This window comes from Telmatherina bonti (assembly GCF_933228915.1).
Source record: "Telmatherina bonti genome assembly, chromosome: 12".
In the NCBI taxonomy this organism is placed as follows: Eukaryota; Metazoa; Chordata; class Actinopteri; order Atheriniformes; family Telmatherinidae; genus Telmatherina; species Telmatherina bonti.
Genome location: NC_136610.1, coordinates 27,363,207 through 27,435,295, shown reverse-complemented (window position 1 = coordinate 27,435,295; position 72,089 = coordinate 27,363,207). Strand labels below are relative to the sequence as shown.

At 38.9% G+C, this 72,089-nt stretch overlaps 3 protein-coding genes across 3 annotated transcripts; 1 reads left to right on the top strand and 2 right to left on the bottom strand.

The window, feature by feature from the left end:
* Window positions 1-20,917: 20,917 nt before the first annotated feature.
* On the bottom strand, window positions 20,918-32,648 carry slc34a1b (solute carrier family 34 member 1b; the record flags this gene model as incomplete). The annotated part of the gene is made up of 11 exons (XM_079250155.1): window positions 20,918-21,511; window positions 21,587-21,711; window positions 25,884-26,000; window positions 26,953-27,120; window positions 27,196-27,265; window positions 27,367-27,462; window positions 29,000-29,195; window positions 29,674-29,785; window positions 31,580-31,723; window positions 32,006-32,152; window positions 32,474-32,648. The coding sequence occupies 11 exons, from the start codon at window positions 32,646-32,648 to the stop codon at window positions 20,918-20,920; spliced, it is 1,944 nt and encodes a 647-aa protein (XP_079106281.1).
* Window positions 32,649-36,498: 3,850 nt separating this feature from the next.
* LOC306763368 (regulator of G-protein signaling 14-like) lies at window positions 36,499-54,863 on the bottom strand (the record flags this gene model as incomplete). Its single annotated transcript, XM_079250154.1, has 19 exons — window positions 54,776-54,863; window positions 53,067-53,088; window positions 52,763-52,914; window positions 52,514-52,606; window positions 51,829-51,972; window positions 51,577-51,750; window positions 51,414-51,492; window positions 51,216-51,316; window positions 50,855-51,067; window positions 50,413-50,489; window positions 49,991-50,117; window positions 48,448-48,529; window positions 47,697-47,740; window positions 46,505-46,601; window positions 44,692-44,858; window positions 43,966-43,977; window positions 36,864-36,941; window positions 36,733-36,786; window positions 36,499-36,552 (listed from the first exon to the last, which is right to left on the bottom strand). The coding sequence occupies exons 1-19, from the start codon at window positions 54,818-54,820 to the stop codon at window positions 36,499-36,501; spliced, it is 1,815 nt and encodes a 604-aa protein (XP_079106280.1). The 5' UTR covers window positions 54,821-54,863.
* Window positions 54,864-64,390: 9,527 nt separating this feature from the next.
* Window positions 64,391-67,823, top strand: arl3l1 (ADP ribosylation factor like GTPase 3, like 1; the record flags this gene model as incomplete). The annotated part of the gene is made up of 6 exons (XM_079250304.1): window positions 64,391-64,408; window positions 65,427-65,570; window positions 66,476-66,592; window positions 66,750-66,800; window positions 67,410-67,595; window positions 67,776-67,823. 6 exons carry the CDS (start codon window positions 64,391-64,393, stop codon window positions 67,821-67,823), a joined length of 564 nt encoding a protein of 187 aa, XP_079106430.1.
* Between the last annotated feature and the right edge of the window lie 4,266 nt (window positions 67,824-72,089).

Sequence of the window (72,089 nt, the reverse complement as noted above, 5' to 3'; positions counted from 1 at the left end):
GTAAATTTGCTCAGCAGAACACAGCGTCCAGATGATCATTCTGCTTGCCTAAATCCAGGACAAGACACACAAAAGAAAAAAGAAAAAAAAGAAGAGCTATCCTTTCACTGCTTTTCCAACAGTGAGCTATGAAAGCTGGAGCTCTTGTTCTATGTCTAAGCAAATTCTAATGAACACAAAATCATTTAAAATGACGCATCAGACGAGTTCTGGTCTCCTGAGCCTCATCTGTTTTTATCATCAATATCTATAATTCTCTTTGGATTGTAGAGATCCCCTTCCTTTGTTCTCTAGGCTACAACACAGTTATGTGTGATGTGATATGAATACCTCTACTTAGCAGAAAACACATTCTTTCTCATAAAGACCAACACATTTCTTCTTATTTTTTTCTCTTCATTCTTTGCTCCTCATTCCTTTTACACCACTTCCCTCATTCACATTAAATCCGAGCGACTTAAATCTGTGATTCATTTGCTGTTTGACATTGGATGAGCGCTCACACAAGCGACTGCACATCTGTCATCTGTGTTTGGTTCTCCACCGATTGAGAGAAGAGTTTGGAAACTGAGCACTTCCAGACACAAAGCAGAAACATCAGCTTCCGTATGTAATATCGTTAATGACTCCTGCCCACTGAAATGCACCATAAAAGCCAGATGAGCCTGTTTATAGACTCCAACATGCAAGCTGTTGAGGGACAATTGGCTTTGCCAGTGCTCATTTGAAGTCTGGTCAAGTGCAAATATGCATGTGCGCGCAAACAGGAATGCACACACACTCAGACTATTAGCGCATGACAGTGTCATTCCTCATGGGAAACCAGACCAGGTGGGTCCTTCATGTATTACCCACGGCACATAGACAGGTCACAGTGCAACAGCAACGTGTCAGTTAAAATGGATTCATTCTGCTCATTGTGCACCGACTTAACCTAGACAGGTGGGGAGGGGTCGGGGGTTAGAGGAGTGCAAGAGGCAAGGCGAAGCTTCTCTTTTATTAGAATGTCATCATGAATATACGTGACAGCAATCACAGTTATGCAGTAAGACACGGAGCCACAGTGCTCGCATGTTCCAGAGAGGCTGCTCTTAGTCAGGGTCTGTTGTGGAGTTTCACACATATTCACAGTGACTGGTCTGAGCACTGTGCTGAGTACGAACTGAAAAAGACTCCCACTGGGATCGCCATGGCAACCTCTGACCCCCACCCCCCCGTTCCAACACTATCTTTATTGTTTTTCTACTGCTGTATCACAAACACTCGAAGGTTGACCCATTAATTCCACTGCCAGTTTTGACATAGGTCATGTAGCGTCTAACATCTACAACACCGCTACCGGTTGTCAATGGGTTAATTCATTTACTACTTGTACCTCCTCTTGAATGATCACTCCCCCTCTGCTGTCGTGAGATCCAGTTGATATTTATTGTCCTTTTGTTGCTGTTCATTTAATGATAAAATGGCTTAACAAAATCAAAACGTGAGTCTGCTGGACGTACCGTAGAAAACTGTTTGCCTCCTCCATTAACAACACCGTGCAACTCCAATCATGACCCTTAAGTAACCCCCGCTACAAGCGTCACGAAACGTGATACCACCCCCTGGTGGATGGGGAACTTATAAAAGAAACATGGCTCCTACAGGTCAATACCTTCTTTGTTGCTGCTGGCCTTCGCTGTTGACATTGTGGCTCGATCTTCTCTTCAGACTTTAAAGATTTTTCTTTTTCAGGCATTTATCAGATTTCTGAAAGCATTTCAGTAAAAGCACAGGTTTAAAGTATATTTTCACATTAAAATCCCTTTTGCTTTTTGATGGCCTCACTCTTTACTCTAATTTTTATATGCATAAGTTTAAGAAAATGTAAATTGGTCGTATGATTGTAGCTACCCACCTTTGATTATGCTTAATCAATGTAAAACTCCATATCTGCTGCAAGTTCTAAGAGTAATGTAATTCAGGCATACATATTAGGTCCACATAGTGGCTCTGATGTAAAATGTCTTCAAACAGGGATGTGTTTCTATATAATAATTTAAAAAGTTAAAAATAAATGTTGACATTTTGGATATACAACCAAAATTTGACAAAAGTTGGGGCAATGTGTAAAAACGTAAAGACAAACAGAATCCAATGATTTGTGAATCTCTTTTTGCTCAGGATAACATAAACAACATTGAATATGGAAATTGAGACATTTTACCATTTCATGGAAAATATTTGCTGTTGGAACGCAGAGATGTTTACGGTTGTGTAGTATAACCTCTTCTTTTTACAACTGTCTATCAAATGTGTGGGAGTTGAGAACAGTAGTTGGAGATGTGTAAGAGGAATGTCGTCCCATTCTCGTCTGATGGAAGATCAATTGCTGTTCAACCGTCCAGGCCTTCGTTGACAGATATTTTGTTTCATGATGCTCCAAATGTGTCCTGTTGGTAAAAGGTCTCAAGTACTGGCAGGCCAGTTCGGCCTGTTCTGGTGGATGGAGTTTGTGGTTTAACATTGACTTGCTGGAATATGCAAGGCCTTTCCTAGAGGAGCCAATGTTCTTCTAAAACCCCTCTATACTTTACAGCAATAGTGGAGTCTTCACAGATGTGTAAGATTCCCACATCATGCTTTCGGCTGATAACAAGTAGGAGGGTTCCTTTTCTCTTTAGTCTAAAGGACACTGTGTCTATTTTAAATGTAGCCCCATCTGTCCAAAGAACAATTTTTCAACTTTGCGTAAGCATTTGTGGATTGCATGGCAAGAAGGAAGAGATGGGAATTATACTACAGAGCATGATGTTTTTCTCGTAGGAAAAAGCTGACTTTGACTTGACAGTAGCCTTCCCCTGATGTCCTTAAATTAGAAACCAGCTTGACTGAGCAGATGCCACAAATGGTGCCAATTTAATGCATAAGGACATCAAGATAGGGAGCCATCTGAGCTTTATCTTGTCCCTACCCTTGAGATCCTACAAAAGTCACACACACACATATACATATAAATATGTATATATGTGTATATATGTTATTGTGTGTTATTGAGTGAACTGAGAATTCACTTGCAGTCACGGGGAGACATAAACGATTTAATTGATTTATTAAATTTAATCAATTAATTAGTCAAACTGTCACGTCAACTAAAAAAAATGTCCTGGAAATTCATGTCAAACAGTCAACTAAGGGGGTATTAAAAGTTTTTTTTTCCATAAACAGAAGATGATTTCAGTTCCGGTTGGAACCCATCCTACTGTGACATCTGGGTTGCTCTTTTTTGGCTAAATGTATTAAATTCCCCGTCAAGGCAGAGCTGCCAAAAGCTGTCAACAACAGGAAGAGAGGGACCCAAAAACAGCATCATGCTTGGACTGAAAAGCTCACATATCTCTCTCCATCTGTCTGCTTGCATATCTGCATGCAAACTGCAGACCTACGCACAGCTGCAACCTGTCTGCAGCCCCCTCAATTTACAAAAAAGCAGAGGCAACTTTACAACCCAAATATGATTGACAAGGATTATCTTGATGATGCTTCAAGGTAAACAACCACACAAACCCAATGCTGCTCCAAAAGCAGAAAAAGCTCTCCTCCTCCAGCAATGGATTTTCGGTTATCTTTCCTTGTTTCGGCTTCTGAAATCATGCCCATGTTTTCTTTGAATCACGATGAAGTGACTGAGATGAGCTGACACATCCACTTGACTTTTAAAGATCAAAAGCAAGTGGTCTAACCCCTGATCCATCCGAATGAAGAGCACTCTCCTCTAACAGTCGTTCACAGACACTGGACGACGTGACACACATTGCTTGAATAGCAAGCAGAATGAAAAAGAGAGTTTAGACAATCTGAACTGTCAATAATAATCCTAATCTCATCACTTGGTCATTTAAATAGAATATTATGATCATCAAGACACACAATCACCATGTAAACAATGCTATGTGTACAGTATTTGTACATAATCACTTTATGAAAAAATGAAACGTTGTTACAGGCAAATCTAAGAAGTTCCAGGAAAACAAACATGAATCTGACCACTTTGTGATCGCTCTCTACAGCAATAACATTAGTTTATTGGAATGATGACAGAATAATTTCACAGAAAACAGAGACTGGAATATTGGGTGATGGATGTTTTGTCAAACCGTTTCTTTTATAGCAAAGAATCATGATGACAAAAACTGGAACAGCTGGGTAGCAATAAAATAAGAAGAAAGCATTTATAAAGCAATCACACTTGAACAAAAAAAGGACTGCAGCAACAGAACACATCATAGATACTGCGGTGATAAAGCAGTAAATACTGTCTGGGGATTAAAGCATTTAGTGGCACAATTCCCAAGCAAGAATATCCTATAGGAAAGATATCAGCTGTCTGCAGATGCAAGGACAAAAGTGTACTGAAAGTTAACCACACGTGAACCAGAACTGTAAAGACCAAGGCTGATGAGAACATCAGGGGAATAACAATGGATTTGTTTGGTCTGGAAGCGAGCCATGTCCAGCTCTAATAAAAGGACATAAAAACAGATTGGAACACAGCCCAGATATAAGCCTCAGTCCAATATTTCTCATAATATCAGACTTAATGAGGCACATTTTTGTGGTGGAGCAATAAGCAGAGCAGAGCACGTGGTTAACAGGTGGAGATGTGTAAACAGGTGGGACAGTCGTTCATAACCGTTTAGCTCTTCTGTCAAATGTGTCGCTCTGAGCTGTTACAGGGACTTTCTGAAGCAGTGGGAAGTCAGAGTGGAAATATCCGCAATATTTGCTTCAGATTTCTTATTTAACCCAGCCAGCAAATACAATCTCTGACATTAGCAGGTGAGAATAGCAACAAATATCCTGGGACATCTGCTGCTACTGAGGGACCTGAGTGAGCGTGCTCACTGATAGTGTTTGATATTCCCTCCTACCCACTCTGCTTGCTGCTCTCCTCTCACTCCTCACCTTTGCATGGATATTCAGAGACATATGATATTGATATCAACACGTCGTCATCAAGGAGACGCAGTCGCTGTTTTCAGCAGGTTCGAGAGAAATCAGAGATTTCCACTGAGCGTATTTTGCATCACGTTTTGCTTCTTGGCACTTGCATGCGGCCTCCCCACGGCATTCCAGCTGTGAGAGCTCTTCATGAGCATAAAATCTACCGCTGTGAAGTACTTGAGTGAATAGCTAATGCAAAAGGAAGACCATACTACATTCTCTGCACATTCTCCTGAACATGTCTGGCATCTGTGTATCAAGATGATTATAGATTTTTTTGTGTTCAGACTTTTTTTTTTCTTACCTGTAGAAGTTTTATTCAACTTTTATAAGTCTGTATTCCTCTACTGTTGCAAAGATATTTTATCAGATGAAATTTTTATGAGGACTATAAGCTAAAAGTTATAAAGACTTTCATGTAAGGAAAGGTTTAATGTAATGTAGGAGCTTTCATTTATCAGGGGCTCTGTTGCAGAACAAAGAAACCACAACTAAATGGTCTGTTTGTTTGGATCTGCTGCACATGGTGTCCGCCTAATCTTCAGAACTATACATCACAACTATGAGTTTTCTTGGTCTTTATTTTTGCCAGGTTTCTGCATTTTTGTGGGTTTTTTTTTTAAACATCTTTTTCTTTAGTTTTGTTTCTATAGGTTATTTATACTCGCCCGTTACATTCCACTTAAGGTTAGATCTGAAACTAAGAATTATGTTTCTCATGTACATTCAGCGTGCTGCACGGTGGTGTAGTGGCTCACAGAAAAATAGGTCACAGGATCGAGCCTTGGCTGGGGGGAGGTCTGACCAGTGGCCTTACTGTGTAGAGTTTGCATGTTCCCCCTGTGTATGGACTCTCTCGGGCTTCCTCCCACCATCCAACGATGTTGGGTTAACTGATCACTCTAAATTGTCCCTAGGAGTGGCTGTGAGTTTGTTGGTCCTGCAATGGACTGGCGACCTGATAGGCTCCAGCTTCCGCATGACCCTAAACTGGACTGAGTGGTTTACAAAATGAATGATTGAATGTACATCCAGCACTCAAAGGACATTATCACAATAATATTAGTGGTGATAAATATATTTAAAACAATAATGATGATAATCAGCAATTAATAAATAAACAATATTTTCAGAACATATTTTCACTTCACATAGATAACAACATATTTACCTCCAGAAGAGTGTTTTTGTTTTTTTTTTGTTTTTTTAAACAGGATTGAATTTTTCAAAGGAAGATTAATGATTGTGAAGATCATCCTTCCCCAGATGTTTTAAACCTGTAAACCTTGGACCAGAAAGCTGTTTTTGTCTTGGGATTTATAAAGTATCTTTCTTTCAATTGTAGGTCTACTTGGATTATCCCTGCTATCCATATAGCCTTTGTATTAGATGATATGTGAGCTACATCATGTGTAATTAGGAAGCAATGTCACAATGACATTTACATCTTGAGTAAATCTTGTAAATTCAGAACAATACTTGCTGGATAAAAATCAGCATGTCCTGACATTTTTTTAAAATAAAAACAATATGAAAAATATATTGTGCTTTGATCAAATTTTTTTTTCAAGTCTAATATCGACCAACTCTTAGTCACCTTTTGCTTGTTATTGTACTTTATGCCATGACAGAGAGCTTTGCTAACTGCAACTTAACACAACAAGAATTAGAAGAAACATTTTCACCTCAGGACAGTGAAATGAAAGTTGCTGCCCCAATGATTTTTCTTTCTCCCTGAAAATTGACCACAGCCATGAGGGAGATTGTCTCATTGTGTTGTTAGGCAAAATGAACGAATGAACGAACAAATGAATGAATGAATGAGCCAAACTGTGAAAAACAGTTTTATGTTAATACTGAAGGTAAACAAATATTCCTGCCTCTCTTTCAGTAATCTGATGTCTCATATAATCTTTGTTGTGTGTGTGCTCTGTGTGTGTGTGTGGGTGTGTGTGTTTCCATCCGTCAGCTTCCTTGATTGTATGCATATGCAAGTGATTACAGGGCTACACAAATATAAATAAGCTCAAGTCATCCGTAACTCCTGGTCACGACAGAGCAAAGGTGTTTCGGGGGGAGTCCATTTCCCTCAACTGAGGACGATATGAGTTAAGAATTTCATCCTGGAATTAAACAGTCTATCTGAGAAGGTTTTCACAGTGGTCCCTTGAAAAAGCTTGTTGACACCTTTATTGTTACATGCTGGCAAGATCTCCGGTGTAAATTAAAGCTTTGCTATGACCTCTGTCCCTGTTACAGACAGTACACGTTATTATATCAGAAACTTTTCTTTTGCTTTACAGAGCTACACATAGTCCCTCTGAAAAAACATGTCAAAGTCTAAGATACATTAAGTTTAGCTGAAAAGGTCACAGCTATTCCATTTGCATGATCTGTCACAGAGCAACACTTTAGCTACATTCAGAGGCCTTTTTTTTATGTTGGTTTGTTACAATATATTATTGCCTTAAACATCAACCAAAAACTAAAAAAAAACATGCATGATTTCTCATTTACATGCAAAAAAAATCTTAAAAACAGAGCTCCAAAAGTATTTATAGCAGAAAGGAGCATAGCATAAGCAAAGCTTTATTCAAAGAAGATAAAACTGTGTTCCAAAAATATGAAATGCTAAACAGCGCTCCAGACAAGCAGTATTCCTAAAGTTTTAAACTGCAGTGTTTCTGTGTGCTCTACCAGAGCATCAACAGCATTGCAGCAGCAATCTAGCAGCAGCAACAGTAGCGTAGCAGCTGCAGCGTAGCAGCAGTTACACTACACATGCAGAAGCACAGTTGCAAATGATTACTGTGATAGAGAAGTGAGGCATTCAGTAAACTTTATAACTTAGACAATCCCTCTTGATACCAGAATATGAGGCTCGACAGGAGCTTATTTAATGCTTAAACAACCACTGACAACAGTTAACTAGCATTTTAGCAATAATCCATCCAGGAACAACAGGAAGATGCCCACAACAAGACTGTTTAGAAATGCATACTTGTGTACATTCAGTGTACAGAGCAGTAACAAGAACTACGATGTGGAGGAGACTCCTACCTGTAAGAGCAACAGTAGAGACAGTTGGATAGTAATTAAAAAGAAATGGGCTATTCTGCTACACTAGATGCTACCACTACATAAGGAAATAGCACTGGGGGTTACCAGTGACTTATGACCATGACCGATATGGGATTTGGTCCTGCTGTGCTGAGTGTGTGAGTTCACGTCCTCATTCACCTGGTCACGGCTGCTTAATTGAGAGGTCGATAAACCATGGGTAAGCCTGGTTGCATCTAGCTTTAATAACTGGACTAATGTGTAATGTCATGTAACAGATTTGCTTTAATTGGGTAATAAAATAGACTACAATAAGGTAGATTGGACCAGTTGTAAATTTTCACTAACTAAATGAAACTCATTTCAATTGAGTTTAATTTAATTAGATTATTGATTTGTTGCTTTAACAACCACTCAGAAAAAAACCTTTACATCAAGACTACAAACACCATTTATGTTTTCTAATAATTTGCCAATATTACTATTTATGATTCTAGATTTTACTTATTGCCGATAGAGTCTCCTTATTAACCTACATATTTTAGCCTATTTGTTGGTGTAGATATAAATTATTTCTAATTGAACTTTAGTTAAATAAACCACATCACACATTTAAATAAGACACACATGTTTTTGAGACACACACAATAATGAAAAGCTCCACTGACAACTGGTCGTGGTTGACTATTTTATTTTTGAGACAAAAAAGACTGTTTTAGTCTTCTTTGGTAGATAAAAAGCTGACTAAAACCAGCAGCAAAGGATGAAAGTCAAGTGAAATTGCAAAGCAAAGACAAATCCCTTCCATCTGTCCACTTGGCATGTGCCTGACCCCATCATCTTAAGTCTCTAAAATGCTGGTTGAGTTGCTGCTGCTGGGTTGGAGACAAAACAACAAAGCAGTTTAGTTTTCTTAGTTGTGCCAGCTTGTGCTTCTTTTGTTGAAATGGTCAAGTTTAGGAACCGAATTCGACCAACCTTGAGCCAACAGCAAAGATTATTTCTTCTACAACTGTAAAAATACTGAACCATCAGGTGGTGGTTGATTTATGTAGCGAGCATGTAGGAGGCAGGGCAAAATGCAAAAAATACAACTTTTTTATTATTTAATTCTAAATGGCAAAATCCCCTGCTATCTTTTTTTTTTAATCTTGTCCTTTCCCAAACAGAAAATTATGAAGCTCACAGTTTTGCTATGTAGTAAGTTTTACCGTGCTGTACTCAAACATTCAATCAGACTTTGCAGGCTTCCCTCCAAGGAGTTGGCAGGGTAAAGGTGGATCAGTATCTCTTGCAGCTGCTTTGGACACTGTTGTCTGTCATGTTTTTGCCATCCTGATCTCCTGGCGTTCATCATTGGTAACTCGATCCACCTGTTGGCTTCCTAATTGCCTCTGCTGTCTCATTCAGTTCACCTGGTTTCCTTTTCTCACTGCCTACTTAAGCTCCCTCCAATCTCTCCTTCTCTGCCAGATAATAATCAGACCTATGTCTAGTTGTGTTCCAGCATTCTACGGATTGTTCCTCAGTTGCCGACCTTCTGCTTCATGCCCCTGGATTACCCTCCTTGCCTTGCCCTTGACGGACACCGCTACTTTTCGGATCTTCTGGTTACCGACCCTGCTTGTCTTTGGATCTCCGAGCCTTGTCTTTGCCTGGACGAGTATTTTGCCATTCCGTTTACCTCCCAGCTGGAGCCTGGTTTCTTCTGCAGACCAGTCACCTGGATTGATCTTCTACTCATACTCCTTTGCCAATAAACTGGTCATTTGTCCATTACTCCTTGTGTGTGGCTGTAATTTCGGATCCTCACGGTAACTCATTACAGTTGTCTACCAGAGAGTTCCTCCTGATGATTTCCAAACATATTCCAGATCTGCAGTGTGTTTAAGAAAAAGGTTAATATTGTATTTTTGCATTACAAGCTTGTCAGAAACTGACCTAATTTTGTGTGACTGATCTTATATGATTTTATGAACAGAGTGCAAATCCCTAAAGTAGACTCCTATCATTATACTTTTTTTTTTTTTGGTAAATGGTTTATTATTCAGTCACTGCAGCTCAGAAATTTAGTTTAGAGTAATTTTTTGTGCGGTTTTATATTAAACTTTAACTTAACAGAGAAGTGTGTTTTGATTAATATGAGAAATACTCTAAATGATTTATATCATCTCAAATCCTTTGGAGGTTTTGTAAAGTTAAATATGACTATCTGAGCTTGGACCAGATGTTTCCAACACTAATTAACTAAAGTTAGAATTAACATAAGTAAATTTTGTTCAGGAAGGTCAGATTTTATATTGCTAGGGAAAAGTCCTCCACTTTTAATATGATTTGCGTTAATAATTTACAGCAAATACATCATGATAACATGATGTATTTGTTTTTAACCATTATTACTCTTTTTATTTCTGCCACTGCCCACTAGACAACAACCCCCTTTTTCTGTCTGTTCACAGGAACAGAAACCGGTGCTCAGAAGGTTTGGCCACCCGCTGTTACTCATAAAGCCTGATTCATCCACAACTCCCCGCTAAATTGTAGACTCTGCAACAAAGTCAGGCTCTTTCCAGCCATAAATGTATGCTACACTCTGACTGACCAGAGTTACTTTAAGATTCTGAATCCTGGAGCCCCCATCCCCATTTAATGCCTCCCTATTTCTAGTCTGGATTCCAAGCCTGATGCCCTCCTCCCAGCCCCCTGTAGACCTCCCACTAGTCAAGGCCTCCCTTGAAATAAAAACCCTTCAATCTGTGTTGTCAGATCACCAGTGACAAAACAGGTTTTTATCAACACAGGTTTTTAACTTCATGAATAAAATGTTAAAATATTCTGCAATGCATCATAGTGTAAAACATATATAGCAATACTCCATCAGATTCAGGTTGATTTTTGTTAAGTCTATAGACCATTTCTATTTGTCACATTGACAAATTCATGAGTGGATTGAAGAAAAGCATCCAGATAAACAGATCCTTTTCAGAATGGACATTATCGGATTTAATTAGTCTTACTTTCTGCCTTTCTGTCTGTTTATTTTCCTCCGTGGTGTTGCACGGAATGCTGCAGCCTGTTGTGTTCTTCTTTACTTCCAGCTGTGTTTACATTCTGCATATCATGACAGACAAGCACATACCTTTAGGCACTTCTCAAAGTAGAAAACAGTTTATCTAGACTTCAGATCCATGTTTTCATTGCATATTTACCTGACTTCCTATTCCTACTCCATTTAGACACTAATAAATTCTGGTTCCTGTGACCCGTGTTATGCCAACAGATGAGCTGGCATTGTAGTTTGAAATGCTTATACAAGTTGCTTTCCATGTTCTGGTGTATTGTATACCATGTTTGCAAAATGTTGCTGATCCTGGGTTACCCTGACCAAATACTGGGATTAATGGAATGAATCAACACATTATGCATGATGTGTTGTGAAACTGGGAAGCTTGAATTATTTCCTGACACAGTGTAATTTAACTATAACCTTGAGGCAGTATAATTCCCACCACACACACACACACACGCACACACATACGTGCACTTCTGTGATTCACCACAATAAAGAAATCTTATCAAAACGACTGAGAAATGGTGGTTATCAAAATGAGACTGCGGAGTTTGAAATAATGGCTACACCTAGCTTTAAATGGGGGTAGTAGTGCTATCTGTTTTTCTGTTTAGATAGAAATTTACATATTTGTGAATCCAATAACTGACGTGAAGTATCTCCGCATTAGCTGGCACTCAGTAAAATTGAGCATGTAGTAAACAACCTTCCATCCAGCCCGCGCACAGTTGCGACACAGAAAGCATCATAGTGCTTGATTCAAATCAACCACCCACCATGCCCTGCAGGAAGAGAGCCAGTTTTACCCCTGAACTCTTTCTGTATCATCGTTTCTCTGTCTCTGCTGAGGGAGGGAAGATGTGAGGGTCTCAGAGGTGTTTTTTTTATTTCAGGTTGCAATGAATACTAAAGCTAAATTGGGAAAATGTAGCATTAACTTCTCTAAAAGGTATCGACTCAGTGGGATTCACTGAGCTCATGAAGGTTGGATTTGGAGACCAATAGATTTAGGAAGTTTTACCACGATTTCTTCTTTGTGACAATAAAAATCTTTGTGCTACAGACCAAACAAGCAGGCGAACATGACCAGACATGAGCAACATCAGGACCAGTTTATATGCAGATAGGCTTTATCCCAACCAACACTAATTCTGACCGTACTGTCATGATGTGATATTTCATGTGTTTACTAAGTTCTGGTTTCCTGTTTTTATTTTGCATTGTTTCCTGTTTAGTTCTCCCTTTGTCTTGTTTCCTGTTTTGCCAGCCGTTGATTAAGTTCACCTGGACTCAATTAGTTTATTCTTTACACCTCTGTCTCGTCCTGTTTCTGTCTGTATTTATAAATCATTGCTTTCAGTTTTAGTTTTCTGGTTCATTGTGTTAGTTTAGGGTTAGTCCACCTCTGTTATCCTGGTCAAAGGTTTTGAGATTAAAACATCTTGGTTCTGCATCCGGCCTCCCGTCCCTGCATTTGGGTCCACACCACCACCAATCCGTGACACATACCTCCAATCTTGATGCTATTCATGCAATGAATTGATTCTGCTGTCCTAAATATGCCCTGAAAACCCTTCAGCTGATCCAGAATTCTGCAGCCAGAGTCCTGACCAGAACCAGCAGGAGAGATCATATTTCTCCAGTTTTAGCCTCTCTTCATTGGCTGCCTGTTGAATCTAGAATAGAATTTAAAATCCTTCTCCTTACATATAAAGCCCTCCACAACCAGGCACCACTATATATCAAAGACCTCATAGTTCTTTATATACCAAGCAGAGTACTTCGTTCGCAGACTGCAGGCTTACTTGTGGTTCCTAGAGTCTCAAAGAGCCGAGCAGGAGGCAGAGCCTTTGGTTATCAGGCCCCGCTCTTATGGAATAAGCTCCCAGTTAGTGTTAGGGAAGCAGACACCCTCCCCACCTTTAAGACTAGGCTGAAGACTTATCTTTTTGATAAGTCCTATAGCTAGGGATGGTTAGCATCCCTTAATAATGCTGCTATAGGTTTAGACTGCTGAGGGACATTTCCTGATACACTGAGCTTCTTTCTTTTTCTCTTTATCTCTCTCTTTTACCCCCCCCCCCCCCCCCCCAATAACAGTGTTGCATCATTAACATGTATGTCTCCTGTCTCAGCAGGTCTCCCTGGCCGGGAGTAGCAGTTCCTGTTGTCTGTTGTCTTTCTGTCCTCTTCCCCCCACACAGCAGAGGCAGATGGCTGCCTGTCCTGAGCCGGGTTCTGCCGGAGGTTTCCTTCCTGTTAAAAGGGAGTTTTTTCCTTCCCACTGTCGCCAGTGTGCTTGCTCAGGATGGGAGATTGAGTTGGACTCAATTCAATCTGTTGGTTTCCTTATATAGGCTATTATGAATTGGCTTTCATTATGTTTTCCCCTCTGTCTGTAAAGCGTCTTGAGATGGCATTGCTGTGATTTGACGCTATATAAATAAAGTTGAATTGAATTTAATTGAATCACACGATACTTCTCGCAGCCCTGCAAGAAAAAAGTTCTGCCAGCCCGGTGTGTCAAGAACTGTCCTCAAACACGTCCGCGAGAACAAAATGACGTCATTTTCTTCTCGGAGCCTCGAGAACAAGAAAAAAGTTCTCACTTCTTGTGGAGTATGTAACAGGCTTTAGTCTTGACAAACGTTTATAGTGATGAAAAGTGAGTCGTGGTCCAGACGATATTGTTTGGATATTTTTTCCCAGTATGACAGAACTTAAAAAGGGGAGATTAGTGCAGCTTGACCTCTGGGCTGAAGTGCACATGGAGCTGGACCTGGTGAAGACAAAGTTGAAGGGAGTTCAACACAGCTTCCTGTTGTTGTTGTTTTTTGTTTTTTTTTTGTTTTTTGTTTTAAGATAAAGGTGTGAGAAAGCTTCATTTATATATTAAAAGTCACTTCTTTTTTCTAAAGGAGAAATTTCACAGTTTGTATGTTGGTATGTTTACATTCTTTATATACTTTGGAGAAGGGCCAGCTGTCGTTCATCTATGGTAGCGTAATCATGGACATGCTACATTTCACTCGTTTATGTTGATTTATCTATTTCAGAGTCATAGAGGTGGTTGCAGCTCAGTTACAAACTCCATCTCCATTCAAGAGTCACATCACAACATCTGAGCTGTGCCCTGAATTCACACTAATGATAATGTCTGATGTCAATTAAAGACTTGAAAAAGAGATATCACATCGTTGTTCATCTTTCTTTATTTCTTTTCATTTCTTGAAGTGAAATTAAGGTGAGGTCCTGTCCTCAAGTGGAGGAGTTTAAATATCTCGGGGTCTTGTTCATGAGTGAGGGAAGGATGGAGCGTGAGATCGACAGACAGATCGGTGCGGTGTCTGCAGTAATGCGGACTCTGCGCCTGTCTGTCGTGGTGAAGAAGGAGCTGAGCCAGAAGGTGAAGCTCTCGATCTACATTCCTACCCTCACCTATGGTCATGAGCTGTGGGTCGTGACCGAAAGAACAAGATCTCGTATACAGGAGGCTGAAATGAGTTTCCTCCGCAGGGTGGCCGGGCTCTCCCTTAGAGATAGGGTGAGGTGCTCGGTCATCCAGGAGGGGCTCAGAGTAGAGCCGCTGCTCCTCCGCATTGAGAGGAGCCAGCTGAGGTGGCTCGGGCATCTGGATGCCTCGGAAAATGGATGGAATAGAATTAAATCTAAAAAAATGTGTTCATGTGTATTATGAAAATGATACTGCGATTATCAGTCATGATTTTAACCATTATTATAGTAAGAACCAGCAATAGCTTCAGTACTGCAGGCCCATTACTTCAATCAGTGGTGAGTTCAAAGACACTGAAGTGAATGACCTGAAAAAAAAGCCAGTTCTGTAGCATGTACACTGGTTTTTACTCCTTAAATGTACACATAAAGATTTTTTTTTCAGGAAATGCAAAATTTGGTCAAAATAAAGTCACTCATGTGATTTTAATACTTTACCAGCATTAAAACTGTTTATCTACAGTTTATTCCAGTGTTGGTGAAGACGGGAGAGCGCATCTCTGGTTCATCAGTTTGCTGAGTTTACGTGTCAAATCTGGTCGGGATTAAGAAGAAGTCCTGTAAATTGAGTTTTGGCCTAAACCTTCTTTGAAGGAGCTGCAATTTTTCCTTTTTGCTGATATAAGTAAATGATAAATTGTCTGCGCTTATGCAGTTCTTTTCTTAGTCCAGTGAAGCTTTCCGCTTCAAAAGGTCTTAATCTACCATCAGGAACAGTTACAGGTTGAGTGTATTTCACCGTCATATAACAAAACTCCAGGATGAGGAAGTTGTGGGAATGTAATGCTTTCTTCAGGCCATCCCTGTGATGTGCTTCTATGGTGTTTTTTTTCAGTTTGAGATAAAAACAGGCTTTCTCCGGTCAACTTGCTATTTCCATGCTGTGGGGAATAAATGATGTGGGATGTGTGAATAACACTGTGTTGTTGGAGTTTTCTGCATTGCGGGAGAAACTACATCATTGTTTCAGTCTGGAAAATAGTTATGCAGATGGTAAAGATGTTTTCTGAGAGTGGTTTTTCAAAATGGTCTTCAGCCTCTCTTCTATCCTTTCAGAAACAGTTTGTTTAAAGTTAAATTTGGTTTAATTTATTTATTTATTTGCCTTTTTGTCTCCCATATTCCAGCTGAGTTCAGTCTGTTTGCACTGCTTTTCATATTATTGAATAAAGGCAACAAAGGGGACAACAGTTTTTTAAGAAAACAGAAAAATGTCTCTCCAGACATATCAAAACACTTTACTGAAATGATTTAACTCATGAGAACTTTGCTGAATTCATTAATAATTCCTGACTGCTTCATGAATCAATACTGTAACCTTATATATATTTTTTGGTGAACCCAGCTGAAGAGAATGACAAGTTCCAGTGATAATGTAGTTATCTAACTATTAAATGCAAGGTGGGTTTCAGTCATAATTATGTCCCTAATGTGAGTTTAATTTAAATTCTGAACATCTTCAAACATTTAATATTCCCGGTTGTGGGAGACATGACAGGTGACCTACCCTGTGCCGCCTGAATCTTCACCTTCCTCTCCTTTCCCACCTTTACCAGTCCTTTAATACATTTTGATTCTTTCTTACATGGTGACAAAGGTTTGATTCTGTTTTTGTATGTGCAGGCATGTAGATCCATTATTATGTCAGGTTATGGTGAAGTTCTCTTTTAAATGCAGCTCCATGATGTAGTAATTTCCATGATATATATATATATATATATATATATATATATATATATATATATATATATATATATATATATATATTATATATATATATATATATATATATATATATATATGTATATTATGGCATTTTCACCATTTATTATCATTTGACAGATCAAAATGACTGTGATGTAGTTGTCTGCTTTTTGGTGTGCAACAGGGTTTGGAGTAAAATTTCCACCATAAAGTGATGCAAAATGTACAGAAACTGTATGTCTCAAATGATACATTCAGCTTCATAGAGTTAGTTCATTTCCTTTACATTGTAAAATGATGCAACTTTTGGAGTTTTTCAACAAATGCTCCAAATCAAAGATTAATATGGGTGATTTCTTCACAACAACAAATAATAAGCACCTTCTCAAACCAGGAGGGAAATGTCACACAAATGGAAGAAGTGTTTCTTTTAAGAAGTTACGCATTATTAAGAAGGATGCAAGAGGAACAGCTGGACAGGATAATAAGTTGCAGTGCTTTCCTGACACGACTTTACAAGCAGCATATAAAACTGGACAATAACACAAGAAGACCTGATCAATACATTGTTTCTTTCTGGTGGGAATTAAACATTTTTTACGGTTAACAAGCTACAAAAAAACTATTTAACTTAAGGTTTTTTTAATCCTCATTGTTGGAGGTAAAACCTCAAACCCTTTTCACAAACAATGGCAGTGTACAGGCCAGAAAATCTGACATCAGGGCATTTTCTTTCTCAGTAACGACATCTTGAGATGATCATTTTGATGAGCACCATAGCGGCCCCTTAGAGAAACATTCAACATCTAATACATCAAGAAAAAGCTGCTGAATCAGTCTCTGGGTAGTGAACCAAAAATTGCTGTCAAAGCTAAATCTCAGAGCTTGAGGGTTGAGTGGGTTCATGGAAATAGTTAGTGAAGGATGTGATATGACTTCAGGCCTACACAGCACAAAATATCTTGCATGGCAGAAGGAAATTACTGTTCCATCATTTTGCAATTGCGCAAGCTGCAGGATTTCCACCGTACTTGTTGTGTATATGTAAATGCACAAACTAGAGAAAAAAGCTGAATAAAAAGTGAGAATTAACAGATTACAGGACCACAAAAATCACAGTGTAAAAATAAGGAATTAGCAATGAAGGTGGCAATGAAGCAGGTGAAGAAAAGAAGGTCTAGATGTGTGAAGAAAACCTGATACTTCTGATGGAGGAATATAAGCTGAAACGTAACGTTGAAAGCAGAGCGCAGGGGCAGCTTGTGGTCCTGGACATGAAAACTGCAACCTTACCCTGCTCTACTCCAGCACAGATTCAGACTGCACCCACACAAGTAGTTATCTCCACTCAGATCAAGTCTCACTCAGTGAATAGGGGAGATTTTTGTGAGCATATGCAAAAAGTATTTTGGCTGATTGCACAGAGCTTCTGCTTTTTTTCCCCATTTCTCCTCTGACTGCTCTCCGAAACCTCCAAACTTAAATGTAAACTCAGCCGGAGCCGTGGTGGAGAAGACGTGGTTGTATTTGTTGAGAGTAGCATTTAAACAGGCAAATAAGTCTCACCAAGAGGAAACATATTCCTGTTAAGAACCCTTTCATGCATGCACATTTGTCAGTTTATCTTTCTGGCAGCTCTGATCAGCCAAGGGATAATCTTACCGTACAGCTATTTATTTTATAAGTACTTTAATCCCACTGGTCTTCAGGGTATCGTTTCTTTGTCTGTCACCTCACAAGTAAAACTGTGTGTGACTTCACTCCCTCACTGCATCAACGGACTTGAGAGAGTCAGCATGATCAATTGTTAAACCTCAGCCAAGAACACAGAGCAGATTCACACATTCAGCAACACCTCCCGAGTGCATACTCGGCCACTTAGTGAGAATGCACTCAAACAATACAAAGCACATAGGCTGTGACACATCCATGCGCGTCTTTGAAGATAACATCAAGAAGATAATGTGAAGATGCTTTGGATTCTGGGTGTGTGTGTTCAGTAGCCCACTAACACTTATGTAACCAGTAAAGATGGGATATTTTGACACAGTGATCAAACAATTATCCTCTTGGGCGATAACATTGTTTTATTAAACTTTGCACTGAAAACTACTGGTTTCCTTTTTCAGCAAAGACTAAAAGGGCAAGATGAACTCCTCCCGAGGGCCAAAGGAAACTGTGAACAAGTAATTAATATTGTTTGCGCTCACTGCACATAAGCTTGACTGGAAATTTGGTTAATGATGGATCACTGCCCTTTACTAATGATTTCTGCACAGGAAAATCATGGTGACTGTTCTGTAAAATTATCTACAGAGAAAGCCATGTGAGAAAAACAGGGTAGACATCGCTGTGGCGTTTATTCCTTCCATTTTTATCTTATTCTGTTTCAGCTTCTTTTTTTTCCCCTTTGATTTATTTGATTTCTTTTCAAAGCTTGTGTTATGTGTATTTTTAATTTTTTTTTTTTTTTTTTTTTTTTTTGCGCCCCGTTGTAATGCTTTTAATGTTTTCAGTAAAATATGTGTGAAACAATTGTACGAATTTGCCATTCCCTCCTCAGAGCTTCACTGAGGTGTGACTTTACTTCCTTCTGCATGGTGGAGCTGCCGTTTTATACTGATGGAGTTCATTTAATTGAAAAGTAAAAGTCTCAGTGATGAATTTCTAAAAATTTGGTCTGAAATTTATCTTGCAGGCAGAAATTATTTTTAATTTGGAAAAAAATGTTTATTAATTTATTCGTTAATTTTTCAATTAAAATCTAAGAAGAAAGAGAACCTGATGAAAACTAGAAACTGATATGGCAGAGTATTCAAAAGTTTCCTTTTCTTTAATATTTTCTGTATTATTAAAGCGTTATCGACATAATTAAACCACAAGTGGCTGAAGCAGCACTCGAGTGCTTGAGGTGTTGATCCGGGGGCTTTTAGAACTTTTTACTCTCAAGCACAAAACTAAAGTGTGTTACAGTCACTACAATCAGACTGGAGATAGAAACTTGCCGTCCAGCTACGATCATCGTTTCATATAAATATCAGTAGCTAAACAAACAACTTCTGCATTACTCCAAAATATTTGTTCTTCATCAGCAATTTTTATCTGAAGCACCACATTGATGTTTATTCTTCTTTTCCTCCTTTTTTTTTTTATCCCCAAATTACTTTTCCTCTTCATGTGTTTATTCTTTAGCCTTCATGCTTTAGATGCATTTGCCTGTAACTGAATTACATATGTAGGCACCTGGGCTGAGCTGCTCTGCCTCTCTGCTGAGCCTGGTCACAGCTGCGGCCAATTGGTGATCAGGACCAGTGACACTATAAAAGACAGTCCTGCGTACCAGGAAGGGCTGACCTGAGAGCAAGCAGGGTGGAAGTGACAAAGAGTGGTAATGTATAAAGTTTTATTTGTCATTGTAATATTGACATTTACTTTGGGTCCTTGATAAGACCATTAAACAAGAGCCACTCACCCTGGCTGCTCTTGGGGAGGTCTGTTTTATTGTACATTTGTTTTTAGTGATTTTTGCATTTTAACTGCTTTTATCTGTCCCCTTTTTGTGTGTGCTACACATACATACAGGTACAGCTCTGTTTGTACAGACTTTTAACAAAACGACATTCACAACAACTTATTTCACTTGCTTTTAATTCTGCTCACTCTAAACCGTACTCCTTTCTGTGTGCCATTTATGGCATCAGGATGGACGTTGTACCATGTAGAAGGCTGTGCATGCAGTGGATCATTCCTGGAGGGTGTTCTGAGCTGATTATGATGATAAAATTAGAAATGACACAAATCATAGTTTTTAATAATCTATTTTTCTTCATAATTCTTTGTTATCGTTACACATTACAGTCTTAAACGGGCTTATGATTCGAGGCTTTAAAATGTTCTCTAGTACCTGCTTTGCTGTTAGGAGCACTTGATCCAGTGTAAACTATGTGCCCCGGTGTTCACCAGCAGATAGTTTTTCAGCTTGTTCCAATTTGACATTAAACAGATGTTCCAAAACATCTGACATTAAAAATGTCAATTTAAATTTCTATATTTCCATGTGACCTTGTCAGTCGGGTGAAAGTAGTCTTCCGTTTAGGTGCTAGATGTCTCTAAACCCTGCTCTCAAATAGAGCCAAAGACCTTCATCATAAACTCATATCACTGACAGATTATATCAAAACCTGCAGAAAGATGATTGACTGCTTCATGTTGCATCTGTAGCATCTCAGCTGAAGTTTTCTGTTGAGCAAAAGCTCAAACCTAATTCTCCTCTTTTCCACACCTCTGTTTTTAGGGGGAAATGTCAGTTGGATGTATTAGTTACTCTTAACAATGCAAGAGGGGCTAGGATGTGAAAGTTTTAACAAGATGGACTACTACTGCTACTACTCTGTTTGAAGGGAAGATAATCACTTCATTTTTATGACAAAACAAGCAGAGAACAAATTGGATTTGGCTTAAATCTTGTACATAGCTCAGTTGTTAGCATGATTGTGGGAAATGGTTCGATTTTTATTTGTGAAAACTGACTAAATTTTACAGACAGAATTGAGACAGTGGAGTATTATTTAGACGTTATCAGTCCCACTACAGAGGGGTGCTGTTGCATCTCTCCAACCCTTTTAATTTCAAAACTGGCACACCTGGTCTGCTCTCATCCAGGCAGTCCAGGACTGGGTTGTTATAAGCCAGCTCTTCTTTCCTCTGAGCAGATTCATCCTGGGTGTCCCCAGAAAGTATCTCTGTCGAGATGGGCTCTTGTTCTTCCTCTTCCTGAACCCCTTCACAGGTAAAACTGCAGCAAGCTGTTGCTTTACTGATCAGGCGGTCAAGCGGTTTGAGAGAGTGCATCCATTTTGGCAGAAAGTCCCAAGTCTGGAGCTTGCTTGGAAGATGACGAGGACTGTGAGCCTGCATCACATTTACCAAGGCAATGAAGATGGTAACACCCAAAAAAGGACCCCCAACCCCGGCCATGACCCGCCAACCAGCCATTGAGAGACCCAGCACTAGTGATGGAAGGAGCAAAAAACAAAGGAGGAGATACAAGACTGCAAACCAGCGGTACTTGGCAGTGCGCTCTCCCAGTACGCGAGCCATCCTTATAGGAAGACGCGTGAATGGAAGGGGATACCACAGCAGAATGCCAAAGACATTAAAGAAGAGGTGACACAGAGCAATCTGTGTAGACAAAAGAAGAGATGCAGCATGTAAGTGCATGATTTACTCTGTGTGTCTAATAAAACATCAGCCTACCTGGATGGCAGCTGCGAGTTTGTTTCCAGGACTGGCCAGAGCTGCTAACAAGGCTGTTGCAGTGGTGCCAATGTTGGAACCGAGGGTGAGCGGATAGACCCGTTCCAGGCTGATGACACCAATCCCTGACAGAGATGTCACACAAATGGTAAAAATGGTGTGTGTGTGTGTCTAAATGCTCACTATTATTCATTTGCTCTGTTTCTTTCATTCCATGATAGTATGATTTGGTAGCGTAGAGATTTGAAGAGGAGGCAGAGCAATAATCCAACATGGAACGCAAACATAAATCTATCTGTGGACTAAGATCCCACTTTTATGCGGTCTCTTGCCTTTTCATTTCAAGCTTGGTTAATTACTCCTTTTTCAAAGAAGAAATTATTCCGATCTCACATTTATCACTGTAGCAGGCCGATGACTCAGTGGTCACTGATATTATATGCTTTCTTTAGCTGGCAGTATCCACTGCCAAATATGTAACTAACATACTACACAAAACTCTTATCATTTTACATACATGGACTAAAGTTCTGTTTTGGTTAGTTTTAGATGGCAAAAGAATCTTTATTTAACATGCATATTTCTAGTGTTTTGTAGTTGAAGTGAGAACACATGAAAACATGTGTACACTGCATTACACATATAATGCGGTGTACAGAATCTGGCCTACTGCTAAAGCATGTAGTACTACTGTAGTAAATGTCTGTGTGGAGGTTTTGCTGTTAGAGTTGATATAACAGTGCAGAAACAAACAGCCTTGGAAACAACAGAGCAGTTTATGAGCTGTTAGATTACTGTGATAATTCTTCTGGGTCTGACTGACAGAACCTCCATCAGCTGTTCTCGCCGCGCCTCACTGAAACAAGAACCGCTGATAAGTAGTTGATAAAGTGTCATTCTCTCGTCATTATGCACCTCAGAATTTTGTTTGCATAAACTGCTCAGGCCTGATGGGAATTAGGCCTTATGATGCTGGTAAATCTCAGAAAATCAAGAAAAGAAGGAGAAACCTCTTTATTTGGAGAACAGTAGCTCTTGGTTCAGAGCACTGGAGGATGTCTGAAGGTCACACAAAACAAAGCAAACAAATACGTTGTAAGAGCTGAAACTGCATCCATTTTCTGCCTTTGATACTCAGACAGGGTGTGAACTTTAAATGATTCATCCGTGTTGTAATATCAGCTTTGATTTCTGAGCTGAAGTTCCAGAAGCAGAGTACAAACTGAGGTAACCTTTGATCAGTATTGATACAGCTAGTTCAGAGGTGTCTAAAGTCGGTCCTTAAGGTTTACAGTGTGTCTCTGCAGAATGAAATGCTTCCAACAGCCTATGAAGTTCTGCACAATGACTCATTAATTTAAGTCAGGGGTGTTGCATCAGGGCTACCTGGAAAGTCTTCAGGATTGTGGCCCTCAAGGATCGGAGCTGGACATCCCTGAGCTAGTTAGCATAATGAGCTAGCAGGTCACTATCTCCGCAGATGATGAAACAATCCATAACACCAAACTGAATTTAAAAAGAAATGGTCTGATGTTCAAAGGGAACACATTTTTAATGGGTTCACGACTGATTTCAGCGTATGACCCCAGTAATTCACTGAATCAGTTTACCGCATAAGAAATGTTGGTGGTGTGGTTGTGTGATGGTGTGAAGCAACTTAAGCTGCAAAGTGCATAAAAACCATCCTCCAAGTAGCTGGTAATGCCTGCACAGTTACCATCACACTGTTCTGTTAGTTAACCCTTTATCATCCACACAATGAAATACATGGAAATTTAAATTTTTAACTATAGAACAAAGAGTTTAATATTACTGGATGATATTACATGACTTGAAACATTTATTCTAAAATAAAAGTAATGCAGTAGTTAAGGGTCTGTAGAGTTTTTGTCCAATTTTATTCTGAACTCTGATCTCAGAAGCTGAGATGTAGCCTGATGACTGATGAGAATTCAGTGTGCTTTTATGGTTTCATGGACTAACATGCAAAGGCCTTTTGTATGTCCAATGAAGAGATTAAATATGCTCATTTGCCCAATGAAGAGTTAAATTGTCTCTCTTTATTTTTAAAGGGCCAGAACTTTACTAAATTAAGGAGTCATACTGAAGCAAAAGATTTATATCAAAAGAAACTGAAAACCTAAGTTGGAGCCCTCCAAGCTGTCAATTTTGCTTCCTGGAACATTTTCAGACACTACAGGTACTTAGACTCCTTTGGAAAGGCCATTTTTAGCCATGTTCAAAAACATCTTATCCACAGCCTCACACAGGCACAGTGTGACACAAGTCAGACGTGAGCTGGGAATAAATACAATGTCGACAGAAGAAGCAGACTGAGCTCTGAGGTAGGATCTCTACACAACAAATAGTCATTTAGATGATGGCAAATTCAGGTTAAACATATTTGAACTTCAGCTCATTTCTTTTCATCTTTCTTCAATTCCCTTTTTTTTGTGAAGCTCAGGAAAAGACAAAAGAAAAGTATCTGCAAAGTTCAACAATGCCACTGTGAATCATTCCAAAAAAGTTAAATGAAAGCTAATTTACCACGACAAAACCTGTCGAATCTACAAGAAGTGAAGAATAAAAACATTGTAGATCTCATGAAAAGAAAGAAGAAGGGATTTAAATTCAGAAGTGTGGACAACCAGATGCATGAATATATACTTTTAACCTAAGTTAGGCCTTCAGCAAGTAAAATGCAGATCTATACAGATGGCTGGCTCAATAAATCAAGGATAGTTCACCGCCTCACTAAGAAATAACCTTGCTGTGAAGCTGTGAAAACCTAGCTAAATTCCACAGTGGGCCATACTGGCAGCCATAACAAACACCATCTTAAACAGATAAAGTCCTATTGATCATGAACTTAAGTTTTCCAAACAAAGTGGAATATTCGTGATGTTTTGCTTCAATAAAACATAAGAAATTTATTTCAGTTCCTTTCCATTTCGCTGTATATAGCCTAAGTGCTTTCCCATGTGCATATTTGAAGTCAATTGAATTTCCATGTTTATATCAAAAACAAAAGTCATGTTTATTGGAAACTGTGTCGTCAGGAGTTTCAGAATACAAGTACTTGGTTTTCAAGAAAGAAAGATTTGTATTAATAATGCAAAATGTTTCACTTTACTGACCTCCAAAGTCTAAATCTGTCATCTTTCTACCACTAGTTAAATGCTGATTTACACAATATGTACTTTATCTTTGACTTACTTATCAATGTAATTTTTTGCAAACTAGTGACAAACTATTTCTGGTCTTAGTTTATTCATTTTTAATGTATTTTATTTGCTTTTATTCAACAGTATACTTGTATTTATTTTATAATATTAATCTATTATTTATCTTCATTTTTGAATTGTTGTCTTTCCTGTTCTCTACTCCCCAACCAGTCCAGACAGATGGCTGCCCTCTGAGATGGGTTCTGCTGGAGGTTTTTCTTCCTGTTAAAAGGGAGTTTTCCTGCACTGTTGCCTCATGCATGCTAAGGATGGGGGATTGGATCAAAATCAAGATTTTATGCAATCAGTTGGTCAGTTGGTGTCTATAAAGTGCCCTGAGACAACATTGTTGTGAAGTGGAGCTATGCAAACAAAGCTGAATTGAACTGAATTATAAATGTATTTGATATATAATTGTATTTTGTTATACTCCAGTCTTTTTCTTCTATATTTTTCTGTTTTTTATATTTGTGAATAAATTCAGGCATTGAGAAGTTAAAATATTGTCAGTCTCAAGTGGGACAATCTATGTAAATTAGTGAGTCACAGCTCAGCCCCTTTTTTTTCCTTTTACATATTATTGCCATCGTCTTTCATTCTCTGCTTTTAGCTTTAAACATGTTTTGATTAAAATTGAGCGCTTATGATAACTACTACAATTCAATTCAATACAATTAAATTCAATTCCACAAGTGGTAGTGGAAAGTGACATCCTTTGATATCCTTTGGAAGATGGTTCAGATGATTGTTAATTAGAAAGAAATGCAACTTTACGGGGTGAGTGCGCATGTGAGTGTGTGTACGGGGGTGGGGGTCTTTAATTGAGCCTGCTTGGAGCTAAAATTGCCGATGTAGGACAGAGGCTTGACTGGAATCCTGCATTACAGACAAAGCTCGGGCTTTAGGCTTTCATCAGTGAATTATTTAAGCCTCTCAACTGGATTAATAACAATAAAAGATAATACTCTGACAATGAGCAAACAGCTATTTGCTTCAGCATTTTTATTTTTAGATCTGTATTTTTGTTGTTGTGAGATGATATGGGGGGAAAAAACATAAAACATATTACTTACCAACTAGGGGCGTCATGGCTGAAGTGAAGACAGAACTACTCTGGACCAGAAATGTAACCCCAGCACCCACGAACATGGCAATGTATCCAACCAGCCATCCAAATGGATGTGGTAGGTCTGTAGGGATGCACAGGGACAAATTACTCAAGTGCCTTCTGAATAGTGTATAACAGCTGACATGGCTTTGGAGATTACTTTCTTTTGTTATAATTATCATGATGGTTTTTTTTTATTTGCTTCGAATGTAAATAATTCATTCCACATATCAGTCTATAAACTGAGGAACCTACAGTCAGCAAAAAGCAAACCCAACAGTAGAAACAGTTCACTGCTGTTCAAAGGCAACCAGATGCAGCTTCTACAATCATAACATCTCTGTAACAAAAGTATTTTCATCCAATTAATGGGCTAAATCTATTAAAATTGTTATTATGAGTTTAGGCAGGTCTTGTTCTGTGGATTTAGGATGGGGTCTGGGTTTTTGCATACAATGCCATTCTGTTTGCTACATCAGGCTGTGATCTCAGTTCTCATTGGAGCATTTCACAGCTGAGTGTGAAGCGACTGTGATGAGCACCAGAACCGAGACTGAGACCGTGCCAGCCAGTAGAGGGTAGAGCGGAACTGGAAAAACCTGGACCTGAAGGGCCACAGTCCTGCAGATGTTTCCTGCTGCTACACGACTGACTCAGATTACCAGGCCAACATGCTTGGGTGTTAAAGAGAGCCTTTTGATACAAATCAGGTGTCTTGGAGCAGGGAAACTTCTAAGACCTGCGTGACTAAAGCCCTCAAGGAACAGAGTTTCCCACTCCTGGGAGTGTCTTTTCCAGGTCTGCTTTCAAGTGAAGTGTAAGTATATTGGGGTCTTGTTCAAAGTGTGGGAGGAATGGAGCGGGAGATCAACAGGCAGATTGGTGCAGCTTCTGCAGTGATCTGTATCGGTCTGGTCTGGTGAAGGAGTTGAACCAAAAGGCAGATCTATGTTCCCACCTTCACCTACGTCTGTATGTTCTGCATATTAGTGAGTGAAGGAACCCTGATTAAAAAGATGAGGGGGAAACTCCACCTGTGTTGATAACTTTGTGGATGATTTTTGCAACTTGGCCTTGAAGAAGCGAGTTGAGCAGTTTGACCAGAAGCAGCAGACATGTGCAGAGGACGACCAGGGACGCTGCCAGGAGAATCAGGCCCACTGTGAGATCTGACAGCTCCATAGACACAAACAAATGTCTGCCTACAGAGACAGAGCCAGTGAAAATCAGGACAGCCTCTCACAAAAACACAAAGACTTTTTGTAATTTTTACTCACACTTTACACGCGATGAAAATGAAGTGTGATCACTGAGGCCACAGTTTTCACTGCTCCTATTGTCAGCTGACTGGAGAAAGAAAGAAAAAATACTCAGTGCAAGATGTCATTTGCAGGTCACCACATCAGTATCAGCATGTGAATGAAGTAGAGGGGAATATGCATGATTACCATAAACGTGTCACTGTGGCACCATTTCTTCACCAGACTCTGGTTCCTCATGTCCTCATTTCCCATGGCAAGACCCATGATCACACATTTGTCCAGCTAATGGCAAATAAAAGAGAATAAGGTTAAAGGATTAAAAAGGGTTTTAGCTGTTGGCTTTCTGGGGTCATTTTTACCATCATGAAATAATTGTTTTTATTTATTTATTTATTCATTTTTTAATTTATTTATTTATGTAAATATTTTGCCCTGTGTGTCCTGTGCAATTAACCACTGCAAACATTCCCAGGTGTAAAACAATTGCTTCATAGTAAATTGCATGTCCAACTCGCGTTATGTGTTGTTACCTGATACAAGCCCTCACAAAGCTGTTCTTAATTAATATTAAATTTCCACACAGTTACTAGTTTAACTATGAAGAACAGCTGCCATGATGATCAATATGCTACAATAAAAATAAAGCATATTACTATTAAAAGAAAAACAAATAAAAAAGATGTGAGCTCCTGGACAGACACATGCGTTGTGGTTATATTCACCAGCAGACAACAAAGCAACACAGTCCATAGTTCCTTGCACATACATGTACATGCTTCAGTATTTTGCTTCCACTTTGTTGTTGGCTTCTTAAACTTCAGTAAAAACCTAATAAAATGTGATGAGCAGATTTCCTGAGCCTACACGTTGCTGCATTTTGGAGGATTGCATATCTGTCTGTCTATTTGTTGTTGTTTTTTTTTAAGATAACAGATCTGAGGTAATCAGTTTTAAAAGCTGCAAAAAGTAGAAGCAAATTAAACACTTTTCACATGATATTGCAGGTGCACAGTGGTAATGTACAGCGACAATCTAAACTTGGTGACATATCCACAGATAAAGATGGTAGGACTGGAAACTAGATCCCTTGACTGGAAGAAAAACACAAAAGCAAATGATTTCTGAAACATCCACAAAAAGAAAATGAAGAGAAAGCAATTCACCTTCTCCGGGAATTACTTTAATCTTCAGAAATATTTTTTTTAAAAACTATAGCAATTTTGGCCATTCTAATTGTAATTTCTCAATGATATTATTACATCTTACATTAGCATTAAAAGTTCTTCAAAAATGTAATAACTGTAAACCACAATGTCACCACTTGTTATACTAGTAGCAAGTTATGACATTAATTTTCAAGTAGCTAAATTTATCATAAAATTGCCCATTGTTACATTATAAATTGCAGCAGGGACTGAATATATTTAGGAAAGAACTTGTGGGTTTGTCACATATGTTGGTTTTCTTGCCCATATTTAAACCATCTTGTCATTTTGGTCTTTACCAAGTCATCCACAATTTTCTCTTAAGCGCTGTAAGAGAGAATGGAAACAGAAATCGATAAATGGAAAAATTACAAATCATTTCTGACCTGACACACATTTAACAATATTCCCGATATTCCCAGAGTTAAAGTAACACCTGAAGATAAAAGATTTTTTCTTATTTTTTTCATAGATGGAAGACGTTTCATTTCTTCTTCTACTTATCAGAACAACATTGTAGCCTATACTGCCCCCTTCTGCTGACATTTTGGATATTTCCTGTCTGAGGGATGGTTTTACAGTGTTGTAGAAATGCTGTTGGGTAACAGCGTTACCTGTATGATGAGTGTAGTGATTGGCTCCGTGATGACCTTCAGTAGTTCAGGTGCTTCCTCCCCAGGTTGGAGCCTTACGCTTGTGACCAGCAGGTGGGACAGCCGGGTTATCAAACCGCTTGCGGCCTCCAGAGGCAACAGAATCAGGACGGAGAGCCAGTTGAAGCAATCATGGATTGTCGCTCCAGCAAAAGCACTGTTATTGGTCACAATAATTAACTATGTTCATCCGAGGACAGAACGATCATCTACTCAGAGTAATTGCTTGTTAATCTGATTCTCAACTTTTCAGGATGTGTGTAATGTGATGAGCATTTTTGTTGTGACCTAGTGTGCGTATATCAAAAAGAACTAATACATTAAAAGGATTTTGTATTAGCAACAAGCCATCTGTTTGGTGGGATATCTTTTTTCAGGCGGAGATTATCTGTTATGGAATCAATGTGGATTTAGGCCATTATTGTCACATTTTAGAGATGACACTGCAATGGAGTAAATAGTCAACAAAGAGCTACTGATGCTTTTCCACCATCATCTACTTACTGCCCAGCATTTTCACCTATTTTCTCCGTCTTCCCTCCGTTTCCTCACTTTTCTTAACTCGTCTATTTCAGTTTCTTTTTTCCCGCTCTCCGGTACTCCCCCTTCGTCTGTCTTCCCACATCTGCACTCACCGTTGAAACTCATTTCTCTCAGCAGCTTGCATCATGGCCACTATGGTGTTTGTGACAGAAGTCCCAATATTGGACCCCATGATGACTGGAACAGCAGACTTCACTTCTAACACTGTGAGATGAGAACCAACAGAAGGTTGTATTATTTTACATCAAAGTCTTTTTTACACCTTTTAAGTTTAAGACAAAAAAAAAAACTCACACTGTTAGTGAATAAATGTCTGAAACACGATGAATTTTAATGTGTTATATATGATTGTGTGTTTAATTTCAGTACTAGACATGACTGTTAATGTAAAAGGATTTTTACAGGTGAATAGAGGCAGATATACAGGAGAGGACGCTTTGTGGAAACAAACATTCACCCTATCCTCTTTATTTGGCGGTTAACTGCAATCTTCCTCTGTGCGCTCATATAAAAGGGCTTTTGAAGCAGAGAGGCAGCTCCTGCATACTGATGTCGTTCATTTTATAGACTGAAAATGGAACGCCGTCAGGTAAGAGCCTGAACTGATAAAAATGTTCCCACGAGGAGAAATAAACCAGACAGAATGAAATGGTGGGAGATCACACTGTGTCATATTGTATTATTTAATTACTGCTCTGATTCCACTGCAGCCTACTAGACCAGTGATTCAAAGGTGGCTTTTACAAATTTGCTCTACAGCCCTGTTATCTATAATATGGTAACAAAAACTCGGATGTGCAGAAAATAAGCTATTAGTCTGTTTCGAGTCAAGATCGAATAAATAGTTCTGCTTTAAGAAATACTCACTGTGCTCTCCGCTGCTGAGAATAGTCCATTAGATTCATGTTCCCCACAATCTACAAAAGCTACCTCACAGTTTTACAGCTTATTATCTTTTTTTAAATTTATTATCATTTACCTTTCATACATTTTCCATATTCTACAGGGTAAATGTGAAATCACAAGCCTCTCCAGAATATAAACAGTCTATGTGACATAGCAAATGGTACACATGATGCTCTCGATGCGCCAGTATTTAACATAACTGTTGTATTGAAAGAGTAAAATATAAATACGATGTTGTTAACAAGATGATAATAAAAAAAAACATTGTGAATTTGTCTTAGCTGTTAAAAAATCAAAGATTTTTTAAATCTAATTGTGTTTTTTGTGCAGATTTGACAATTTCCCACATCTTCCAGCGTTTTAAATAGCTTCAGTGACAAACAGAGCAGAGAAGTGGGAACACAAAAGGTTTACGTCAGTACAATCCTGTGTACACAACCCTACTATACACATAGCAACAATGCACAACAACTTTCAAGCCAAAAAAAAAAACATGTTAAAAAGCTACGTAAAGGTTCATGTGGATGCATGAGAAGATATAAGTCTTTTTGGGAATTTGTGAGTGATAAAAAAGTTTTTAAGTTAAAACAGTTTTAACCTTTAATTTGTCTGACAAGATGGGAAGTGAAGAAATTTTCATCTCCTAGATGACACTAAGCTAACAGGACGCACGCACTTTAAAATATACATACGTGCCTCTTTTTCTCTCCCGATACACAATCATGTTGTAACATTTATAAATTTATTATAAACCACATTTGCTCAATCAGTACTTTATGCTAAGCAGCAGCTCAAGGAGGATAAAGTCTTCCATGAGGAAGACAGATTCCAACTGCAAGATGCACCGTGGGAGCTTTGTTCTCTCTGTATGTAATGCTGAGTCCATGTTTTCAGTGTTTTGCAATATATATGCATGCAAAAGACAATAGCCTGCGGAGACACGGGCATACAATGCAGAAAAACAAACAAATCATAAACTAAATGAAGCTTGCCAACACGCTTTCTCTCCTCCCTAGATCTTATTTAAAATCTTAGAGCAGCTCATATGCTGGCACACACACATTTACACACACTTTATATGAACCGACTCACATCCGGAGGCCACCAAGCTGACGATAATGGAGGTGGAGGTTGATGAGCTTTGGACCAGCACAGTGACCAAGATCCCCACCACCAGCCCAGCCACAGGGTTAGACAGCACCGCATTGTCCTGGAAAATGTCCCCTGCCACTTTACCTGGTTAAATATGCCACCCACGTACACACAAACACACAAGCATACACATTCACACCATTAAAACAAAAAAACTGCCTGAGAGATGACAAGGTTGCCAGGAGTGATATAAAACAAGACTCTAAATGTTTGTTTTCCCGAATGCAAAAGGTCACCAGACGAGGCTCTGCTGTAAATTACACAGCAGCCTAGTAAGACAGTGTGAACTGTTCTGACTCATTTCTTTGTCAAACATCAACTGAGTGGTGACCAACCTGCTGATGGGGCAGCAATGGTTATACTTACCCCCTGCCAACTGGAAGGCAGAGCTCAGAATGTCCAAGGAGCAAACGAAGAGGAAGAGGAGGATGAAGAGGAGAGGGATCTTGGAGATATTGATAAGAAGCTGCTTGGTCTTGTGTGGACTTGCTCTTGAAGCCTGGGGAGATCTATCTGCTCAAAACAGTAATCAGAGAGGATTAGACCGACAGGAAAAAGGGAATATTTCACCGGCAGCTTCATCTCTATTTTACTCAGTTATTTCTGTCTTCTGAGTGAGAAATATCACCTAAGTTAGCTTTCACATTAGCAGAACAAAGCCATCTGACTTATTCTGCTCCTATGCAAGGAAATCTCACTGAGGGACATTTAGACCACATGATCCCACCAGCTTTAGTAGGTTTCAGCTCCTGCTCTTGTCATATGCCTTTCCAAAGAAATCAATGGCAGCCACACTGACAGATGAAAGTGCTCCTCCCGATTCCTGTTTTGTACCTTTCTCTCTGGGGTGTCTGTCTGACTCTTTTACTGAAGTGGTGCCAGAGTGGCTATTGGTATGTTGACTGTGGCTCTCTAAGCCGTTCGCGAGGTCAAGGGTGGAGCCGATACCGGACTCCCTGTCCTCCTCCAGCAGGAGTTTGGGCTGCGATGAGAGCTGAGCGGTGGGCATCCTCTCCCCTGATAAGAAAAAAAATAGCATAAGAGCACTCATTTGGACGACAAAGACCAACTGTGAAACATTTCAAAGACCTGCACTGATAGGAGTTGAAGTTACCACTGCAGCTGAGTCCTGCTCTCTGTCCACAGGACACTGTAGTTACACAGTGAGAGGACATATGGTGCTTTGAGTGCTGTGGAGAGACGTGCAAGCAATTAAAATCACAAGATGAAGCCAGTTTAGAGGAAACGGATGAGAGTGAATGTGTTTATCAGCCACCTGCACCAGTAAAAAAAAAAAGCCGGAGGAGACCAACATGTCTGTCTCTGAGCTACTTTGAGCGACCGACAAGCAATTAAGAGAACAAAGGTGGCCAGCATAGTGTCTAAGTGGCAGCTATCTCTGATATGAGGTCAGATTGTGCACCGCGCAGCATCACCTCACCTTTCAGCAAATGAATAGAATATCAGAACCAGTAAGCAAACACGGGTATCAATGTAACTTCTCCCCCGTTTTTCCTACAGCTGCAAGTCGGCTCTTAAAGGGATGCTCCACCATCTAAAAGCTGCCATTCCCTTCAAAAGCTTTCACATTCTCAATCTAGAGTCAGTTTTTTTTTCTTTTTTGCCCTTTTCATGTCAGCCACTTTGCCATGTTTTTTGAGACTTTAATAGAAGAGGGAATACTAACATGTCCCTTAAAAGCAAAGAGGAGGGAAGTAATTACAGCAGCTGAAATGATAGTAATTACACTCACTGCATCATTAGGATTGTGTGCGGCGTCCTCCTGCAGGTTCTGATCTGTGGAGAGGCCCTGCTAGCATATCTACAAGTCTCCATACGGAGTGTTTGAATCGCAGCTGAATAAACTCTTGCCATGTTTGTGTGAATTATGTCTTGTTCTATACGTGCTGAAAGTTATTGCTCCATGTTGATCTATTTGGTAGCAGCTTTTTTCCCTTTCCAATATGCAAGCTTTCCAATCACACAAAGACTTGACTGCTTTTGTTTGTGACATTAAATATAGTCTCTTACCTTGCCTCAAACAGCCTTGGTGTGACCTCTTGTAAAGCAAAGCATCAAACTGAGGAGTAAATCATCTTTAAATAAGCTATCAGGTCTGGAGGTGTGAAGAGGAACACCTAAACCTCTTGGTGATTAACTTGTCTCATCACCAGAGAAAGCTCTGTTAATCGATAACACAAAGCATCAAGTTGATGCATTAGGTGAAAGAGCATGTGGTGTATTAGGTAATAAATAACGGTGGCTCAGCCAGCTGGTTTTCCCTTGATTTTGGGCCAGATAAGGATCCAAAGATGAAGAGGGGCTGTTTGATGTCATTTATCATCCTTGTTGAGGTTTCAGATGTAATAACAGGAGAAATCTGACACCTAGTGGAGGAATGTCCCCCATTACATGAACTCTTTCTCTGTAGTCTCCTCATATTCTCACACAGCTGCTTTCATCGTGCTTTGAAAAGTTGCAAAGACTTAATCCAGAGTACTAAATAATCATTTCCTCCAAGAGATCACTCAGTAGAAGCATTTCAGCCACGTTCAGAGAAATCAAGTCAATTTATGCAGAAAATACAGGCATGATGTGCTGTGGCATCACTTAAGATTGAGAATGTTGTGTTTGGAAATGACTTGTCGAGGCTAAACCCTGAGAGCCTCTTAACACACACTTACACATGTGTAGGCACACACGTTTACCTACGCATTCCAATACCCACATTCAGTGTGAGAGATCATGGGAGAGAGCAGTGTTAGCATGTGTATTAGGGTAATTGTTGATAATTAGTCCAGCTAGTATTCTGCCATGTCAGCAGTGCTCTCATCCAGATCTGCTAAACCTGCTGACCTCAGAGGAGCAGACTTTAATCACTCCCCTGACTAAGCTGTTACTTTCTAAACTATTATGAGAGCTGGGAACTGGGGAAAGATACCAGCTCTTGTTGTTGTGTAGGCTGCTGGATTGTGGCTGAGGCTGCTGCCGTTGGTGTTGACAATATGGGAGAAATCCTTTAGATCTGATGCAGCTAAGCAGAGAAAAATAGAAACACAGATGTACAGACATTTGGACAACCCACATGTAATCATGTAATACACACACATGTGGGGATTGCCAAATCTGTCGCGCAGCACTGTGGTTGGATAAAATAAAAAAATAAAAAAAAGGTGTCCATGTTGCAGTTAATCCTCTCCACACATGTGGAGGCCAGAGTGAGGTTTCTGTGACCTGTCAGATGGAGGATAAGCAAAGCAAAGATGGCAGGGTCTTCATTCTGCCACTCAACACGCCTGTGAGTCAGAGAGTCGCAGGGTCGCGCCATCCCTCCTGTTTTGCTGCACTACGGCTGTGGTGACCCGTGTTCATTTTACGTTTAGAAATGACATGAGCTGCTCTCCAGGAGCGCTCATTACCTTTGTTGTTTAGAGGGTTCAGCTCGCCTGTGCATGTCACCGTACTGACAGCAGATCCAACAGAGTGCCTGCCAACTATTTACAGCATGTTTACATTTACAGCCAACATGGACACATCACTCAACCCAACAATTAGTCAGCAGTTTGTCAGCAATGGAAAATGACTCGTCACCTTCTCTACACGTCGATGAGTGATGGTCTCTTCTTGCAGAAAACTGTCATACAATTTTAGACCAATTTCAAAAGCCAAAAACATCATTAACTCACCAAGAAAAAATAAAACAGGCCAATTAATTTATACAGAAAAATAACTTTTAACTTCAGCTCCAGTTTCGCTTTTAGTTTAATAAGAATTGTTTGTGCCAAGCAGTCCATGTTGTCTCCGACAGCCAACTGGTTGAGCTTCTATGAAAGCATATGTTGGAGAAAATCGCACAAGCACAAGCAAGGTGACTCAATTAGAGATTAAATTAAAGCTGTTTATGTTATCAATGCAGCTTGATATCATGGTTTCATTCATGTCATCTGTATGAGAGTAGCCATGCCATGCCACAGTGTCCGTACATCTGAGAATAAAGAGGAGGATATGAGTTTTATTTGGCACTCAGTTTGCACTTGCAGTCATCTCATTTGGGAAATGGACACAAATTGGAAAGAAATTACTAGAAACTAATAGAAATGGCCGGCCTATCATTAGGGTGATAGTCTAATATCTGTGACAGGCACACACCTGGAAGCATATGAATCTATTTTAGATAGAATTAAGAGAACATTGCAGGGGATCTTGACATTTTGTTTTTGGCAGGAGGGTCCACAAATGTTGCATTGTGTCCAACTCAAACCTTGTTGTAAAGGTGACTAATGAGGATTTCCAATCATGTATGATACAACACAGGTAGGGTTTATCAATGAGGAGAAAATAATTGGCCAAACACTCATTCCCTTCCTTTTTGTGTGAAGTTTATTTGAATTATTACTGTTTTGACACTCTAATTACCATAGATATTAGTATTGACTTTATCACTCCCTTTATGTGATGAGCACTTCTCTTATTATTAAAAAATAAATAAAAATGAAAAACTATTATAGACCTCCATGAATCAAGCTTTTTTCATCATGTGAATGAAAATAGGACAAAAATGGACTTAGCCAACATCACCATTTTATTGTTACAACACATTCAGATGGCACATACATAAATAACACTCACAACAAAGTAACACAGCTTGATCACAGGAATCCTCTTGTTTACACAGGATTGTTTCAGTGTGTCAGTTTGGTTCATGTTGTTCGCCTCGTAAATTCAAGACTTGCACGTTTCATTCTTTTGTTTTCTATTATTGTCAATATTGTGCATGTTTCACTGTGGGTGTATGTACATTTTATGCATTCTAAATAAATCATGATAATGTAGATCAATGGCTTTGTCTGTTTTATTTATCACTTGAGTTCTTCAGAGGAAGACGAAGGCGTGTCAGAGCCTTCAGGACTTTCCTGCAGCAGAGAGAAGAAAAATTATTACCATTCTTATTTAGGGAGTGTAAAGACATTCCCAGTGCTGATTCAAAAGGCATGACAGGAAAGACATAAGCACGCAATCACTTTGAATAGGAGTTATTCATTTAAAAGTCTTTTTACGGTGCAAAATAACAGCACACAACGTGAAAAGCTCACCTTCACTTTGTCCAACTCGGGCCTGCCTGGCAGGGATTTTTGTGAGGAAAAGGCCTTTTAAACAAGACAGTCGAGTCAGATATGAGCGGTCAAAAAGAGGTTGGATGAATCTTATCAGACGGATTGCTCACCTTCCTTGACTGCTGCATCTCCTCTGTGGATTTAGATCTGTTCTTCATGTGCTTCTGAGGGGAGGTGGTGGTGGGACACTAAAGAGAGGCGGGATCACATTAGGCAGGGCCTGAACTTTTCAGATGTTATGAGCATCACAACTTCACACACCTGATTTGTCTTCTGCTCCATTGCCAACTGGAGGAATTCTGTCCGGAGTAATGCAGTGCTGATGTCACTTCAGGATGGAGCTAATTCTGCAAATTCTGGCAGCGAAGCTGAAAAGTTGAGAGATATACAAAAAAAAAAAAGGCTTATCTTCTCAGAATTAAATAATTGATAGAGGAGTAATGCCTTTTTTTGCCACATAAAAATACATTAAATTGACACATTATTAGAAACTATTGTCTCTGAAGGTCTGATGATTTACAACAGCAAGCTGGTCAGTGTGCAAATATAAGCCCTTTTCACTAGATGGCGTCTCTGACTCAGGGATTCGCTGTTCCTGTCAGTAATATAAATGTTTTCTGGAAGACTGGTCCTTGGGGATTTAACCCGGCTTTGATGCCAATTGTCGGCCCTCAAACACTGGAGTAAGAATTATTTATTTCGTTTAGACTTATGGAGACAGAAGCCAGACTCCTAAATTTAAAGTAGCAATTTGCACCAATTTTTTCAGTATGTTACAACTTAAAGAATCAAAAAGGCATCTAAATTAACAAGATTCCACACTAAAATGAATTATTGTCTCCCACAGAAGGGGATGATCCCTAGTTTAAGTCTAGATTTGTCTCTATTTACTTAATGATAACACCATTAAACACATTAGCATAATGCATGCCTACTGGCTAGTTCACCTACGTCTAAAGGTGTGTTGATTTGACAGCTCGGCGGAGGCTTAAACGGATGAATGATAGTTTAAAGTGAAGCCCTGTGGTGACAAATGTTTTCTGAGATTGTTCCACAACCTTCTGCAAACGTCAAGTATCTGAAGACAGTAAAGCATCACAGAGTCAAGGTGAGTCTCACCACCCTCAGAATGGTTCAGGCTCCTCAAACACTGATGGTGAATAATGTTGCTCAGCATCACAGTTATAATTCTTTATTCTTTAAATTTATTTTCTTTTTGGCTTCCCTCTCATATGATTTCTTTGTACCTTTATTCTAAAGTAATATATTTTTAAAAGTATTAAAGTGTTTCTTTGGGTACATATTACTATGGCATAATTTGGTGCAATTTTTAAAGTCCACCTCTTATGTGCATATGCAGTTATTATTGATTAAGTAAAAAAGCATCTGAGGTATATTCTGATATTTTTGAGAAATAAGTTTTCTAAGACCAGAAAAGGCCTTTGGGAGGAGGAGTCTTGCAAAAACAAAAGCTAAATCATTGCATTATAATGATGGTAATTGTCACAGACTTTTATAGTATAAGAAAAATGTTGTATAAAATGAGCATCAGTGTTGTAGTTTCATTGTTTTAGCAAAGATAGATGCAATTAAAATAGCTGATGATTTGGACATGAACTGAGCAGGGATAGTGAATATATTGGTAGAAGGATGCTGAGGTTGGAACTGCCAGACAGAAGGGTAGAGGAGGACCGAAGAGGAGATTTATGGATGTCATGAGGGAAGACATGAAGGCAGTTGGAGTCAGAGAAGAGGATGCAGAGGACAGGGGAAGATGTAAGCAGATGATTCACAGTGGCGACCCTTACAGGGAAACGCCAACAGGAAAGAAGAAGAAGCTGAAATTAAAATAGCCTCTTTATATTATGATTTTCTTATTATGCTTCTTTGCACATCTGGCCATCAAACAGTCAGATGTAGAAGTGAGTGTAGAAAATAGATACTTAGTACGTCTTGCTAGCTTATTCAAAGTTTAAAATGACTGAATAAAATCTTGTGTGGTGAGTGTATTAAATGCATGTAAAAAGTTCTCTTAACAATCCCCACTGCAGACAAAATTAATTTCAAAACAGATTTAAAACTGTATAAATGCAGGAGAAAGTGCTCTTGAGAGAAATAAAGCTCGTGTGCGCTCATGCACACCAATGCAAGCCAGATAATAATTCTCAGAGAAGCTAAAGGCTACTGTGAATACAAGGCTGCAGAAACAGCTAGGGGCACAGCTGGCATCAAGAGTCCTGGTGGCGAGGGACAAAACACCTCTGGGTTTAGGTAAGTGTTTAAGAGACAGATATTTTACAGTCCAACAGTCTCGTGCTCCCTGTCAATGCCTGCATCTGTCAGACACATGCATTCATCTTTAATGGCAAGCATAGATTTATGTTTGAAGACGTGATTCAAAGATTTTGCTGATCAGAAGGCAGAAAGCAATGGCAGATGTTGGGTATTTCAAAGTGCAGTTTAAAGAAAGACAACACTGAGAGGATTTGCTTTGTGCTGCTGATGCCTTCTGCCACGACTCGCAGATAATGTCAGCTGAGAACTCAGGTGTTCTCAAGCTCCTTCATCTGCGGAGGAGGTCGACATCGTGTTTCTCTCAAAAGCTGTTTTTGAGTATCACGGTCTTCTAAAAATGTCAAAGCTTCCCAAAAAGCAACTTGAAGCCTGTGGCTTGACCTCATATCTTTCATGGTTTTTCGATAATAAATGGTGAGACCTGTGGAAAGTGAAGAGATTTGGAGCATCAAAGTTGCAACAAGGTAACAGATTAAGAGCTTTACATCAACAATCGAGCCCTAAGCAAAGAACATTTCCACATTCTCATGACTCACCTTAAAGGTGGAGTATGTAAGATTTTCAATATTTTCTAAATGAATTAACTAAAAAAATAACTACAATCATAATTAGATAGTTTTTTTCAAAACGTGTAGGTTTCAGTCTGTCCATATTTGATGTGTTATTAAATTACAAGTTTAATTAATGACAAAGACCCTTCTTAAATGTTCGCCTACCAGTAAAAAAAAAAAAAAGTGCTTTTTGTCATTTGTTATTAATTAAACTTGTAATTTAATAACACATCAAATATGGACAGACTGGAACCTACATGTTCAAAAACCTATCTGATTATGATTGTAGTTATTTTATTAGTTTATTTATTTTGAAAATATTGAAAATCTCCACCTTTAAATAATCACGACTGAGAGACTTTGTGGAAACTGTTTAATCTGATATGAATGATCTCTCATCTTGGTTTCAAGACAAATCCTTGATAAAATCTCAATTGGTGGATGCAGGTCTACACCAACTTTGTCAACCACAGCACTGACTGAGACAATGTTGAAATTATTCTATATTTTTGGTGCATGCTTTTATCTTTCAGATTTAAGAGAAAAAATAATAATTGACTTGCCTGAACTGGAATTGTACACCGCCCTGCTGCCTTGCAGGAAGCAGTCAAACCAGGGCTCATAAAGAATGAATGGTAGCTGATCGAGAGGAGCTCCCTCACCCACTGTGAAGACTGACGTCAGTGGTCAAAGCAGCGCCACATTTAATGCCGCGGGGAACACTACAAAGTCTTACTTGGACTGGAACATACGTGGTATTCAACTGGGCCGGCATTGGAGATGGAATACACAAACACAACTGACCCAGTGGAGTGTTTCTAGTCTCTTTCATACAAGGTTCAGTTAGCACACCCAGAGGTAACAAACAAGCTGCTGAACTCTGTGCACTTACTCTAAAATGTGCATCACAGCCTTTTTGAGGGGACAGTGGAGGGTAATCTCAGCTTTGATGGCAGGGCAGCCATTCACTGAGTGCTCTCTCGGACCAGCTCTCTGAGGGAAATGACCTAAATGAAAATGATTTGCTGGCCTGTTCTCTCTTTGTCTTTGTCTCAAAGAGGAATCCCTCTATTGTAGATAAAGCAAAGAGACAGACGTGAGAAACCGACAACCAAGTAATGCTTTCAAAATCATTAACTCTCTTTGGTATGCATGTAAAGAAACATGTAGCAATGCCAACATGCCACAACAGAAGTATTTCCTGTTAAAAGCTTCATAATCATTCAAAGAACAGAACGAAGCCACTTTTACTTCCAGCATCACTCTAAAAGAAGTAGGAAGATAAAACTGAGTAAAGTAGTAGCTTTCAGAGTCCTTAATGAAATGCTGATATTAGCAGCCACTTTACATAAGAACAAAATCTGCTCCAGAGATTTGGGTCCACAACTCTGGAAGACGGATTCGCCTATCTCGTAGTGTGGGGTCAACACTAATTAACTCCCCAGCTGAGAGGCAGAATGTGACACAAACTCTTTTAGTATGACTTGTGTGCAAGCAGAATGATTTTCTACAGTCGTAGCTCCTGCTTTCTTTCTGCATCTCATTAGGAAAGGTCTGCTCATCTGAGAAATGACTTCCTGCTGCAGACATAACCGGTGGTCATCGCTGCTCAGTCACAAATTCATGTCGCAAAGATCCCACATCATCACCAGTGCCCATGAGTTGATCATTATTTGCACCCATTTAGGAGCACAAATCCACTCAAGGTGATGACATCACTGCCTCCGTCTGCTGCCACTTCATCCCATCAGCAACAGTGAACAAGCTGATTATAAAGGCTCACTCGCTCATCATATTTCCTAAGTAGTTATGCCACATACATTCAAACAGGGATGAGTAGAGCTCCAAGGTCAGCACATGGGCGGCTATTACAGTGACAGCTGAACAGACAAGACATGAGGGGAGGGGGCTCAGAGTATCAAGGGCATTATGCGTTGTAATTGATGGTGATGAGCTGTCTGTTCTGCCACATTCAGGTGTGACCCTCACAACCCCAACTCCCCCCCCAGCTGGATGAATTTAGTCAGTATTCTCTCTGCACAGCTGCTCCCTGTCCAATTCACAGCAGAGCCATGTGTGTCTCACCTGATGGCTGAATCAGTATTAGCATCAATCAATCCACCATCACTTTCCTTTTTTTTTTATAGCACAATTACACATTCCCCTTCATTTTGCTGAGAAGAAGATTTCACTAATATCCATGCAGTGATTTGATGGATTGGTTTTGTTTTGCTGCACTTATGTATTCCTCTGCAGGAACTCTTAAAGACACAGCAAGGAGCATTCAGAGCTTTGATCAGCAGGACTGAGAAAGCACTCATTTCTTCCTAATCTGTTTGTTATTAACCCCAATCAACACTGCACAAATCCACGAGGCATGAAAGCAGTGAACAACACATGGATAGCAGGCTACATTTACCCAATCTGAATTTAAAAAATGTGACATGTTTTCATGATGTAGATGTGGATAAGGAGAGGTTTATCACAAGATAGCTGAAGGCATGTCATGGAGCACAGTGATGCACTGTGTGACAGACAGGAGGGGAGGATGACTGAGGGGAGTGACAGGAGGGAGAGAAGGCAGGAAAACACATCTATAGACTTAAAAATCACATTAACCCTGAAAAAAAAAAATGATAGAATTGAAAAGCTTGGAGAAAACTCACCTTTTTTTTTTTTTTTTTATCTTTCCTCTTCCTCCTCTCTGCTCTCAGTACAGCAGACGTGCAGTGGAGTAAATGGCACTCCTCATCTCACTGCTGTGATGGTGCCTGCAAGAGAACACCCCTCTCTGCCCATTCATAGCTCCGCCGACGCACCAATCGCGCATGGATGAAGACGTACGCACACACACACACACACCAGGTGTGACACTAACAGCTCTGTATGTTAATGCCTGCAGCCTGGCAGTAAGATGTGATGGGTGTAACAAAAAGGTACTAAACATGGTCCATTAACGCAGCTCCATTCATTATCTCATGTTTAATTACATCAGAGAACAACACAACCACAAAGTGATGATGTAAATGTAGGTAAAAAAGACACTGTTCAAACCTCATGCTGCCACAAGCATACTGCTGACATCATGGAAATGAGATCATCAATGACTCATCTAATAGTTTTTGTTACTCATATACTAACCAAAAAAAGAAAAAAAAAAAATCAGTCCCCTCCTTGAATTACAAATTTCCTTCCAGCAACAAGTCTTTGGAAATATCAAGAAACTCACTGGTTAAAAAAGCATCTGGAGAATCAATCATAACACAACAATGATTGTCATCACGCTGCAGCGCTGACATCACTGCATGAAAGGATTTTGGAGGGAACTTCTTTCATCACAATAAACCAAATAAGGCATAGAAATATAGCCAAACACAGGACATCTATTTAGAGAGATCAAACTTATTGTGCTGTGCATGACTCACCCGGTTAGAAAATAAAGATGTTCTGTATGATTCTGTCCTGAAGAAAGAGAGAGAGAGAGGAAGGCATCCTGAAACTTAAGCCAGCTCAGGTTGAGACTGAACGGTAACTCAGTTGTAGACATTTCATGTCAAAAACTTTTAGGTGTCGTTCAGTGAGTCGTGTCTGTGATTCATCAAAGAGTCGCAGTCTAAATTAAACTTCTTTTTCTCGCACCTTCTGTCCTGCTGCTAGAAATGAGCAGATTTCTCCAAACGTCTCTCAGTAACATGAAACCTCCATGTGCAGAAAACATCTGTACTAGCTGGTACATGATATTTGTGCTGAGATGCTGTTTGTTTTTCTCCAAACACTGTGTTCTGGATCATGACAAGAAATCAAAGCAACTCTTCAAACAAGCCATGCTGGATGAAAACTTGTGCTGAGATTATGAGATGCAGCTCCTGGGTTCTCTCCAGTTTCTCAGGACGTTGAACTGTCTGACCCTGGTGTGAACACGGTGGAGCGTTTCCACTCCTGGGAAGATTGGAGATGTCTTCCAGTTGTGAATAATCAATACTGGGGAATAGCGTCATAACCTTTACCATATCAATAGACAAGAGAAAAATGTTTTACTAAAACCTTCTTGGTTTTGTGTAAAAACGCTTATAGTGCTTATAGTGCATTTAGGGTGTTCTTTAAATAAATGAACAAATGAATAAAACTTTAAATGAATAAAAAGAAGAAAACATTTAAAGTCATGTCGTGGCTTTTTTTTTTTTTAATAAAAACCAAAGCTTCCACTTACCAAAACAGGAAAAAAAAAAGAACTGGCTGAAAAAAATTTCATTTGATCAGACTGGTTTTCATTTAATCTTTTAGTATTTTTCTTTTTCAGAAACACCCTGTGGAATCATTTCAATATTACACCAACTCTTCTGTAGAAACAGCTAATGACTTGTACCTGAGATGCAGTCTAAGATGACAGGAAAACAGGACTTGACCACAGATTGAGATCACAAAAAACCATAATACATGCACATTGAACTTCCAGAAACATAGCACAAAGCACACAGTAAGCAAAAATGCAAACGAATCTTCATAAAATATTTTGTCATTTAATTTAAAGGAAAACAATCATGCAAAAAAAAAAAAACACTTCACATATCCTTTAGGAGAGTCATCAGGTCCTGTTCTGGGTTCACCTAAAGCATTACTGAAAGCTGAATATGTGGTAAAACAGAATGAATGTAAATATTAAACTCAGGATCAAAGTTTGAACAAAATTTCTTTCAGCAATTTTCGTTGCACTCATTGCAAACATTTTCCCATCGGGAGCTGTAGTGTTTTAGAAATACACTAGAAATGCTTGCCATGAGGTTTTTTCCTTTTTTTTTTTTATTTTTATTTTTTTTTAATTTAATAGTGCCTTAAAAAGGCAAATAACAGTAGCAGAGACAGTAGCACACTGCTGTCTCAAAGCTTATTCATGAACAGGTATAAAAAGTGCATTTGGACTCATGTTTGCACAATGCTGTGGGTAGTTTTTTTTTTTTTTTCTTCAGTCATGCCTTTGTCCCTCTTACACGACTGTGTGTTAAACTGTTGTTTCTCTGCAGTCCTTGGAGTTAGGCATTTCTTCAGCTGCTTTGACTGAACTGGAAGTTAATCCATTGTCTTCCAATTCTACTCTGGAGTTGCTAGTGGAAGAACTGGCTGTACTGGGATTGTCCGTGCCTTGTTGCTGATCCGAGGGCAGCTGCAGAAACGAAGGAATCTCCAGCTGCTCTTTGGTTAGAAGACCTCGCTGATCATCAACCCTGCAGGACTGAGCTCTCGTCAGCATCTCCAGAAATCCTGATGCAGACCAGACATTGTTAATATTTCCCCAAAATACATTGTTAAAACAGAAAGCTCAGGTATTTTGATCTAATAAAGCTAGGATAATATAGCTACTAACAATCCATGTCTCACAGGGGTCACTGAGAAAATCTGAAAGTGTTCTGTTGTTCGTCTTCAAGTAGTGGTGCACATTCTGTTCATATTTACTGATAATTACGTTTAAAAATGTAACATTTCTGCTTGTGAAAAACAGCAGTAATGCCTGAAATATTCAGTCACCCATTAAATAATTGGATTCAGGTGTTTCAATCACTTCCATGTCCACAGGTGTATAAAATTAAACACTGACGCATGCAGACTGCCTCTATTATCACTCTAAAGAATGGGTCGTTCTCAGGTGCTCAGTGAAATCCACGGTGGTACCATGATAGGATGCTACCTGTGCAAGAAGCCCAGTCAACAGTCAGCGGTATTACAACAAAGCTGAAGCAACTGAGGACAGCAGCAGCTCAGCTGCGAAGTGGTAGCCATGTAACATGACAGAGTCGGCTCAGCTGATGCTGAGGTGCACAGTGCGGAGTGGTCTCAAACAATCTTAGTAGACTTCCAAACTTAATATGGTCTTAAGATGAGCAGAACAGAGGTTGGTGGTTGTGTTGCCAAGGCTGAGCTGCTGCATCTGAGCTGTACATCACTAAGTGTGATCAAGACGACGGATGCAGTGGTGTAAAATTTGCCACCAGTGGACTCTAGAACAGTGGAAACATGTTCTCTGGAGTGACATGGTTTGCTATCTGGCAATCTGATGGACAAGTTTGGGTTTGGCAGTTGCCATGACAACGGTACCTGTTTGATTGCATTGTGCCAAGTGTGAAGTTTGGAGGGGAGATGGTGTGGGGTTGTTCTTCTTGAGCTGGGCTTGGTCTCTCAGTTCAAGTGAAAGGAACTCTGAATGCTTCAGTATACTAAGACATTTTGGACAATTCTATGTTCCTAACTTCAAAGGAACAGTTTAGGGATGGTTCCTCCTGTTCCAACATGACTGCACACCAGGACACAGAGCAAGACCCATAAAGACATGGATGAGCAAGTCTGGTGTGGAAGAACTTGACTGGCCTGCAGAGGATCCTGACCTCATCAGGATAGAACACGTTTGGGGTGATTGAGAGTGGAGACTGCGAGCCAGGTTCTCTTGTTTAACATCAGTGTCTGGCCGCACAAATGTGCTTCTGGAAGAATGGTCGAAAACTCCCATTAACACACCCCTAAACCTTGTGGAAAGTTTTCCCAGAAAACTTGAAGGGGCCTGATATCATATTAATTATGGATTAAGAATGGGGTGTCACTCAGTTCATATGCATGTAAAGGCAGATGAATGAATATTTTGGCAATATAGTGTATTACTGAAAGCTTCAGAGCAGCTTCTAAAGGAATTTAATGTGGAAACCAGTTTGTCATGAACTGAGGAATGTGACAAAAACAAGTCCCAATACATGACCAACTTTTTCTATGCTGAACCTTGTTTTCATACTTCTGCTTTGAATGCATTATAGATTATTGAAAATAACAAAAATAAATGACACGGAGCAATTTCTAGTAATCATCAAGCTGTCTGATCTGTTCCTGTTACCCAACTACGGGACACTGCTAAGGTTCCCTACCGTCGATTTCGCGGTTCTTACTGGGTCTGGGCTGAGTCTTGGCTCTGTCCGTCTGCAATGATGATTGAGTCTCCACACCTGGAATCACTGACCCTGCCTGCAACCAAAAGTCCATGCCAACATTATACATACAGTATGAACATTTACATGCAGTTGTCAAAATAAGATTTTATATTCTGAAATACGAGGACTCAGCTTTTCATCAGAAGATACACACCGATCAGCAAAAAGGTGAATAACCTTAACTAAGATGTGACAGTGCCAGATGTTTAGGTGGTGATAAATTTTCTATGAATTACATGTTTAAACCAAAAGGTGTACAAGCATGTAAATGTTTTGATGGGTAGACACCTTAAACTGCACATAATAGGTCCTCACTAGTATATAGTAATTAGAACCTACAACAAGGAAGGTCTGTAGACCAGCACAGATTAATAGAAGTCAAGCTAAACTTTGAAAGGATGAAAGGTTAAAAGATGAAAAGTTACTCTTGATTTTTTTTTTTTTACACAACTTTAAAATGAAAATGAAAAATATACAGAAAATAAAAAAAAAAAGAAAAAGAAAAAGAAGCAGCACAGAAAGAAGAATTAGGATCAATCTCAGACCTTAGCCATGGTTCAAATCATCATTAGAAAAGAATAGTTTGTTGAAAAATTAATCTTCAAATACATTGCATCCCTTGTTTTCAATAATCAGCAGGTTTTACTTAAAAAAGCAGTTTTTTAGGCCCCTGAAGAAGAAAAAGACTGACTTCTTATGTAGCAAGTTTCTCAGCAGACAGAGTTTAGTCAATCTAATAATCCAAGAGAACTGAACAAAGAATTTCTAGAAAGAAAAAAAAACCCTGCATTTGCCTTTTAAAGACCCTCTGGAAGAGAAGCAGACCCTGAACATGCAGCCACTGAGTCAAACAGCTTGACAAAGACAGTATCTGAGCAAGCCTGAAGCATTTTGACCAGCAGCTCATCTTTCATTTAGCAATTCAATTTCAGAAACTTGCGGTGCCCAAACTTTTGCATTCTTCTGTTTAATTAAGAGCTGAAGATCAAAAGGAAATAGAAAAAAAACTCATTTTAAACAAAAAAAAAGTACATATTTATATTAAATCTCTATCACACAGGTTTTCTTCCCATAAATCAAATTAATTATATTATCCCCAGTAAATATATTTCTGTCAGAGCTGCCTCACCTGTGTAGCAGCAGTAGATCGAGGAATGAGGGTCTGGTCTTTACCTGGATTCACATAAAGATGAAAGAAAATAAGTTTCTAAAAGAGCTTTCAGATGAACGTCTGTGAGCAGGCGATGGACCTGCAGAATTCTGACATCAGTCACACAAATGATCTAAAACATCAAAACAGATCATTGAGAGTAAAACCACTCCATGGTACATTATTTTGCCTCTTTGCTTCTGAGCTGAAGCATAGAGCACTGATCCAAAGTGAAGTTGGTCCTGTTGGGGAATGAGGCTGGTGAACTGGAATTGACGCAGCATTAAACAAACAAAATGGATTCGGACATTTCAAACACACGGAAAGGAATAAAACGATGGTGAGAGAAAACACACACACACACAAAAGAAATCAGAGTGGGGAGAAAGCAGGGCAGTTAAGTGGGTTGTAAAAATACTGTCCTGCCAGCTACAAGGAGCGAGAACCATGAAGTGCAGAACACTTTCTAGAAGACATGAAAAAGAAAAAGAAAAAAAAACACTTAAATGAGTGAAAAGGCCAACGTAGCAGAAAAAAAGTCCACCGAGCATGAACGGTGTGTCCCACACACTTTGTACCAACAACTGATGGAGAGCAGGAGAGTGCTTTCATTCAGTTTAATCCTACTTTGATTTATTTATCAGCTGCCCTGCATCAGCTGAATCATTCCATTCACAATTCTGCCAGGTTCATTAAGCTCTGGCGTTTTAGAGATGTCAAGTACACTAACCTTTCGTTTTCTCGAGCCGTAGAGTCTTATTGGCCAGCTTGTACACAGAGGTGCTCAGGTTCACTGGCTTGTCACTCCCAACCTAAACAAACAGGGAAAAGATTCCAGTTGGACATGAACACACACGCAGCCACTTCCACACATTTTTTAAGTTAAGAAGAAAACGGGTCTTGTAAAATTCAGTGAAGATACTGTTAAATAGGGAATTTCTGTAACAATGACAAACTTTACAGGAATGTAATCACACACACAGGTGTTAACTGTGGCTTGTACTGGATTCTGTAATTACAGTTCTGAACAGAAGCTTACATCCAGCCATTGTGGACATGATTTTTATAGCAATGTCGGGCTTGCTAATAAATTCCTTCATTCATTTTCCTGGAGCAAAATGCACAACATCTATCTATCAAAAATGTAAAAACATCTACGATGCTAAACTTGCAACAGCCTCATCACATTATGATGAAACTACAGCTAGCAGCTTCTCTTTATAATACATGAAAACCATTTTGTTTTTAAATAATGCAGCATCATCCACACAGCTGACTTCTTGTCATAAAAATGCTTATTCGTGTAGCTTGGTGAAAGAAAACTGAAGTTTTGCAAAAGACACACATGTCTTTGTCAGATTGCAGGATCAAGTTTAACAACTTCATTTAAATACAAATGCTAAAGCCATTCTGCAAGTTCTGAGAGAAGATTCAAGCTATCAGCAGCTGAGAGGACTGTGGTTTGCATGATAAGAAGCAATTGAAGCGCTATAACCATTTAGCTGTCAACGGAACAGCTAGATTGCACAGTGTGGATGAGTGACAAAGGACGACCACCTTGGGATATTTTTTAGCACAAAATAACATTGTATTTGTTGTCATTATCCTTGATTTCTATCAAGTAGCCCAAAAAACAGCATTATCCTGTCACGTCCATGATGAGGGAATGTAAATTTCCCGTTAGAACTGAGTGACAGAGACCACTAAAGGAAAAATAATCAGAATTTTCATCAAAATGTCAGCTTCAAATTATGTTGTTCGAACATAAATTGCCAATTAGCCACATTAGCTTTACAGGAATGTACAATTTAGACAAGAAACCTGCAACTTCCCCAAAATTATTAACTAAGTAAATAAATTTAAAAAAAATTATGTAACTATGTCCTTGACTTTTTCTATTTAGCAGATTTACAGGTTTCAGAAATTCAAACGTTAATACAATCCAGATTAGGTAATCAATCAGAGAAATTAACTTTCTTTTTTTTTTTTTTTTTTACTTTATTCAGATTAGGAAATTAGGTTCTGTGTTTTACCCAACCTTAGATTTACTAGAGAGCAGTGGACTGCCTTTATTTGGCACTGCGGAGTAGTTAAGGGGGTTAAGGGCTTTGCCCCGGAGCCAAGCCGGCTTTATTTTGGGTCCAGAACCTGGCTTATCCAGACCCAAGCCCACCACTATAACCACTAAGGCTACAACTCCCCCAAAAGGCACTCCCAGGTAACTCCCTGTACAAACTACATATTATGATCCCTTGCACATGCAGAACACTCACAATGGTGATCAGGGTCTCACTGGGCTTCAGCTGGTGTTTCTGCATCACTGCAGACAAGGTGTCCTGCAACGTCTTGCTGGATTTCACCATAATCCCCACTGTTTTACCAGTGAAAGTATTCTCCAGCCTGTGACACACAAGCGCTGTAATATTAACTTCCATACATGAAAAAGAACCAAATGCAGCAGAACAACATTGCCATGTAAAGCCTGTAGTCACACAAACAGCTAAACGCAATCATTTCTTGCTCTAAGTGGCAAATGTGTTTTTTTCTGATAACATGGTTAATGCAAGAGAGCCAGACGATGTCTGGTGATCACACCGAGGCTTCCCTTACATGCCACTGTGAAATGTGACATGTTGTAGTTGATGTGGGTGTAAAAACCTGCTAGAGTGACAAAGACAAAAAGTGAATGACTCACGCAAACGTCACCCTGAGCTCAAGAGAGACCTGGTGATCTCTCAGCACGGAGCAGTCCTGCTCCAGAGATAAAGGCTGCTGCAGAGACAGGAATGCTATGTTAGACAGATGGTAAATGATACACATTCATGCACTATGCCTGCTTTCAACATTCACTTATTGCCTCTCACAAACACAGTAAAGTCCCTCTTGTTATTAATACATCGACAGGAAGAAATGAGAGCAGTCTTTATAGACACAGACGTCAATCCTTTAAAAGAGGTTTCGGAAATGACGAGTGTGAGATGAGACGGTGAGAGGATGTTAGAAAAGGAAGAGGGTAATCATCTTTCACACACAGTTGCAGTTTCAACATATCATTAAAAAGCGTGGCACAGATGAGAAGATGTGAGCTGCTTGACTTAAGCTGCAGCTGGTGCTTCAGACGGAGCTGAAGTGCTCACCTTGTCCTTGCCGTGAAGGTAAATGATGACATCTTTAAGTGGGAAGCCTCTCTTCTCACACAAGCTAGCAAGCATGTCTTTTATTGGCCGCCCGTTGCATGTGGGGGCTAGTGAAGCGCTGCCATCCGGTAGGTAGACGCAGCAATAGCCCCCTTCCACACCTATACGACCTCCATCACCCTGCACAAGGGAGCGAGTACCCAAGCAGCCATTCTACACCACAGATGGAAAAATGAGGAAGAGATGAGCGCACATTTATTTCCTTGTGAAGTTAATGTCATATGTCTCTTACATTTCTAACAATAAGTCTGTTTTCATCAACTCAGTTGAGTCACTAAAATTTTCTCTGAAATGCACCAACCTCCACTGGCCTGTAGATGGAGCCAAGCTCCACGCTGCTGTTAGATTTGACCGACATGTTACTTTCTTTCCGAGGACCTGAACCTTGAATACTGGATGCATCTGTAGTCGCAGATATGATGCAAACAGGCAAAATAAGAGACAAGTTATAAACTGATTATCTTAGAGGCACAAGATTTGCAGAACTGAACATTACAACCTCCCCAGGATCCTCGTTTCCGCTGTTTCTCTGAGTCACTTTTACCACCTGGCAAGCTGTTGGAGCCAGATTTCTTGTTCTGTAAAGGATTAAATTAACATTTTTACAGCAGATGTCAAAAGAAAATCACACATTTATTACCGACGGTCCTCAATCCATTTACCTTTTTGTTAGTTAAGGGGCTTTTGTTGATCATATTCTCCCAGGACCCCATGCGGACAGGCTCTGTAGAGAGCTGAGGCAGAAGTTTACCTTCTACACATGCCAAGGTGCACTGCTGGTAGAGAGGTGAGCGCACAAAGCGCCTGTAGCTGTCCATCTTCATCAGCTTGAATATCTAAAACAAAGCAAGCAGAAAATGAAACTGAAAACAACAAATGTACTCATCAAATGAAGCTGTGGACTCCCTGCAGACCTGTGCCTGGGCTTTGCCAAACATGTCAGGCGTGGGCTGCTCCAGGTGCTTCTCCTCTGTCTTGGCGGTGTCGTCGATGTTCACACAGTAGGGAGCACTATCAGACAAATAGGTGTTGTAGATGGAGCGAGCTGCCGCTTTCAGCTGATAACAGTTCAAATAGAGGGAATCGTCATTAAGTTTAGATATCAAACTTTTGTTCCAGACTATTGCAAATAAGCTGAAATGTCAGAACAATGACATTCACTGACACTGATCAATTCATTCCCAATGGATATCATCTGAACGTTAAGCTTTCAATAAATCTCCAAGTCAACATTCAGAGAGCGATAAATCAGTCTGACTTTGTTTTTGTTTTTTTTTGTTATTCTTATTATTCAGTGTTAAAACTTTTTAAAAGGGGAGCTTATTTCCCATAAAGCTGAACTCTACTGATCTGCCAAATATTACAGATCTTCTAAGCAAACATAAATAACTCAGGTATTTCTCCTTCACCATTATGGTTTAAAAGACATTTAGCAGTTGTTTATTGATACTAAAACACCTAAAGTGTCGTCTGCTTAACAACACTGGAACACTGCTAGGCAGTGCGTTTTAGAATAAACTGGTTTCAGGGAAGTAATAATCAAAGGGGGTCCCACACAGAAATATCCTAATCTGTGTGAAGAGAGAATTGCCATCATACCTGATCCAAGGAGGTGGCTGGGATCTTCCTGAACCTTTCACACGCCTGCCAGAATAAAATGTTTTCCGCGCTCACTTCTGACTTCAGGAAGGCCTGTAGACACAAGCATGTGCAAACATTAAGACAAAAATGTTTTGCTTTGTGAGAATCCATTAGAGAGAGGGGGGGGGGGGGGGGGAGGAGAAGCATGTTAATTACTTCAAAGCTCGAAGAAAATTACATCATACTTCAAATTGCATTGTGTCTCACCGTAAAATAACTGACCCCACAGGGGTCCTCTAGCAGCTTCTCAAATGAGACAGCCCAGCTCAGCACGCTGTTGGCGGGGCTGATGTCTCCGCCAGGAGTCCCTGGAAGGCTGGAGCTGCTGCCTCCGCAGCCCCGCGCAGACATGTTCAGCTCTACAACGCAATCACAAAACACACTCATTTATCATAATTTGAAAGTGAGGCCAACAGTGAGACTGAATCAGATTTCATGCACAGGCATGTTTAGACTGTGCAAGTGGAGATGTACATGATTGGTTGCATACAAGCAGACTATTCATGCTTACCTCCATCTGAAACCGCCTGGCTCTGTGAACAAAAAGATAGTAAGTGAGGAGGTGTTGCAACCCAAGAAAAAACAGGAAAAGCACTTCAGTGTCGCAGTGTACATGATCTTTGTGTCTGTTTTATTGTTCATGTGATAAAAACTATCACTAAGCTGAGTTAGGATAAAAATATGTAGATTTAGATTCATACCTATGTGTTTTTTTAAAGCTACTTAATGTCTCCCAGACAGCATAAATACAGACATTTCAGACTGAAAATGGGAACAACAGCTGCGTGCCCCCCTCCTTTTCTTTTCTTCTACCCTCTGAGTAACAGTAGAATTCAGTCAGCCAAGGCTGTTTTCACAGGAAGTGGTTGCAACACTGATGACAACAGCTCTCATTCAACATTCACAAAATTCACATCTTGCAAAAGTAATCATCTTGGCTCCTCAATCCTCTTTGGACAATCGTGTTTGTATGCAACCCCAGTAGCCATGAAAACATATTAATCCAAGACTTTGCAGAAAGCAAAGCTCCAGCTTAATATGTGGATGATATTTAGCTGACACTCGTGTGCAAGCCCACATGTACTTCTGTTTGGGTTTCAGCATGTGGAAGCTCTGTTTCCGCTCACAGAACACAACACATATGGGTTGTGAATAAAAATTGCTCTGAGTTGTGAATGTGTGCACGTCTTCTTGTCTGTACAGGTTATTACCGTGTGAAAGCTGCACACAGGCTATGCAGGATGTACAGCTTACAAATACAGCACCACTGTCAACTGTCATCCCATTTGTCATGTAAGAGAAGGTTAGGGCTTCTTTAAGGAGACACACAATGTGTTTCTCACAAGAAAACTTTATGTGTGGGAGATCTTGACTGCATGCATTGTGTCCAACACAGTGATCTTGACGCCTCTTGAAAAACGCTTAACGTTGTCCATATTAGGTAAAAAAAAAAAAAAAAAAAAGTCTGTCATCTCTGCAGGTGGTAACTACTCCGTCTTTCATGAACTTTAAATGTTCTTCTCATTTTGGCAAATGTTGACTCCAATAACAGTTAACCAACTATACAGTCAGTTTGGGTCCAGTCAAAAGGAAGCAATTTGGAGAAATTACACACATCATCCACAACTTCCAGAAAAACAAATGATTCATCACTGTCTTACTTCCACACATACTGTCCTCCGCTTTGTCTTGAGATCATTTTAGGCAGACAGGCGTGTAAATAAACCGAGTAGGAAGGAAAAACCTCATTCAGCTAGGCGATAAAAGCATTTTAATTCACAAAGCAAAGAGAACTTTCCTATTTTTCTAAGTCTAAGACTTCCCATCTTCACATGACTATTTTTAAGCCCACTCGGCCTACACATGACAGATTGGCCAACAGGCATGGCTCGGTTTCTGCTTTCGGCTCTGAAAGCTCGGCCTGTTTTCAGTGGAAACCAGCAGTAGCCACGCAGCCTGATTGGTTTTGGCACTGCTGAGAAATGAAGACCGGCAGCACAAGCCAACACAAGACAACTGTTGTGTATCCCTCTCGACACTCCGGACTAGACGTCAACTGATAATCAGCTAAATGTAGTTGACCAAAAATCTTTAAAGCGATGCCCAAATGTTAAAATGCATCGAGGATCATTTCAGTTTGGAGGTACTAAAGTCTTATAACTTCCATTAAACCACTGGATAAACAATGGACATTTACAAAATCCCCTCAAGCCAACTCACCATCTGGCCAACAGGAATCCCTAAACCGCTGTTGTTCTTCGCCATGATGGCTCAGACACCAGATAAAAATTGAAGTCCTATATGCACAATGTCTGGGGACAAAGTGGACAACTCCACCCAACTTGATGCACAATACTCATACATGCACACAAATACTAAAAAAAAAAAAAAAAAAAAAAGAACTCATCACTTGGGGCATCCTGTCACTTCCTGCCTGTAAGGGAAGTCTTACCATAGCAACAAGCCACAAAAGAGGAAGTATGGTTACTATGATCAAACTGTTCTCACTTTACATCTTGAGAAACTGTTTGAGGTGAGAAGACAGACAAGACAAACAATTTCATTCGGTCTGTGAAATTTAGTAAAACGCTCATCGTTAGATAGAATCATGATGCATAATATATGAACTACAAGTCAAAAGTTTGGACACGCTGTTCCATGAAATCCAATAGGAAAGTGTGTCCAAACTTTTGACTGGTACTGTATATTATTAATGTAGTGCAGCAATAATTTTATTTGGGCATGTCAGTTTTATTGCTTCAGTTTTTATGAGGCAGTGGTGACAACTACTTGCAACACACACACACACACACAAAACTGCCTCACTACACGCACACATTTATACAGTACCAGTCAAACGTTTGGGTATATATATATATATATATATATATATATATATATATATATATATATATATACATACATATACATCCATACACATACATATATTTACATACATACACATACATACACATACATATATACATACGTACATACATACATACATACACATACATATGATGGATGGATCTTTGGTAGAGATAAGTAATTAAACCACCAGCGTTTAGCGGATGTGCACATTACTTGCCAGATTATCATACATTACTGACCTCATTGATGCCACTATCATATTTCCTGTGTTGCTTTCTTGCTGCAACTTTTGCCAGGCGGTAGAACCTGTGACAAAGTACGCTTAAAGTAACCATTTTCGGGGGGGAAAGGAGAACAGAGAATGGACAAGTAAACAACGAAGGTGTCAATACTCAGCCCACTGCTCAGTTTAACTATTTCAGGCCTGTTTGCCAACATCTGACATGCGCAGTAAACAAATGCGCAGGTGCGGCTGGATTGTCATTATTTATGCTAATTTTATCCAGAAGGTGATTGTTGTATGTTTTGAGCCCGCTGACAGCTTTTCATTACTTACCTTTCAACTTTCGCCTGAGTCTCAGAATTTATTACTAATATATGTTTTCTCACGGATTAAAGCTGTAAAGTTTCTAACACTCTGATAATTAGCATATTTCAGCTAATCGTTGTTGCCGTTTAGCCTCGAGGCAGCTGCAGCAAATTCAGCCAAATATTTATATACTGAATTTTAAGCAATGTAACACTCGGAACTTATAAATATTTAGGAAAAAACATCTGAAGACCTCACTGTTTGCAATATTTTGCCTTCACAACCTTATTGTTCGAGAAGACTTGAACCGTATATTTAATGGTCAGTGTTAAGCATGTGAAAATGTAATATTTATTTTTAGTATAATATTTAGGCTTTATTTATTGTCAAGAATTATTTATATATATATATATACATATATATATATATATATGTATACATATATATATATATATATATATATATATATATATATATATATATACATATATATATATATATATGTATATATATATATATATATATATACATATATATATATGTGTATATATATATACATGTATATATATATCTATATACATAGATATATATATATATATGTATATATATATATATACATGTATATATATATATATATATATATATGTATATATATATATATATATGTATATATATATATATATATATATGTATATATATATATATATATATATATATATATATACACACACACACACACACACACTCACTACTGGTCAAAAGTTTTAGAACACCCCAGTTTTTCAAATTATTTTGTGAAACTTGTGCAGTTTAATGTCTCATTGTATTCTGAAATTAAAGCATAGTACTAATAATCAAAAAAGAAATCACAGAATCAATTCATCCACCAAAATTTATTTTAAACTTTCAACTCATCAAAGTAGCCACCTTTGGCAGATATAACAGCTGAACACACTTGTGGCATTCTTTCAACAATAGAAATTAAATTTTCTTCAGAAAGTTCTTCCCACATTTGTTGCAGAAGTTCCCACAAATGTGTAGCACTTGTAGGTTGCTTTTCTTTGACTTTTCTGTCAAGTTCGTCCCAAACCAGCTCGATGGGGTTTAAGTCTGGAGACTGCTGGCCACTCCATGTTTTCAAGCTCACCATCTTGCTCTTTTTTCTTCAGGTAGTTCTGGCATAGCTTGGACTTGTGCTTTGGGTCATTATCTTGCTGTAGAATGAACCCCTGACCAAGTAGATGCATACCAGAGGGTATTGCATGGTGCTGCAGAATGCTGTGGTAGCCGTTTTGGTTCAGGGTGCCACATACTATGTACATGTCACCAACCCAGGATTTAGCAAAACAGCCCCAGACCCATCAGACTTCCTCCCCATGTTTGACAGTTGATGCCACACACTGTGGAACCATCCTTTCGCCTACTCGACGCCTCACAAAGATCCTGCATGATGAACCAAAGATTTCAAATTTTGATTCATTAGTCCATAATACCTTCTTCCAGTCTTCAGTCGTCCAATTGGAATGTTTTCTTGCCCATGCAAGCCTCTTTGTCATATTCTGGCATCTTAGCAAAGGCTTTCTTGCTGCAATTTGTCCTGTTAAACCTGTTCAACCTCAGTTGAAACTGAGACTTGTTTAGTACGACCATCATTAAGTTGCGCTTGAAGCCGTTGTCCCATGAGCTGCCTATCACACAAGCTGTTAACTCTCAGAAACTTGTCTTCAGATTTACTTGTGACTTTGGATCTGCCAGACCTTTTCCTGTCAGAGTTTGCCCCAGTTTCTGACTGCCTTTTGATGGTGTAGGAAACTGTACTCACTGACACATTGACTTTCTTTGCAATTTCTCTGTAGGAAAAAAACTATATTTTTAAGTGTTATTATTTCCTCTAGTTTTAATTGCCTTTTTCTTGCCATTTTTGCATTTTGCAGCAAAAAAAAACATTTTCTGCAGTACAAAATTGTTCAACTGATGCTCGTCAGGTTATGGTACCAAAATGTGTTCAAACACAAACACCAACACAAACACCGCTTTTATGCAGACATACAGGGTTGTAAGTAATCTAGCAATGTTGGAACACCTGTAAGAATAAATATCATTAGATTTAAACGGGGGGATCACCCTTTATTGCTCCAGGAAAGCTTTAAATAATTTGGTCCCAGAAGAAGGACCTTTTGCATAATACTGAAATGTACATTATTTTTTAATTTTGGGTAACCTTATTCTTTTTTGTTCTAATCTGGCAGTTTACCAGTTACTTTTGTACCATTTCAAGATATTTGTTGGTCTTAGATGACTTGAATTATGATAAATTAGTGAAAAAATTGAGATGTTCTATAACTTAGAAAGGTGTGGCCTAATTGCTGGCAGATAGCACACTGCCATCTCAGTCACAGTTTTCTCATGATCATTATAAGAAAATAAGTCTCTGCACACCAGGTCTCAATAATCTGACATTTGTTTTGTGATTAATATCTAAAACATTTAACTTATCAGTTTATTGTCACTTAAGTGGGGAAATTTCAGAAATATTGTACACTCCCCTTTGGAACTACTGTGCATGGTAACACTCTTATTGGCATTATATTTGATAGCATGTTGTTCCCCCCTTGCATAAAACAAATAGTAGGTGGCTAGCCTTACTTGGACTAAAGACTGCACCATTATTTCCATGTGTTATCCAGTTCAGCACTATCTAATTGACCATGCACCTAGTTTGACAAGCTTATAAACTACTATGGTGAAGACACAATACAAAAATATATTGAAAGTCTCTCAGCAGCTACATAAAACATTTGCATGTGCTCGTGCATAAGTGTGTATGTGTGGAGAGTGACATGTTTGGGTCATTACCCCACCTGTAGCATGTGTCTGGTTCCTGTCAGTAAACAGTGTGACTTCTCCATCTTCTGATATAAGGGGCAAAAAAATAATTGTTTTGTTGTTATTTTGTTCCATATCTGTTGATTGTTTTATGACCATACAGGGACTAAAGCAGATAATGGGGCATGTTTTAGACATTTGCTTGACCTTATTTATAAAATTTCTTATTAGTAAATCACACCTCCAGTTGGCACCCAGTAAGCCAACTGGTTGAGTGGGTGCCCCATGTGCACAGACGGAAGCTCCTCAGTGTAGTTGGACCAGACTGGAGTTTCATCTTGTTGTCATTTCTAGCATACTAATATAATGTGTTTAAATAAGTTGCTTGTAACACTTATGAAACGGCAGTTGTTTAATAGTTGAAGGCATTTACATGGAGATGAGCCCAACAGAAATAATGTATATATTTATAAGTAAACACACAATAAAAAAAAAACAATAAACTGAGCTATACTGTTATAATTTCCTAATTATTTAAATTAAAACTGTAGTTTTAAAAAAAAAAAAACTATCTTGGTTTTTAACCTTGTCAGTTAATTCAACACCGTGACTTTAAATTGATTTCCAAGAAAATGGGGTCCTTTCATCTTTATAATGAGCACACACTTGCATAAGCAGCTAAAATTAATTTAGTCAAAGTAAAGCTTTGTTTAAAAGCTTCTTGGGGCTGATGAGGACTAAATTTATGTCTGCTATAAAAACTGGCTCTTGGGATTGTAATTATTTCTTAGTGATTCATTTTGTCCAGCCCTTGTCTTTTTCACTACCGTGTTTCCTGTTTAAGTCTGAAATAAAATTAGGAAAGGGGAAAGAAATATTTTTTCTTTGGGCCCTGTTAACAACAGTCTAGTGTACAGTTTGTCCTGTTTTTGGTTCCATTAACCTCTACTGTTGTATAGACATGAGTTAGGTTAGGTTGATCCATCATGTCTATTGTGATTCGTGAAGTGTAAAGTTAAATAACAGGAAATTCAGATCAACATACTAACAAGGCCTTTATGTATGTCATCTGATTTTCTTGATATTGATTTCAATGTGGTTCACAGGGAGATTGAAGTCATAAATCCAGATTTGTCTGTTTATGTTGCCTTTAAAACATACTTTATATTTATATATATTATTGTATAACGTTGAGCTTTAGGAATTTGTTTGATTCACGGTACATTCTGTTACTAACCCAGCATCACAGTGCATGCTGGGAAAAGCTCCAACCTGCAGCTTTAGGATGCGTTAAGTAAAGGAGATAAGACTGAATCAACAGCGCCCTCTAGTGGTCATTCAGTGAACACGTGTCTGTTTCTCAGGATCATGAAAGGCTCTGGTGTGTTTGTTAATATAAGATGTACAAAAGTTTTACTGAAATTTCAGAAATTCTATAAGAAAGTTGTTGCTGATATAAGTCCATTACATGTTGTAGGCTGTATCAGTGGTTAATTTGCATAGGAATATACTGTTTCTCTGATAACAGGCTAGACTAGTGCTGGCTTACTTTGTGTGCCAACCTCTACTTTACATCTGCCTATTTTAGTCACAAGTGTACAAAGACATTTTTTTAACCTAAAAGTTGCCTTTTTTTTTTTCCATAAAATGAATTGCCAAGTATCTCTTTAATATTGTAAGGCTTTGACTTATCTGTGTGCACAGCCATTAGATTTAGGTTGCATTTTGATGTATTATATATGAACAAATAAAGCTGAATGACAGTGGCAGCCACACTGATGAGGCTGACTGTCACATCCGCTCTCAAAACAAACAAACAGTGGTGATGTTTGTCCCATGACGTTCCAGGAATTCAATCATTTGCATTGCTATCAGTGTTTATGATCAGTTACGCCAGGCTTTTATTTTCCTCATGCAAAGGGCATTCGCTTGAGCAGGTCATTGCCTGAATGTTAGAGCATCAGCCCAGGTAAGACTAAAGCATCTAAGCCTTTCAGTTTTTATTTGAACTGCATTAATGATCTCTATTGAGAGTTTTAAGAGCGTAGCTTCTTTGAAAATTATAAAACGTTCATGTCATCAGTTTTTAAAAATTAACTCGGTCTTCTCCAACAGAGAATGATAAGAACAGATATATTCTTTTATCTTTTACTCGGCCATCTCCTCCTGGGTAAGGAGCATCTTTTACATCTATTGTTGTTATATTTTCCCTTTTTTGTATTTAGGTCAGTTTTGCTCACTATAATATTATCCTTTTTTAGTTGGTATTTGCTCATCCTGTTCACCTGCCGTGTGTGCGCCATGTAACATCTCAGCAGGTAAAAAGAAACACAGAAAATAACTCTTTCTGCATAGAGTGTATTTAAAGATGTTACATAGCTAATAAGCAGCACATAAACACTGTCTGCCAATGAACTGCCAAATGGGATGCACTAGAAAAAGTTTCTTTATGCTGTTTTTCCATCTGTTTTCCCCATAGGTTGTTGTCAAAGCCACCATAACACCAGTGATCAGTGCACAAATGGTTAGTACACTCTTTATTTTTAGATTCTTTACTATAAGCTACTGTTTTTTTTAATACATCATAGTAAATATTGTTGACAATCAGGTGTGGTGTCAGGCTGAAGTTCACCTTAATGCAGCCAAACTCTCAGCAGGTGGAAAGAAAGGCAGAAAATAACCCCTTCTGCATAGAGTGCATTTAAAGATGTTACATAACTAATAAGCATCACCTAAACACCTTCTGCCAGCAACCTGACAATGAGATGCACGAGAAAAAAATTTTTTTAATTGTTTTTCCATCTGGTGATGTCAGAATTACCTTAACACCAGTAATCAGTGCAGTAATGGTTTGTCCACTCTTTATTTTTCATTCTTTACATTGCTGTTTTTAAATACATCATAGGAAATGCAGTCGTTAGGCTAAAGCTCACGCCAGTGCACCTGAAATATTTGCATTAAAAACACATAAACCTGTCTGACGCTGCTGGATGTTTGCTCTCCCCATCAGGCTTCAGGGTTTCTATCAACAGCACTGGATCCAAAGCAAAGGATGGTGATAAAGTCATACTTACGTGTGTCCATAACTTTAGTCATCAGAATCTCACATTTGAGTGGTTTAAGAACGAGAAAGAAATGGAAGGTGAAAATAAAAACACACTTGTTCTGGAGAAAGTGTTTTCCCCTAAAAGTTGCCAGTACGTCTGCTCTGTGAACAGCTCAAGTTGCCTTTGCTGGTCTTCGCCAGAGACTGTCACTGTACAGAGTGAGTAGTAGTTTGCTGTTATAATGAATATGTGAGCAAATTAACTTGCTGGGAGCTTGATATCAAAATAATGAAAGATTTATCAATGATTTTGAAAGCTTGTGTTTTTGTCTCTGGAAATGTCTCTCATCCAGATGATGCACTGGTCCTCCTGGTGGTCTGTGGTGTTTCAGCATTGGTTCTGGTTGTTGTAATGGGGCTGGCAATGAAGTTCAAGCTGAAAAGAGACAATGGTAAGATCACAGTCTGGGTTGATTATTTTTCTTTCCTCTTCTGGTTATCAATGAGTAGCATGAGATGATTAATACAGAATAGTTATAATTAGCACGGTTGTCGAGGCTAGGAAAAAAAGTTAGAATTAAAAGTAGTTTCCTGCACATTCTACACAGGATGGATGAAGGGTTGTGGATATCAATATTCTCCAGAAAACCCAGCAACAGTACATGACAAGGTGTCACATTTTTATGTGACACCCAACTGCAAAATAATCCTTTAAATCTGGCCAAGGATTTAGATTTTATTGACAGCGCTCAAGAGGATTCATCTGCATCCAGGTGTTACAATGAGACTATTTTTTCCTCCTCTGGGCTGCTGGTTCCAGGTATTTGCATTAGAAACCGATAAGATATCTTCACATAAGACATACAGTCTATTTCTGGGGATCCCTGAATATATATAAAAAAATAAATTAAAAAATTAAAAAAAAACCTGCTCTGTAAAGGAGGGAATATTATATGAAAAATTGCTCAAAATAAAAACAAAGCCACTTAAGAAAAAGCTATTTTTTTGTTAAAATGTTTAAAGAATCACAAGTAGACAAAAGAAAATTATTTGGATCAATTTATTCATGTGTTATATCACACCATTTTCTTTCCTATTGGTTCTCTAGCCTTAAAAAGATAAGACTTCCACATCATTGCCTTTTTAACACGAGAGTGGAAGCAGAAGACCATCCAAATGGGATTTGAAATGATCATTTTACCTTCAGAGGTGTATAGTTTGTGTATAGTTGTTTAATTTAGTGTATAGTTTACTTTAGGCCTAAGCCAGGTCAGCTGTCCCCCATTTTCAGTCTTTCAGCTAAGCTAAGCTCTTTGGATGCAGACTGCATCAACATGTTTACCATACATACCATCGGTCTCCTGAATAAGACCTTAGAGTTATATATGCTGCAGATTTTTTGCATTCCAGATCTGACTTCACTTAACACAGATTATTAAATGTAAAACTCCTCTTCCACTTGGCAGCTAAGCACAAAGAGAGGATGAGGCAGAGGGCGCAGGCTCAGCAGAGCGATGGTCCGTCTCCAGTCACACCAAGAGGATTGTGAATAAGAAACAGCTTTTGTGATAAATGCTCTCCTTGTTTAATAATTCACTGTAGTCGTTTTTGATGTAGAAATAAAAAATTTTCATTCTATGTGTCTAAGTGTGTGTCATGATGAGGGCAGGTTACACGCATGCATCCGAAGCATATTCATGATTTAGCGCTGCAGCCGTGTTAGTCTGTTAAGTTGAATAAAAAGGGCCAGGAAATGTTTTAATCCAGAAGCAGGATAGAGATTCTCGCACTAATCCTGCTGAATGCTCTGCTCACAGGGCGCACACTAAACAGAGCAGCTTAACAGTGGCTGGCCTGTAATGGATATATGGAACAATAATTCCATCCCTCCGAGAGAAGGCTGGATGTTGGATCTGAGAGTTGACTAATGAAAACTGAACTAGTTGTCTGGTTCGACAGCGGTGATATAATCCCGTGACTTTCATGTGCTAAACTTGTGCAATGCTGTCAATTCTCACGCTGCTCTCCGTGTCTTGCATTAAGGCCTTTTCTTTTTCTGGCCATATGGTAGAAACTTTTTTTTTAAATATATATATATATTTGTGTGTGTGAGTTGTGGATTGGAGAGAAGGTTTTTTTTTTTGTTTTTTTGTTTTCTCCTACAGCAGGTGGCTAAGGGATAATCCAGGTAAAGCCACTGCAAAGTGGAGATGGAGGGATGGACCAAGGAAGGGGGGAGGGACAAAGATGAGGCCTTTACATGGATGACTAGGGCTAATTCTGGCATCCTAATCCCAGTCCCATCCACCCTCCCCCTCTTCCTGCTTGCTAACCCTACAGTGCCACTAAGGAGCAATTGGTTCCCAGGTGGACATTATTGCATACACCATAGACCTTAACCTTACAGACGTTTACCAATACGGGCGAGAGAAGCGGTGTGTTCGCTGGGTTCACTTTGCAGATAGTTAACCTGTGTGAGCTGGATAGCTAACACACCTGTGTGAGCTTCACTGGAGAATGTAGCTGTAGCCCTCCAGCCAAGCCACAGGACACACACAGCAACATGGGAGAAGCTCAAAAGGTAGGTGACCTGATCTAATACAACAGGACTTAAAAAGCCAAATGTGAAACTGCAGGGTTTTTTTTTTTTTTAAGTCCGCATTCTCACTTGTTTATTATTTATAAAGGAAAAAACATAAGCTTCAGAAAAATTCTCAGTTTTTCTCCAAGTTGCAGCTAGACTGGATTATCTCATTTGCTCAGGTTACGCCAGTACAATGTAATGATAGTGATTATACACCTACATGGCCCTTTTTCTGTACTGTTGATCACACGTGCTTTGTCATATCGTTTGCTTTCAATCATACATTTAAAGCTACATTTCCTTCTGTCAGGAGTGTGGCAGTCTTGGTGTACTGTCTGCGGTTGCGCAACCTCGCAGCCTAATCACATTAAACAGCACAACTATGATATGAATGGAGCTCTAATTGACGCCAGCGCTTTTCTAAATGGAGCAGCAGATTAATTCTTACAGAATGAGGGTGGTAGTTGTGCAGATTCTCCGGAGTGATGCATGGAGCGAAAAGCGTTCACATATGTGTGCTTGGTAGTGTTGTTCAAGCAGCTTTGACCTCAAATCAGGAAAAAGGTCAGAGGGATTTTATTCGTTTTCAAATGGAAACCATATTGAGCAGGTGCTCAATATTTTTTCTTTTGATGTTCCAAAATGAAGTCCAAATGTCATTGTGCTTTCACAGTCAGAAAAAAGAAATTTTCTTGGTAATTTAATTTCCCAACAAACTAGCTAATTCCTTATAATAAACAATTGATTTTACGTACAAATATTGAATGTAAGTACTCAATAATTCCTACTTAGTATTTAGTCCAACTTAATGCTGAATAGATCTGAATAGCTTATATATAGCTTTTATTTATTTATATATATATATATATATATATATATATATACACATATATATGTGTGTGCGTGTGTGCAGTGTGTGCAGAAAAATACAGCCCACACTGTACTTGGTTTATCTGTATGTCATTACATTTCCTTTTTTTCCCCATCCATCCACACTGCCTTTGACCCGCTGCAGGGCTTACTCTCTGTCATAGAGAAACTGAAGGGATCCACAGAGCAGGAGGTCAGAATAGTGCTTCTGGGTTTGGACAACGCTGGCAAGACCACCCTGCTGAAAAGCCTTGCCTCTGAAGATGTCAACACTATCACACCAACACAGGTAACACAAAGTTCAGAGCTGCCTCGCTGTGTGACATGTTTTCTGATGATGGTCTTGTGTTCATAACTCATGAAGATCTCTATATGACATAAGTGTATGTTAAATAAGGAGGGTACACCTACAAGGAATATATGGCAGATTATTTACAAACAAATGTGTGTTGAATGCTTTTGCTTCAACAATTTTCTTGGAGATGAGGCATTTTTATTTGATTGTATTAAATTTTTAATTTTTAGAATGTAGCAGCATGGTACTACAACCCAGCATCCTTGCCCTTACGCTAACCAGTAAAATATTGATGAAAGGATGTCAGATCAAGACGTTAAATAACTTATGGGGATATGACTGGTTTTGCTTTCTCTCAGCAGATTTTCCTGGAAGATCTTGCCATTATGGCAGATCACTCTTTTTATTTCCCAATCATCTTGCTTTGATGTAATCATCCAGTCCCTTAAATCATTATCCACTGCCCTCGTCTGACTTCTCTAAGAGAATAATTGATGTACTGCCAGGTCCTGGAGAAGTGTGATGGCTCATCTGACAGAGAGGGTGTGGTCCAGTGCGACATGGCAATAGTCGCCATGAAGCTAAATCAGACTTGACACATTAGTCCATACACTTCACTTGATCCCTCTGGTCTTATCCTCAGATTTGCTCCTCAGCTGCCCCTCAGGATAAAGTTGTTATACAACTGAAACACTGAGGAGATGTGTTATAAAAATAACGGCTGTGGATTAGCAAACTGAAAGCATCCTTGTAAATACATAAAGCCTGTGCTGCTTTATCACAGACATGTGAGCAACAATTAACCTACTAACATTTGATACTTAATCTGTTAGATATCATCAGGGTGTGGAGTTTTCAGCTGAAAGTAGTGATGTTTTGCACTCTGTGGTTAACTTCAGGGCTTCAACATTAAGAGTGTTGCCTCTCATGGCATGAAACTTAATGTTTGGGACATTGGAGGGCAGAGGAAGATCAGGCCCTTCTGGAAAAAGTATCTGGAAAACACAGACCTATTGGTGAGTCATTTCATCTCTGTTAAGTCATTTTAACAGTTACATTTCTCCTGAAATGATTTATAACCCAGTAGAGTTGTTAATAAGCTGACATGCAGATTGCAAAATGGTGAGAGCAAAATTAAATTGTTTTTATTTTTTGTTGGCTGTTTGTTTTTAGATTTATGTTATTGACAGCGCAGACAAGAAGCGGTTTGAGGAGACGGGACTGGTGAGCTCACAAATGCAATCAGACTGGAAAATGATGGGGCAGATTTTTCTGTTGAGCTTTTTGCTTCAATTTGATGTTTTTTTGTTATTTTGTTGGGGGTTTTTTTGTTTGTTTGTTTTTTTTTACATCCAAATCAGTTTAAAACATATCTGTCATTTTTTTGGACAAGAGTATTTGCAAAGTTTGCTCAATTTAAAAAGGTAGTATTTTAGTATATTGACAACTGATATATGGAAATGTACAATGCAAAATGGTGTTGATATCAGCAAGTCAATAACTTTATGGTCAGAAATCTTCATCTCACTGACTAATTTACATAACATTTATTTCAAATGTGGGAAAAAAGTTACAAATCCTCCTTTTGTACAACGTTTTACCTCTAAGCACCAACAAATTGAGAGATACTTAGAAGCTTTTATTCCTTCTTTTAGGATGCTGTTTGGAAAATGTACACAAAAAAAACTAATAAAAGCTAAATGTCAATTTCTTTTCATGTTAGTCATCAGTTATATTAAGCTATACCAACTAAATATTCTACATCCTTATTAGTTTCTCCTCATAGCAGAGTTACAACGTTTAGCCTGTGATAAACAAGGGTTTTCTGTACAGGAGCTGTCCGAGCTGATTGATGAGGAAAATTTAAAGGGCGTTCCGGTCCTCATCTTTGCTAATAAGCAGGACCTGGCCACAGCATCACCAGCCAGCGAGATCGCTGAGGGACTCAACCTGCACACATACCGGGACCGCGAGTGGCAGATTCAGGCCTGCTCAGCGGTGTCTGGGGAGGGAGTTCAGGTCAGACCAAACACTGATTTATTTATAGCTCTTTCATCTTCAATCTAATTAGCAACATTAAGGTGCCTGCCTGGTGCTGAAAATCAGCTTCAGCTGTTTTCTTTAACTGTAGTTTGGTGGTTTGAGTGCTTTGTTTGTCTGGACTTACATGCCAAAACCTGGTTTGTGTTTCACCAACAGGATGGGATGAACTGGATTTGCAACAATATTGTGAACAAGAAGAAGTGAAACATCTTCCAAACCCACAGTCACCAGTCAACAGTGTCTGCACCACATAAAGAGTTAAAAAAGTTTCACTTCATTCAGTTTCTGCAGGCCTCATATATGGTATTTTCAGCTCCCCTCTTAGGTTGGAATCATAGTTTTGTTTTTACAATTTATGTCATTTTTATGAATATTTTGCAAATGTAGCCAACATAAATGAATATATTAGCATCAGTGAAACTTAGTCATGTATTCAATTTTTTTTCCCCCAAAAACGTAAGTTTGTGTTCCTTTTTGTTTCAAGCATCCTTATCTGGTGTATGTGTTTTGTTTTTTGTTTTTTTTAAACACTGAGAAGACAGAGATAAGTGAGTAGCCATACAGTCAGAGTTTGTCAGTGACATAGACACCAGTTCAGTGTGTGTGTAAAGTCTGTTTCAAGATTTTTGACAATAAAATACATAGTTATTTATTGTTGCTACCTTGTTTTCTTGCTTTTAACTCAAATGAAGCCATATGTGATCAGATTCATTACTTTTTCTTTTATACATTTAGCACAAAAAGTGAAATATTAAATGTGTACAAGTAATATAACAAGTAACGGATTAAATTTGTATTTGGATTATTTATTTGCTGTAACGATTCTGAGCAAGAAATCTTCAGAAAGTCTGTTTATTTCCTTATTCAGTGGTGTCATATTTAAAAGGAAAATGTATCTGTCGGATGAGCAGCAAAGTTGTGAGTATGTGAGTTTCTCCATCAAAAAACTTGACAAATCTTCTCCACCAATTACAAATAGCATATCCTACTGTGGTGACCCAGGCACCTCCTCCTAATGCAATTCTCCTGACTCTGAAATGAAATGAAATGAAATAAAAAATACTTTATTAATCCACAAAGGGAAATTCAATTTGAAGATGCGGGTTCATCACCAGTTGCTGAAAATCATCTTTACATCTCTGCAATGAGATCGTCTCCAGTGATGACAAGCCTTGTTTCTCCAGCGATGGAGAGGCAGGCCTGCTGCCTCCAATGATAGCCTTTTCCTATCAGTGCAGCAATCAGTCATGTTCTCTGCATCTTTCCCACATTTTGACACAACCATCTAACTGCCATTGGCAGGATCTACTCATTGCTGAACATAAAGCACCTCCACTGGACCAAGTTTCAATGCACAGGTTTAGCTGATTTTATTAAAGGGAAAATAGTGAAGGGAAAATATGGTAGTAAAATATGCCACTTGGTATGAGCCGTAAAAAAAAATGTCAAGGTTATTATGTACATACTCATTCGTGCTGCTTATCTTACACATGCAGTTTCCTTAAAAAATGTGGCAAACTTTTAAAGTGAGATAAACATGCTTTCCAAAGATTTAATGCCAAGCGTTGTTAAGAGCGTTTGCCAATCTTTCTGAGATGTTGCACCAGAATGAACGACAGGAAGCACTGACCCAGCAAGATAACCATCAACTTAAAAATGAAAAGATTTATGAACCCATTATCAGTCAAAGAACCATATTTGGTCACTTCATAGGACATGCAAAATGCCTCTACATGCTTCTCCATGAAATCCTACAAATACTTATAGTTCTCCCAACCGATCATCACAAAATAAGTAATTACTTCACTGAGATTTTCTTTCAACCTAAAAATGTGAAGAAAGTGTTAGTACTGACCATTTATTACTTTAATACTTGTGTTATTTGAAGAAAAAAAAAAGGAACAATGTTTTAATTTTTCAATATTTCAATGAGTGACCAATAAAGAGTAAAGGGAGGGGAAGCTCAGGTTCTCAGGCACCACTATCCTGCAAGTTTTACATTTTCCCATTTTGACACATCTGATTCAAATGAATGGCTCATTTTGTGGAACTTGACAACAAACTGTTGGATCTACTGGAATTGAATAAGGTGTGTTGAAACAGAGAAACGTCTAAGACCTGCGGGACAGTGGCTCCTCCAGGACAAACGATGCCCATCTCTGGACTGTGTGGTAATTTAACTCAGAGCAAAGCAAAAGATGTCAGCTGTTGTCACTCAATTGAGTCTAAAATTTGGAGAGTAAAACAAAATGGGAACGCTATAAAAACAAAACATAGAGATCCACAAAGAACATCATATCATCAGAAAAATAAACTCTAAAAAATTTGCAATATAGCACTTTGTATGTTTTTTTTTTCTGTAAAAATATTCATTTTTTTTACTCATTTAAGTGACATTTATTATCTACAATATTCCAAATGTTATTACACATGTTATTACACGATTTATTAGTGTAATACGACTTATTCTTAACTAAATGAAATGCACAGCAAAAGAAAGAAGAAATTGCAAATGTTTATGACCAAATTGTAAGAAACCACCTGAAGGGAGTGGGACTTCCATCCATTTAAGCCAAACGTCATTATAAACACCTAAACAGAAGAAAATAAGGTTAAAGTTGACTGAACAGAAGCATTTTTTCACTGTGGGTGATTAGATGAGAATTATAATCAGTGCTTAATGATAAATCTTCATTGGACGAGGAGATGATGCCAAAAGCTTTGTTTGGTGGAAGCACAGTGAAACATTGAAAGATGACATCCTGAAGAAAACAGGTTTATTCTGAACCTCAATGATGCAATGAGGTTGATGTCAGGTAAAAGAGCAGCCTTTATCTCTACAGCATATGCTGAGGTTAACATCTGTCATTCAAATTGCATTATCTTCAGATAATGCATCATGTTGCAGAGCTTTCAGCCGTGTTCTAACTTTTCTTGAGAAAAGACATTGCCTGAGCGACATGACCAGAAAGTAATCTGGGTTCAGATTTATGGTAGAAATAAAAAAAAATGACAGAAATTTATTCAGCAAAACTGACTTGTCAACAGCTTAACAATAAAGCTGGAACCTGATTGATGAAGAGTATTGTTTTTTATTAGTGAAGTCCTTGCAACAATGAATCGAGGCTGTCATTTTTTCCTCTACTTTGTCCAAAAAAAAAAAAAGCCAAATATTTGAGCAAAAATTTTAGTTAAGGAAGGTTTTCAAAGCCAGATTATTTACTTTTTTAATAAAGTTGTTCCATATGCCTTGTTTCTTATTTTATTCTATTATTTATTTCATGGCTGAGTGAATATCCTCAGCTATGATTTTTTTTTCCAGGGGTTGTGTTTGCAGGGCCTGCATGTTCAAACCTGAAATGCAGGCTCAACAGTAGAATGATAGCTCAAAATATTGTCAGTGACAGACAGAAAACACAGAAATACTTCCTCAAGTGACACCAGCAACAACAACAAGAACAGCAAAGCGATCTGCTCCTGCTCAGCTGTCACCTTGCTTCATGTCCTCTTTACATTGACAGGCACTTTCATTGTAGTGTGAGGAAATGACAGACTGAACAGCAAGACTTCCAGAAAAGAGACTTTACAATTACGCTTGGCTTGGTAGAACAAGATATCAAATCTTAATGGCACTGCAGAGCAAACGGTGCAGGAAATTACACACACAGACAGACTGACTAATCTTCAGCAAGGGGCGCTTTTCTTCCAACGTTTTATATGTTAATTTGGGGACTATTACAGCACATGCTGCCTGTCTTGCAGTGGGACGTCTGTTTGTCATCGTCATCGTTCACCAAGACAGTCGGCCATGTGACACATCTCGCATCCAGCTGTGAGCACAGTTTGTTCTTCCAGCAGAAATGCAAATAGTCTGCTTTGCATCCAACAACTTGGAGGCAAAGTCTTGCTTCAGTGACTGTTTTGAGTTGTGGAAATGGATGCTGAAAGACTGATTTCAGAGCTCCTCGTTCGTTAGGTCATTTCTCCTGAGAGGGCAGCTGTCAGAGGCCCTCCTGGTTTAAAGGCCCACACAGTCCCGTGATCATCCTTCTTGCATTTGTCTTTTTAAACTGACCTTGGCATATGCTAAGTCCTTCATTCGAGCTCTGCTTAGCTGCAGTCGGATGTAATGGATCCTTTGTTTCTATTGTCTGGAGTTGTAATTAACCACCTGAAAGCACTCTAAAATCACTTCAGCTGGCAGGCTTTATTCTGAATTCCTTTCCACATTAAGTTATGTAAATTAGTCTGTTTCCCCATTTTGTCTGTTATTTATGAGTAGTTCTGGGGAAAAAAATGGTGCTTTTTGGTCCATTTGTGATGCATTGATTAAATTAAAGAATTTTTGGATGAAAAAACTGTGACATCTCTTTGGCAACAAAAATCTGGACCAAGTCCAAAAACACTTCTGGCCCTCAACTTCTTTTGCGGGAAACAGCAGGGTTGTTCCAGCCTATTACAACTTGTGGA